This window comes from Mesocricetus auratus, unplaced genomic scaffold, assembly GCF_017639785.1.
Source record: "Mesocricetus auratus isolate SY011 unplaced genomic scaffold, BCM_Maur_2.0 Super-Scaffold_15014, whole genome shotgun sequence".
In the NCBI taxonomy this organism is placed as follows: Eukaryota; Metazoa; Chordata; class Mammalia; order Rodentia; family Cricetidae; genus Mesocricetus; species Mesocricetus auratus.
In genome coordinates, this window is record NW_024429186.1 from 7,260,545 (window position 1) to 7,321,492 (window position 60,948).

Here is a 60,948-nt window from a genome sequence, read left to right on the forward strand (position 1 = left end):
GATTGTGCTCTATGACCTAGCAAGGAACAGACAGCTGTAGGAGCTACCTGTGGTAGCTCCCCGGGAAAGGATCACAAGGAGGAAGCTTAGAGGGGAGGAAATGTCACACGAGCACAGAGGCGAAGGGGTGGGGGGTGAGTCACCACTCGTGGTCAGGTCCAAACACTGTACACTGACCTCCCCCCCTCCCCTGCACCAGACAGGGCCTTTAGAGACAAGTAGGTTAAAATGGGTCACTAGAGTGGGCTCTAAACCCGTGAGCCAGACTGGCAGCCAAGACACAGAGGGACAATGCAGAAAGGCATAGGAAGACGGAAGCCATCTATGAACCTGGGAAAGAGGCCTCCAGAGAGACCAAACTCTAGGGACCTGGAGAGATGGCTCAGCCGCTCAGAGAAAAATGAAGCTTCCCGAAGAAACCAAGCCTTCCTGCCTTGGTTTTCCTCAATGTAAGGACATGATAAGATTGGGTAAACCAAGTAAGCCCTTCCCTCCCCAGTTTGGTTTTGGTCATGGCGTTTTCGATAGTGATAGAAATCAAACTGGGACAGACTGCCGTGCAGGACAGACTTACGTTAGGGGAGGGCGCCCATGATCTGCCTGGCCCTTGCTAATGAGCTGGTACATTAGTTAGCTGGCCCCTCTGGCCGCACACTGTCCTCAGTCCCAAAGCTTGATGAGTAATCTAGAATATGGGCCAGTCGGCTAAGCAAGCTATTACTCAGCACTGAATCAAGTACTCAGGGCAGCCTCTCACCCTAGGTTCTTGCATTCTTTGGCTTTGTGAAACACAAAGTTTCAAAGCTGCTCAACATTATCATAGAAAACTCAGAGAACACGGTCTGCCCCAGCTTCAGCGGAATGTACAGTTTCACAGCCCATGATGCCCTGGCTTCACAAACTGATGATGAAGCCAAGAGCCACCACCCTCAGCACATGACCCACTGATGCTTCTTCCTCTGGAGCTCCTGTCTCCAGCACACCAGGGTACCGCTGTGTGGCTCACTGACCACGCCCACCACAGCATGGGAAACAGCACGAAGAAAGCCTGCCCTTGGTGACAAAGGACCCGAGTGTGGCCCAACAACCAATTCCCAGGTGTCCATCTCAGTCAAGAGGCAGGCGCATATTACTTCTGCCCCATCTCACGAGGTCGCAGACACTTCTAACCCAGCAGGGATACTGGGAAGAGCAAGACCATGGAGGGCCACACAGGCTTCAAGCAGCAGTAAGAACTGTAAGGAGGCCTGTGTACCCCATCACACCCCAAAGCGGCCACCCGAGCATCCGTCCTTGTACTTAGTGTACTGGTACCCAAGTGAGGCCGTCTGCTCCTGGTCCAGCCCCAGGCCTACTTGGGTTAGGGTTCAGGTATAGCTCCCCAGGCTGCAGCAGGAATTAACAGAGGAGTCGTGGCTCCCAGTGAACATTTCCAGATTAGAGGCAAGGTGCCAGGGCTACTTCACGCTGCCTGATCCACAAGCAGAGAGAGGGCTGTGGTCAGCAGAAACTCCACCCCCTTGGGCCTGCCCACCGTCTGGCCCACTGTTTGCTATTCAGTAGCCTCAAGGCTGCACCAGCTCCGTGTTTATGCAATTAGCATTTCACAAACAGCTCAGCTTGAATGGCTTATATAGCATGCAGTGTTTTACACACATGTGCACACAATGTGTGCCCTCTCTGGGACAGCCCACCCCTGAGCACCCCAGAGGTCTAGGAGACTCACAGCAGAGAGGGCTGTCTGCCACCAAGGCTCCAAAGGAGCCCCCTACACCAAATCAACACCCTGTCCTGTGGGAGGGAGGATGTGAGCTCGGATGGCCATCCCCAAGCTTGCTGGCTGTCCCTGAAAGACCGGAGTTAGAGCCAACAGCCACACCCATGTGGCTTCCCACACTTTGGTACCCTGAATCTGCACCTAAGTGCAGAGTTCTTTGTGTCCATGAACTCCTGAGCAAAATGGGGGAACTAGAGAATGGGGACCCACCTTCTGTACCCCCAGTTCAGTTCCCCAATGTTCACCCACTCAGTTTCATCCCTCAGTAACAGCCTTGTGAGGGGCTCCTCCTGGTGGGGTCTTGTATCATCCCTGCAAGGGCTGTTCTCAGCCCTCCACGGCAGGAGACCCAGGGCTGCATCCCAGCAGGGCCTCAGAGACCCCAGCGCTACTACCTCTGAGGACTTGTGCAGGGGGGGCTGCAGATGAGCTATGGGGGGGTTCTTGGCACCTCAACACCCCCTCAGGGCCTTAAGATGCCACAGAGAGGTCCAGGGGAGGTCCCCAGGAAAGGCCACACAGCCCCACCCCAGCCAGTGCCAGCGGAGCCCTGCCAAGATAGACTCATTACGGAAGCGATTAGCGCTAACAGCTCTGAGCTGGAGCTTGGTGGCTCCAAGAGAAATGAACCCTAATTACCCACAATTACAGACCCTGCCTGCTTAGTCCAACCCTAGGCCTGCTTTGCAGCTCCAGAGTGGTCTAGGTACCTCAGGATTGCCACAAGAGGCCTGGGCTCTCCCAGAGGCTAGCCCTCTCGAACCTTACATTCCTGAGTATTGATAATCCTTCTGGAGCATGAAAGGCTCCTTCAGAGGGGCCAGGAGGATGTGTTCCTTAAGATCCTGGGTCAGTTGACCCCCACTACCCTGTGTGCCCCCCTGACTTCCACCACCCACATCCCCATGTTGAAGTGCCGCCCACCGCCCGTGACATCCCATCTGCCTTAGTTACGGTTAATATTTCTATGATGAAACACCATGACCAAAAGCCAAGTTTATGTGGCTTATGCTTCCACATCATAGTCCATTGCCGAAGGAAGTCAGGACAGGAACTCAAACAGGGCAGGGCTGTAGGGTGAGCCCACACATTGACTTCCCTCGTCACAGGCCCCTGGGGACAGGAGCTGATGCAAAGGCCACGGAACACTGCTTACCGTCTTGCTCCTCATGGCTTGCTCAGCCTGCTTTCTCACAGAACCCAGGGCCACTAAGCAGCTCAGCGTGCCCCGCCCACCCCCATCAATCCCCAGTTAAGAAAATGCTCTATGGGCCTGCCCACAGCCTGGCCGAATGGAGGCGTTTTCTCGGTTGAGGTTCCTTCCTCTCTGATGACTCTAGTTTGGGTCAAGTTGGCATAAAACCAGGCGGCCCACCATCCTCATGCCCACCTGCACTTTGCCTCTTGGGGATCATCCCTCCGGCTTGGATATGCCTAACTTGAGACAAAGAATCTGAGTTGACATCCCACTTCTGGGCTCAGGGAAAGTGCGCTAAGACGCAGCCTGTGACAACTGGCCTCTTCAGCGGCCAGAGAGCTTCCATTCACACAGCATCACTACTCTGCTGTCAGGTCCCAGGGACAATTCCCACAGAGACCCAGGAAGTAACACACTCGTAGCCTGGTGCCCTGGGCTATTCCCTCTGCCACTGGAGGGAGCAGCACGAGGCACGGGCACCGAGGTCCTCCATTCCCATAGGGCCGGATGGGACAGGACCGAGTCCCGGGTAGGATGCCTTGTGGTTGAGATCACATGCTGAGGACTAGGAACAGAATGCAGGGCCATTGACTTCCCGCACCAGAACTCTGAGGCACATGCTTGACTGGATGGCAGCTCCTCCCCAGGTAGCCAGATCATCCAGTGGTTCTAATGCTATTCTGGGTTCAGCACCTGCTTCTAACAGAGGTCCTGAGAGAGCAGCAGGGACATGGGAGCAGTGGACCCCGTGTGAGGGGTCATGCTTCTTACAGTCTCGAATGTAGAGGGCACTGAGGAGACCACCTGGACTGGAAGTCTAAGTGCCGGTCAGAGAGGTAGATGATGATTAAGAGGTGTTCTGGCCTGATGGCACGCCCCCCCAAACGTTCCTGTCCCCAGGACCTCAGGATGGGAGTGCACTGAGACATGAGGCCTTAAAGAAGTGACTGAGATAGTGCACTGTCTGGTTTTGTGTGTCAGCATGACACAAGCCAGGGTATCAGAGAGGAAGGGGCCTCGGCTGAGGAAATGCCTCCTTGAGATCCAGCTGTCAGGCATTTTCTCAATTAGTGATCAATGGGGGAGGGCCCAGCCCACTGTAGGTGAGGCCATCCCTGTTTGTCCTGGGTTCTATAACTACGTGGGCTGAGCAAGCCTTGGGAGGCAAACCAGTGAGCAGCATCCTCCACGGCCTCTGCATCAGCTCCTGCCTCCAGGTTCCTGCCCTGTTTTGAGCTCCTGTCCCTGTAGGAGTGAACCCCACAAAGCTATCCGCCCATGAGGTCGGGGACATGTAAACTGACACAGGTAGATATAAAAGGAAGTGAAAGGAAAAGGAACCTCCCTTTTTCTCTTGGAAGCCAGCCACGCTTCTAACTCCTGGTTTGTGCAACTCTCTCTCTCTCTGGTAAATAAACTTATTGTTTCCTTATAGCGTTGAATATCCTCATTATATCCCAACTTCCTTCAGTGGTGAACAGTGATGCTGAAGTGTAAGCCGAACAAACCCCTTCCTCCCCAACTTGCTTTACGGTCATGATGTTCTGTCATAGTCATAGAAACCCGGGCTAGGACAGACAGGAAGGTCACTAGGGCAGACATAACATAGTCTGTGTCCTCATGAGAAAAAGGAGATAAGGACACAGATACACAGGGACGGACAGCTCAGTGAGGACGGAGAAAATGCAGACAGGCTCAGGGAGTTACCCGAACGCAGTGAGCAGCGGCTCCCTCCATGGCCTCTGCATCAGTCCCCGCCCCCAGGTTCCTGCCTGACTTCCCTCACTGATGGACTGTTACGTATAAGCTGACATAAACCCCTCCCTCCCCACGTTGCTTTGCTCATGGCGTTTCATCGCAGCAACTGAAACCCTAAGACAGGTGGCCCAGGAAGGCGGTCCTGCATCCCGTAGGCTGGCAGGGCTGGGCGTGATGGCCTGTTTGGGGTAGGGGAGCTCTGCCTTCCTGGGGGGGGAACCTGGAGCTGCGGGGAGCACAGGGAAGCTATGGGTGTGACTGTGGACCAGTGGGGGGGGGTTGGCGTGGTTGGCATCAGGATGGGAGGAAGGGGGAAGAGGCCATTCAGGAGGGGCCCTGGGATCTCAGCCAGGGTGAGAGTGGAAAGTCACGGTCATTCTACCTCTCTGCCAGCCAGCTGGCTTTGGCCCCTGCCTCACCCCTTAGAACGAAAATCCTAGTCAGTTCCTGGGACTGCCCCACACAATGCTCCCCATGGCTTTCCCAGCCCGCTTTCTTATAGCACCAGGACCACAAGCCCAGGGATGGCACCACCCACAATGGGCAGGGCCCTCCTCCATCAGTCACTACTTAAGAAAATGCACCACAGGCTTGCCCACGGGCCGATCTGATGGGGGGCATTTTCTCAACTGAGATTCCCTCTTCCCAAATGACTCTAGCTTGAGTCTCAAGTTGACCAAAAAAAAAAAAAAAAACCAACCAAACAACGAAACTATCCAGCGTACCACCCAAACCCGGGTTTTGCCAAATAGCCAATAAATTATTCAGTTTGCAAAATGCCATTATGTGTGAGTTTACTTAATTGAATAGAATAATTTATGGTAAAACCTGGGGAAAGGAAGATCGATGAGGAATGGCCCAGACGAATGATGAAGTGTCAGCGGAGGCAATTTGATTTTTATCCCTCATTATAATAATGTTAAAGGGAAAACATCAACTTGGGTCAGAATCAATATTTGCAGAGTGTCTGGACCATGAATTTTAACTGGAGGTGGCGAGGAGGTGGCTGGGCGCATCAATAATTAATGCTTCGTCTGCTGCCACAAATAACGCCTGGGTTTGGGTACAGATGCCCACTGCCCACAGATGTGCTGGTGATCGTAAAAGGTAATTTAGGAATGAGTCTGTTGGTGATGCGTGTTCAACACGCCCAACACGATTCGGGACGTGGCTTCGCACAGGGTCCCCACAAATCACTGGGACAGATGACGTGAAACTGGGTTCCTTTCCAAAGTCTGTGTATCGGGTGTCACGTAGGCCACCTTCTGTGCAGCTCCCAGTGCTCTCCCGGCACAGGTGACATTCCACTGACCGTCCTGCACCCCTTACCCCAAAGGGCAGCGGACAGGCAGCTCAGGGGACAGCAGGTTCCAGATATGAGCCACCCCTGAGTGGGACCCTGGGCACATCAGTTCAGTCACCTCCCCTGTCACAGGATGTCCCTGGAGATCGGGAGCCCATAGGCTCCGCTGAAGGTGCCTCTTCTTCCTGTCCTGCTCTGTCCCTCTCTCCTCAGCTGCTGTCTGCTAAGATTCTCACACCACCACGGGCAGGTGCGGACACCTACACAGAACGCTACTGACTATCCCTGGAGTCTGGGAAACATCAGAGTGTCCAGGTTCCCTGGGTGTGCCTTGCTGAGCCCAAGTCCCAGCTTTCTGAACCCTGACATCAGAGGTACCCTAAGACCTCCAGGAAGCTCTTCCCTGCCCGCCAAGGTCAGTCCTAGGAAGCTGAATGTAGACTCCAAGACTGTCAGAATCCCACATACTCAAGAGGCTAGAGCAGGAGGGTTCTGTGTTCAAGACCACCACAGAGCATTTAGTGTCGAAACACCGGGGCTGGTGACATGGTGTAGGACGCGCTCGTCCCGTTGGATCAGGAACTCAGGCAACAGGAACTTTGCCTGCATATGAAGGGTCTGGACTCTCACAAGACCCTGTCTTCACTACAATGTCTTTTATACTGTGGTGCTGGGCCACAGGAAGAAATCTCCCACGGAAGGGGACATCTGATACACCACTGATTTGGAAGAGAAAAGGGGCATCTCATGCCCATGAAATGACACGCCCAGCTCGTAAGTACTCATGAAAATCCCCTTCAAACCAAGCACACAGAACCCACTGTGTTCTTTCCAGTGACCCTTCGGACTGTCCACCTCAGCCTTTCCCTAGCGTGCTCTAGCCAATTCTCCTTGCTAAGTAAACTTCCCGGGCTGTGTCTCCCAGCTGAATTCTTTCCTCCAAGACGACAAAGGCCAAAGAGAAACCTTTGCCCAACAACAGAAGGCTGCACGGACGATGGGCGGTTACCAGTACAGAAAATAGTGGTTGACAAGACAGAAACGAGGGAGGATGCCTGGAAAGCTGCCCAGTCGGCGTGTGAGGTGATCGAGCAACGACCCTCAGAAGGCCCAAGGCGACCCTTGTTGCATTCCAGGAAGAACAGAGATACCCGATGGATATTTATCAAATGAATATGTGCATGCTGCTCCCTTGTAGAACAGGCATTCAGCATGCACAATGTCTTGGGTTCAATCCTCAGCACCAAAAACGGAGGCTGGAGAGAAAGGGAAGAAGAGTTAGAGAACTGAAGCAGCAGTCTCCTCCACCCTCCCCCCCCCCCATCCTCCTGATGGACAGCAGAAGCCTGGTGCCCTGACTGCTTCCCTCCTCTCCGCAGCCTAGCAGGAACCTGGAAGCAGCTGCCCTGAAGGGCTGCTGCGGCTGTCCTGTGGACTGACATGGGCAGGGAGGTCCCACCCGTGCTTGGTTCTCAGCGGGGCACCCGTCAGCAGGGGTCAGGTGAACGCCTGCCGAGGCGGGCAGGCGCTAATAAAAGCCACTGCCACCTGTCACAAAGGATGGAAACAAATAGAAAGGGCCAAAGGAAGCCAAGAGGGAACAGCCTGCAGGAACGAGCTGGCCTGTTTCAAAAAGGAAATAAAATCTGCTAGAACGGAACCTGTTGCCTGAGGCACCCCATGACCTGACAGAGGCCTACCCTGGCCTTGCCTCCTCTGCCCGCCCTCTCTAGCAGGCTGCACTCACAAGCCACTCTCTCTGCTCCCTTGGTAAGCTCTGTCTCTCTAGGGCCTACCCTCTCCTGCCCCCACCAACTTCCCTGCCTAGAAACATCCAAAAGTACTAACGGTTTTGGTCTGTCCCAGCCACTCCCTGAGGCCTTCCCAAGAGTGCCCATGAACAGCCCACAACTGGTTCTTTGAGGAAACACAGGTGATACAGAAAGCTGTGTCTAAGTGTCCCGCTGTAGAAGCTCTGTGCACACACTCCATGAAAGATGAGAACCACACAGATTGCAAATTGCTCCTGGCCTCCATCCCTACAGCCAGCCCTATGACTACCATCCACATGACCTGACAAACGAAGCCATGTGTCTTTCCCAATGACATCAGTTATTAGGTGTGACATGTAATCTACTGTTCAGATGCCCTCCCCTATGCAGATTTAATTCATTCAACAAAAACTACCAGGCATAAAATGCCAACCCCACAGACTTCAGTAACTTCTCCATGGCAGGATCAGGGCATGGACTATTTTTCTACATTATCCAGCGGCAAATGTTTGGCAACTGGCTCAAGCAACCTCCAAAAACTCTGCCACTGCATTTTAGCAACAGAAGGAGCCGGTGGCCAGGTGACCACTCTGCAATACCTGCTTGCCACTGTCAGTGAATGGCCAGACGGAGGGGGTGGGGAGGTGGGTGGATGGGTGAGTAGAAAGATAGATGTGAGTAAATACACCTATAGATAGATGTGTGGGTGGGATGTGGGTAGGTGGATGGATGGATGGGTAGATGGGTAAAGGGATGGTAGATGGATAGTTTCGTGAATTGATGGGTGGGTGGGCAGGCCAATGGGCAGTTAGATGGATGGATGGATGGGTGGATGGGTGGATGGATGAATGGATGGAGGATGAAGGGATGGTAGATGGATAGTTTTGTGGATTGATGGGTGGGTGGGTTAATGTGCAGTTAGATGGATGGATGGGTAGATGGGTAAAGGGATAGGAGATGGATAGTTTGGTGGGTGGGGGGGGGGTGGGCTAATGGGTGGTTAGATGGATAGATGGAGGAATGGGTAGATAAATGGATGGGTGGAGGGTCAGAGAATGAAACAAAGTCTCTTTCAACACAAGACACTATAGAAGACATCGCAGGCTAAGCACGCCCTCCTGCAGGCCGCAGCCTCACACCTTGACTGTCAAACCAGCACCACTGTGGCATTACAGGACCTGTGTCTCCTTCGTTCTCACACACGACTGGCATTCCACGGCCCCATCCCAGCCTACTCCCCCCCACACACACTGTGGGGCAGGATCAATGTCTTTGATGCCTCCCCCAGCACCACCTGATACTCAGCCAGGCCAAGGGCTTACATTTGGAGATTCGAGAAGCTCCGGGATATTTGGGCCTTTTGAGTCCACTATGCGCTAAGCTTGCAGGACCATTGTATCCAGCTGTCCATGTCATCCTCCAAGAGCAAGGATGCCATCCCCATTTTACAGAAAAAAAAACCTTCCCAGCAAAGACAGGCCCAGCCCACCCTCCACTCCGGAGCCTGCTCCCCAGGACCCATGACACACTCCATCCAGGGCAGCCTAGCTCCCCCAACCCCCCCAGCTCTTTGTTGTTCCAGGATGGCCAGAGCCAATGCTCTGTCTCCACAGACTCTACTGCCCACCCGATAAATGTCTGTCCTCAGTCAGAAGCCTCCCTGGCATAGCTGATTTCTGGGCAAATATTTGTTTCCTTAAAAGAAAAGAGCCAGGCAGTGGTGGCACATGCATTTAATACCAGCACTCCGGAGGCAGAGGCAGGCAGATCACTGTGAGTTCGAGACCAGCTTGGTCTTCAAGAGTGAGTTCCAGGACAGCCTCCAAAGTCACAGGGAACCCCTGTCTCAAAAAACCAGAGAGAGAGAGAGAGAGAGAGAGAGAGAGAGAGAGAGAGAGAGAGAGAGAGAGAGAGAGAGAGAGAGAGAGAGAGAGAAGAATGTCCCTGCAGAGTTGACTCAGCAGGTAAAGGCTCTTGCCACCAATCCTGATGACCTAAGATCAATTCCCGGGACCCACATAGTGAAGGAGAACAAACTACCTCAAGTTGTCCTTTGAGGCTCACATGTAGACACGTATACAGGTGATCACATACACACACCATAAGTAAATAAATAAAGACTCTGTCCATCCACAACAGGCCCAACTCAGCCCAGCTGTGAACCCAGCTGTTCCGAGACTGGCAGCATTCAGGGCACACAAGCCAGGGATGACCAGGAGCAAACTGATGCGGGTCATGTGTGATTTCAAGATAAATCGACAGTTGTGCCTTTGTGAGTGGAAAACCGGATTTCGAGCTAAGAGGAACCTTTGGACGAGGAGGAAGATACCCTCCCACTGCAGCCCATGCTCCCATCTCCCTGAGCACTGTGGACCCTTCCTGGGCTTGACTCTGGGTCTGGGAGTCCTGACCTTCACTGAGGCAATGGGGTTGGGCGTATCAGCTCCAGAGATGAAGGCAAGGAGCCCTAGATGTCTGAGTTCTAGGGTAGAGCACATGGATGAGAAGCAGGAGAGATGTCTAGAGAGTCCCAAGGGATTGGGGACCGGGTACCTGGAAGCTTACAGAATCACAGACCCGGGGTTTAGGGAGAAGGGCCTGGGCGTTGAGCTATGGTGCCTATACAGGCAGTGTGGACAGAGGAGGGGCCTGGGAGACTGAGGAGTCAGGAAAGGGATGCTCAGGAAGGGTTCGCCCCCCTCGCTGGCTGTAGAGGTCTCATCCTCAGAGACAGGTATGGCAGTACAACGCCTTGGGTCCAGGGCACTCTACTGACATCCCATGGTGGCGTCCCATGCTCGGCAGCACTCCCTCAGCCCTGAGCTCATTTGCAAGTCTGACTGCCCTGTGTAGCTCTGACATTCACACCCCATATGTTAGCACCCAGAGCTGTGATGCTGACTGGGTGAGCTGCTTCTGCGAATGCTCAGCTGAGGATGGAGGGGATCTCAGCAGCTTGGCCACCCCACCCCAAGTGCCTCAAACTAATGCTAGCCCGGCTCCAAGAACTGCCATGGGGACACAGAAAGACTTAAGCACCAGGATGCTGGGCTGACCTCTTAGCGTTGACAACGGGCAGGTGTGGAGTCAGGGATAAACTGACCCAGGGTCCTTCTGCATCCACCTTGCACAGCTAGAGGCACATGAGACAGGGGGCTCTGGTCATCACCTGACGTCAGGGTCATGATGATTATGCCACAGGGGAACATGCCCCAGCTTCCTCCGCCCAACAGGGGACTTCTGGGCAAGCCTGGCACTGTCTGTATTCACACGCATGCACTCACAATCATGTGCTGACCCGCCCCCACTGCCCACTAGTACTCAGACAGATGTCAGAGAGGCAGCTGTCCTGTCAGCACTGGGCTGGCTAGGCCTCCTAGCCAAGGGGCACTCACAGCTAAGTGGAGCCCAGGCTGGCTGGCCTTTCCTTCTGACCTTGGGCAGTTCCAGGTCCCTGGATCTCACTTTTCTGGACTATGAAGTAGAATGACTAATAGCAACCAGGCCTGAATGGGGAAGGACCACAACTAGAGCCCACGGTGATGGCAACACACAGGATCACACAGGACTTCCTGGTCTACACCACTTCCTGTTCCCCAGACTGGGAGGCGAGTTCAGGGTTTCATATCTACGGCTATGATAAATCCCTGTCCAGAAGCAACTTAACAGGGAAGAAAGGCTTATTGGCTTGCAATTCCAGGCTAACAGCCATCATTGAGGGGAAGTCAACACAGGAAAGCAAGCAGCTTGTCACCGCATCCTCAGTCGTGAGCAGAGAGAGACAAATGCCCCTGCTGCCTGGGGCTGGCTGCGCTCTCTTCGAGAGTCCTCCTGTCCTATACAGTTCACGATTCCTTTCCTACAGAATGGTGCTCCCACCAATTAATAACCAAGACAATCCCCCTGTACTGGATGGCTTTGTCTATCAACTTGACACACGCTAGAGTCATCGGAGGAAGGGGCCTCAGCTGAGGAAACGCCTCCATGAGATCCAGCTGTCAGGCGTTCTCTCAATTAGTGATCAATGGGGGAGGGCCCAGCCCACGGTGGGTGGTGCCATCATTTGGCTGATGGTCCTGGTTTCTGTAAGAAGGTGGGCTAGCAAGCCATGGGGAAGAAGCCAGTGAGCAGCTCCCCTCCATGGCCTCTGCATCAGCTCCTGCCTTCAGGTTCCTGCCCTGTTTGAGTTCCTGTCCTGACTTCCTTCAGTGATGAACAGCACTCTCAAGTGTAAGCCTAATAAACCCTTTCCTCCCCAACTTGCCTTTTGGTTATGATGTTTCATGGCAGCAATGGAAACCCTAAGACACCCCCATAGACATGCCCACAGACCAAACTGATAAAGACAAACTGCCCGGATGAGACTCTCTTCCCAGATGCCAATTTGACATTTAAAACTAACCGTAATCGTGGGTAAGCAGCCAGCCCAACTCACACAGCCAGGGAGGCTGTGGCATCCCTGCATACTGTGCTCATCCGCGCTGCCCCCGCGAGCCCAGCTCCCTGACACTCACCGTGTGCCAGGCACTGCTGCGCCACTCACTAAGCCCAGCGCCTTTGTGGAATCCCCACCGATCAAGGGCAACTACTTTCTAGGAAACCCCACTTACAGTAAAGGCATATCCAAACCCTCTTATGAAACCCTAGTGGCTCCTGGTTTTACTTACTGGATCACAGTCGCACCCAAAGTCCCCCAGAGCCACCCTACAATCTTACTCATCAAAAAAGAAAGCAAGGATAAAAAGAAAATGCTCCCCAGTAGTCCTCTGAGATGTAACTGGAGGACCGCCAAATTAGTAGATACGGTTGGTGCTAAGACAAGTGTGACTGTCCCTTAAAAAGCCCGTGCCCAAGCTGGGCGTTGGTGGCGCACGCCTTTAATCCCAGCACTCGGGAGGCAGAGGCAGGCAGATCTCTGTGAGTTCCAGGACAGCCTCCAAAACAATACAGAGAAACCCTGTCTTGAAAAAAAAAAAAAAAAAAAAAAAGAAGCCCGTGCCCGCATACGGTCTTATTTCCCCAAGCATCTCTCTCCTCCTACCCTATGTTTAGCACCTTAGTTTATGGCCGCTTTTAACAGCTGTGAGTCTTCTCTGAGATCCCACATACAAGCTCCTGGTACTTCATTCTTTCTGTGAGCACCTTTCTATGTTTTAATCAAACCCAAGCTGCTTCACACTGGCTAGTCCTGAACTCTTTCCCACCTTTAAAACCGCACGTTCATGTTTAGCCTGACTCCTCAGATTGATGGGGGTGATAGTGTGGAGCAGTGCCTCTGTCCCCTCACCACGGGCAAGAGCATGGCCTCCCCACAGGCCCAAGTTACCTGGAAGGAGACCCTGACAGGCCTGGGGGAACCTTAGTCCCTTGTCCATCTTCCTTGAAGCTGTGCAGGCTGTCATGCTATCGCCAATAGGTCTAAGATCTTCATAGAGCCTACGCAGGGGCCCCTGGACCTGGTCATGGAGTCTCCTGTGACTGCAAATGTGTTCTAGATAGGACAGTCATTGGTATGCTGTGCCAGGCGGATCTCTGTGAGTTCAAGGCCACCCTAGGCTACATGAGATTGATCCAGTCTAAAAGAAAAAAAAAAAAAAAAAACAAAGCTCACACCTTCAATCCCAGCACTAGGGAGGTGGAGACAGGAGTGATACGGCTGGGCCAAGAGAGAAATACAAGGCTCGAGGAGACAGGAGCTCATCGCTTTCAGCCTGAGGATTCCTAGAGACAGGATTGAGCATTCAGTCTGAGGGTTTGTGGGGACAGGATCGCCCCTTTGGCATGAGATTGAGTAGCGGTGAGAACTACTGACTGGCTGCTCTGCTTCTCTGATCTTTCGGCATTTCCTCCTTACCTGACTCGGGGTTTTTATTATTAAAACCAACTAGAATTCAGGCTACAACACTCTGCCTCTGCGTTCCCCACGGGAGGTGGCAGCTCCAAAGCTGCCAGGCCAACTCAGCCACCCACCTTCACCTGCACCAGGCTTTGTTCGGGAGTCAGTCAGTTCCTGCCAGGAGGCTCTCAGTTCTGCCTTCATTATATTTGCAACCGTTTCTGGGCAAACCAAATCCCTGGGAGATGACCCACCTGAAACTTAAGCCGGACATCTTGACCTGGGAAGGAGCCATGGAGAACCTCCCTGGGGAACCACGTTCTCTGTACTGGGTGGGGAGGGGGCGGATGGATAGCAGAGGCCGCCACAGGCTGGAGGCAACCATGCATGCCACAGGAGAAGCTGTTCCCAGGGATAGTTACTCTCCATCCACCCTTTCTATAGACAGACAGAGGGGGTTAGAGCATCGGTTGCCAACCTACGGGTCACGACCCCCCCAAAGACCATTACATTACAATTCATCTCAGTAGCGGAATTGCAGTCGTGACGTAGCAATGAAAATACTTTTATGGTTGGGGGGCGTTAAAGGGTCTCAGCATCAGAGAGATTGGGAACCACTGAGCTAGAATGCGAAGATGCCTGAGGTTAGCCTAACTGGCACTGGCAAGAGCTGGCGCCGGCTCACAGGTCGGACCTCCACGGTGCGTTGGGTATCTCAACAGCTTCCCTGCAGGCCGCCGTCAGTGTCTGCCAGTTCCCCGAGCCCCAGGAAGCCTAGGTTCCCTGTGTGGTTCTGGGACTCCATCATTCCCCCCACCACTACCCCCCCCCCACCCCCTGGCCCCATCCCAGAGCCAGGCTCTCACAGACTGGACGGCTGTGAAAACTCCCTGAAGCCAAATTTCAGGCTCCCAGGAAAAGTGCCCAAGGCCAGCATGTTCCCACCTCAGGCTGGGATTCGATGAAGCCAGCCCAGGACTGGCTCTGGGAGACACTGGGGTGAATGGTGGAGGGACGAGTAGGCAGTCAAGCTGTAGTTCATGCCAACTTGTCACAGCTCTCAGCAGAGCCCCCGCCGCCTCATAAAGATGTCCAGAGCCGGCACCAGCATAGCCAGGACCACAAATCAGTGAAGGCAGGAGCTGAGCGCCTGCCTCTGCCAGGCGGACCAGCCCTGAGACAGCCGCGAGGCCACAAGAAATACAGCTCGGCATCCTTGGTATAGGAGAAAGGAGAGATTTATTCCAACCACGGAGCCCTGTGTGTGATGTCTAGGACAACTCAGAGGCAGCCTGGAGCTGCCCCGTCTACAGGAAGGGAAATGAAGGCACCAGGTAGGGAGAGCTGCCAAGGGCCCAGCGGCCAGCGGTTGCCCTAGGCCCCACACCCAATACCCTTCTCTGGTCCCCATCTGGTCCCCATGAGCACAATGATGGGTCCCTGTGGGAGAGCCCACGTCACCAGGGGCCCTGACAGCAGACTCCTCTGTCTGTGAGCTAAGACTTTTTTCTTTTCTTCCACTAGTCAGCCTCTTCCCCACAGCTGAGGAGCCAGGACTTCTCCACAGCCGAGGAGCCAGGACTTCCCCACAGCCGAGGAGCCAGGACTCTCAATGGCAGCGGCCGCTTTCCTGCTCTGGAAGGCAAGAGCAAGCGGCAGCTCTGAAGGGACGTGAGGACAGCCTGGCCACTGGGCCACCTCGGGCCTCCTGCCAGTCCAGTCTACAGGATGTTCTGGGAAACGGCGTGGCCAACACCCACTGATGGCAGGTGGCATCAACGAGCCAACCACTGGCAAGAGGCCTGGCTGCCCGGGGCAGCAAATCCAGTGTGACCTCACCCCCAAGGTGACAATGACGGCAGTGGGAAGGTGGCTAGAGTGACCTCACCTGGAGCCGCCCTGTGGGTTCTCAAGGACGTCACTGCTCTTTCTCTCAGCCTCAGGGACAGGCTGGGCTGTCCGGGCCACACTAGTAATTAAAGTGGCATCACCCTGCCCCAGAGGCCAGCAGTCACCTCACACCCCATCCCTTCTCCAACTCTGGGCCACTGAGTTCATTGTGGAGCCTAATCCCGGCGCTGGGCTGCAGCCAAGAACGGCCCGATCGAGTCCTGGGCAGTTCCTAGGGCCGGTCTGAGGCTGGGGAGGGCTCCTGCTTTCCGCACTCGGTCTCTGCCTCTAAGAAACCCTCCATTCCGAGAGCCCAGACAAGAAGGACAAGGCCTACACCCAGGATCACCTGTACCTGAGTCCTCCGAGAACTTAGGGCCCCTCGGGGTCTTCACGTGCCGTCAGAGCTGTCATTCCTGTGGGTCCAGGTTATGACAGGAAGCCTGCCAGGGATACTGTGGGATAGCCGGAACTGAGTGTCCACCCCCAAATAAGCATGTTGGAGCAGGCATGGCCAGAAAGGTCTCAGAGCCCAGGCAGCTGGGATGACCTCTGGGAGGCCAGGTTTGGAAAGATAGCTCTGCAGTTGAAAACACTGGCTTTTCTCTCCGAGAACCCAGACTGTGTGTCACTTCAGTCCTAGAGGAATCTGATACCCTTTGCTGTGGGCACTGTACACATGTGACACAGACGTACCTGCAGACAAAACACCCATACACATAAAAATGGATTTTAAAAGTTTAAACACAATAAAATAAATAAGAAAATGTAAAAAGACAATTCAGCAAAGTGCTGCTGCTGTGTTTCTAAAGCTGGGGCTAACCCTGGCTGCTGTGTTTCTAAAGCTGGGGCTAACCCTGGCTGCTGTGTTTCTAAAGCTGGGGCTAACCCTGGCTGCTGTGTTTCTAAAGCTGGGGCTAACCCTGGCTGCTGTGTTTCTAAAGCTGGGGCTAACCCTGGCTGCTGTGTTTCTAAAGCTGGGACTAACCCTGGCTGCTGTGTTTCTAAAGCTGGGCTAACCCTGGCTGCTGTGTTTCTAAAGCTGGGGCTAACCCTGGGCCTCACACACACTCAGAAGCTCCACCGAGCTCCTCTGGAGCCCCCTTTTTACTTTAAATTGTGTGTGTGTGCGTGTGTGTGTGTGTGTGTGTGTGTGTGTGTGTGTGTGTGTGTGTGTGTTGCCTGCGTTTATGTCTGTGCACCATGTGTGGACCAGATGCCAGGAACTCCCTGGAACTCCAACCTGGGTCCTCTGGAAAAGCAGCCAGGCCTCTTAACCTCTCAGCCAACTCTTTAGACCTTGGCATTTTACTTTTTAAGACAGGGTCTTACTCCGTCATCTGGGCAGGATTTGAATACCAGACCCTCTTGCCTCTGCCTCCCCAGTAAGTGGGATGGCAGGCCTGCACCTCAGCCATCTAAAGGCTGTGGGGGGCACTTAACAGAGCCTTGGTAAGGAAGGCACCTGAAGAGGAGCCTTGGGTGAGCCAGGGGTGAGCAATGTCCTGGAGAGAAGAGCCAGGGAGGCTGTAACCTCTCTCACCTCCCCTGGAGCTCTCAGTCCTGAGACAACAGACGTCCCTTGCCTGGCTCCTGTGCATGGCCTCCCTGGGCCCTGTAGACGGGAACCCCTCTGCTCTACCCTCCCCTGAAGGGCTGACAGACTCGGGCTGGGCCTCAGTGCCCCTCATAGCTTGAGAATGTCTAAGGCCACCAGCCCGGGGTTCTGAGTGGGTCCCACCACTGGGTAGCTCTTGGCTCCTGCCCAAGACCCCACCATACCTCACCCCACCTCCACCCTGCAGGAAAGCAGGCCTCTTGGCAGCTCAGGGAATTCCTTCCCAGCCCCTCCCAGCCTCCAGGGCTTCCTGTGTGGAAACAGCCTGGATCCTGCCTTGTTAAACATATTATCAGGAGGGAAAGATCTCAGTGTGAGCTTCCTGTTTGCTGGGAGCAGATCCCAGGGCCTGGTCCCAGTGCTCCTGGCCCAGGAGAGGAGCAGCCAAGCCAGGGATTGGGGGTGGGGAGGTGGGGGAAGGGTTTCTTCTGGCCGTGGCTGTGGCACAGGGCCTTGTGGTTCCCCCAGGACCGTGAGGTTGACTTCCCTAAAGCTGGGGGTCACTTCCAGAGAGCTCAGAGCGTTGTGAGCCCAAGGTAGCGGGGCGGGCACTAGGTGAGTCCCCAAAAGGAGCTGGCTGCATGGACACATATACATGTAACTGTGGCGCTGGCAAAGGGAGGGAAACAGTTAGGGACAACCGGAAACTGGCAGAGCCTCCCAGATAGGCCCGGCGAGAGGGCCCAAAGCTCCCGCCATCCAGATCTCTGCCACCCAGTTTTGGGACCTCTGCTGCCACGCTGTCTGTCACCAACACCTACCCCCAGCCTCCCTCACTGCCACCTGTGTCACCAGAATGCCCGTGTCACTTCTCACCTCTGCGGTTGTGACTACAAGGGGACCTCGGAGAGGCAAGCACTCGTGCTCCAGGGTCCTTCAGCCCCAAGAATCTCCTCCATAACCTCTACCTCACTCACAGCAGAGTTCTGAACCTGGGGTAAGTGTCCCTTGTAGCTCCTCCTCCCCACCCAGCCCAGTTCTCGGAGAAGGGGTCCTACACACAAACACGGATGGTGGCCCCTGGCCCGACCCGACGCAGGGGGTTAATACCCACGGTTCCTCTCGAGGGCGCAGCCACACACTCCTGCCCCTCAGCTACTGCCCTGCCTGCTTTGACGGTCTTTCTCCGGCCTCTTCTGAGTCCCTGGAAGCCTCTAACCCCTCCCACCCATCGGCCCTTCTGTGCCAGGGTGGAGTGGTTAGGGCAAGCAGAACAGGCCCCAACTTGTAGCTGAGTCAGGCGGGCACCTTGCCTTAGGGAAGCATGTGGCCGAGTGCCAGGCCAGCGTCTGAGCCTCTGAGAGCTGACGCCTGAGCTGCCACCAGCCTGTACCCCCACACGGCCCAGGCAGGTGCCCAAGCTTCTCTAGCTGCAGGTCCCTGCTGACTGCTCTGGTCTGCGTTACAGCTGGACCCCAGGCTCCCATGGGCTGCACGCTCTCCCGAGCACCCCTTTTAGGATCTCAATCTGCCGTCTGAGGAGAGACAGGAACAGGGGTTGAGTGGCCACTTTGCCCCAGGTTTCTGTCCCTTAAGGAAGACACACACACAGACACATTACAGGAGGCATGAGGCAGGCTGCCATGGGCTCAGCTTCCACTACACAGCTGGGTTCTGAGTGGCTGCCGTGTTCCCATCCATAAAATGGGCGTAGTGGGACTTGCACTGCTCCCCACGGGATTCCCAGCCCTTAATGACAGGGCTTGAGGACTTTGATGTCCCAGATGAAAGGCCATGCAAGGCTCCCAGGCTGGCCTCAGGACAGTTCCTTTTCCAGAAGAGCAAGTGCCACACACTCCTCAAGCCTGGACTGTGGGCAGTGGGCTTTACCTAGGAGGCCCTGCTACTGAGGTAGCTGGCAAGAGCAAGCGTGGGGATCCAGGCTGGCGCCTCCCTCTGTGGAGGGTGTTCTGGCCCACTCCTGTGATGGGAAGATGAAGTGTAGTTGAGGTGTCCCAGCCGCTACCACCCTCACACAGCCCAGATGGCACAGTCTCCACGGGAGGCAGAGCCTGTACCAGGGGCCTGAGGGAGGACTTTCCCAGGAGCTATGAGGGTCCTGCTTGGATCCTATGCTGCTGTGTGCAGTGCACACGGGCACCAGGTTGCAGGACAGAAAGTGAGTTTTCTTGCCTCTCCCCTGAGGACTTCCTCCATTCCCAAATAGGACAACGCCTTGGATGGCACAGGGCTGGCTGGAAACACCATCCTCCCCAGAGTCTGGGTGCTGCTGACCTCAGAGCAGGAGACGATATGGGGTTAGGGAACAGAGCGCCTTCCCGGACTGGCCTGTGATCGCCAACCCCGCACCTGCTGCGGCAGAGGATGACGGCGCAGAAGCGCCCGGCGCACGCACGGTGGCCACAGGGAGCAGGACCGCAAACTGCGCAGTGCGTGCTGTCTGCCCTGAGCCCGAGTCAGGGTCAGACTCATCGCTTTGTTCATTAGTTTACTTTCCACAGCAAAGACCCCCAGGGCTCACTGGGGCCCAGCCCTGTGCCATGCAGAAGTATGGCAATGACTCAGACCCTACCCCACCCAAGGGCCCCACCGAGCCGAGGAGAGATACAGATACATATATGCAGAGACCACACAAGGTGTGACTTGCCACCAAGGAGGGGCCCTGTCAGCAGGGCCACCATGGAGAGGCCCCCACAAACACTGCCAGAGGCCAGAGAAGGGGGCACCCCAGGCACGGGGCTGCTGGGAGGGGCAGGGATAATGAAAAGCAGAGCATCCCAGGGCTGGCAGGGTGGCGGGAGCCTGCAGGGGGACCTGGGACAAACAAAGGGAGATGGAGGATCAATTCAGTGGGCAACACCCAAGGGTAGCCAGGCGAGGCAGCCTTATCATAGGAGGGGCCAGCCCTGCTGGGCAAGGGCTCCCATGTGCTCAGGCCCTGGAAGGCAAGCCGAGAACAAGGGAAAGAAGCCACAGTCTTTCTGGAGTTGTTCTGGAGTTGCAGTTTCGTCACCCCGTGTGGAGGGGCCAGCAGCCACTGGCTCTCAGCTTCACCCTTGGGCGTTAAAGAAGGGTGGGTTTGAACTCTGGCTGCGGCTAGCCACCTAGCCAACTTCGCGGTAGCTCATCTAGAGACAGTGGACGCCCCAGCATCAGCATGGCTCCCTGAAACCTTCAGTCCCGTGGTTGCCTCCCTTGGCCCTACAGCCCTCTCAACACCCGGCCCCACCCCCTTATAAAGTGAGCACATCAGAGGCAAAGAGCCCAGGGGCACCCAGTGAACTCAGAGCCACGTGAACAATCAACACATCTTTTATTCACAAATAAAAACTGTCGCAAGATGTTATCTACACATTTGTACAAAGGTCTGGACGCCTATAAAATACACAACGGTCAGAAAGCACGAACCTGCGTGCGTGCGGGCCACATCACAGGCTGGCAGGCTCGCCCCTCGTCTGCATTTGTAAAAAGAACCACCTCCCACAGACCCCCCAACACTGTCCTCGGTGACCCCAGAAAAAGCCTGCCCCCACAGCTGCCAAGAGCCCCTGACCTAGGGATACCTGTAGAAAACCATAAAAACTTAGACAATTTGTCTTCAAATTCCCACTGCAAATTCTGCTTTTAGGCAAAATGATACAAAAATATGAAGCTAACAGAACTTTTACAAAAACTCACACCCCGTCCTTGTTGGAGGTGGTTGGTTTCATTGTTTGTATTTTTTTTGTTTTGTTTTGTTTTTTTGCTTGTGGTTTTGGTAAGAATTCCTGCCGTGGAAGAAAAGCATTGTGTGCTCATGGCCCAGCCACTGCTTGTGGCCTTTGGCGTCCTGGGTAGAGTGGGGCCCTCAAGGTAAGGAAGGAACTCAAGGCTAGCTCAGCTGTCCACACTCAAGAGGGCACCTCAGACTGCCAGAGACCACTCGCGTGGGCTGTCCAGGGAAAGCTGCTGGAGAAGAAATCTAACCCAATCCTAAAGGAGAGCCGGCCCGGGCAGGCCCGCCCTGCTACACAAAACTGCTTGGTTGTAAGGAAGGCAAAAATCAGAAACAAATTGGCTTTAGCTTGGCCCGAGTGGCCACGGCCACCCGGGCTGAGACTGTCTGCTGGTGTCTAAGTCATGTCTTGAGTCCGTAGCACCAAATTGGAAAAGAAAAGGCCTACTCGAGGTTAAAGGCACTTGCGTGGCTGTCTGGGTGACGACAGTCCTTCCATCCCCGTGCTCTCTCTGTCCACTGGCTGGCCCTCCCCTCCCCCCACTCTCTGTCTCGTCTTTGAGAAACCCCCATCCTGCACAGACCCTGTGTCTTCACCCCTCCGACCCCCTCCACATCCTCACGCCACCCCACGTCCTATGCTTGCACGCCCTGCCCTGCGCGTCCCCGCCCTGTGGGCAGCCTCACACATCCACCTCCTGCGGCCCAGGCCCAGCAGCGGTGGCAGCAACACCAATGTCAAAGCAGGTGACCATCATGACATGGGCCTTGCAAAGGTTAACACACTGCTCCAGGGCTGCCGTGGCTTGCTCCAGGGCCACCAGGTACTCGGCGGATTCTGGCTCCAGCTCCGGGTCCACCTGGACTGGAGAGAGATGAGACCGGGGTCAGGGCAGAGGCCAGGACGGCAGCCAAGTTCCTCAAATTCCCCGAGGAGAAGTGTCAGCTCAGTGGACCCCCCCCCCCGCTGTCACTGCTGAGGGGCAGAGAAGGGAGAGCCTAGGGAGCAGGGTCTGGACTCCTGCACCAGCCGCTCAGCCACAGAGGGAGTGGGCACTCACACTGCTCCAGCCAGCGCCCGGGCTCCACCATCAGCCGGCCCTGGGTCTCCGCCAGCTCTTCACAGAGGTGGTCACGTTTGGCCTGCACTTCCTGCAGCCGCTGCTGCCTGCGCTCTGCTAGCCGCAGCTTGGAGCTGATGCACACTGGGCCCTGTTGGCAGGGGACAGGAAGAACTGGTTCAGATACAGATGGCAGGGACGCTCTCCGTAAGGCTTCCTTGTCTGTGGCCTCCCTCCCACTTGAGGCCCCCTATAAACGCATTGCCAGCCCCTCCAACATAAGGAGGGCAGGATCCGCACTGGGCCCACACCAGGAGTTCCTGGACTGTAGGTCTAGCTCTGTGCAAACATAACAATAGCCTCAAGAGTTCTTTCCGTCACCCACCCATAGCAAAAGCACCAGGGACTACGAGTTCCTACCTTCTCCGCATCCTGAGAGGGCTGTGGACAAAAAAAAAAAAAAAAAAAAAAAAAAAAGGTGATGTCAGGGGCTGCCTGGATGAATCTCCAAGGGCCCAGAGAGCCTATCAGATGATCCTTCCAGGGATCCCAGCTTCTGACCATGGCCTCCCTTACCTTGGCTTCGTCCTCCCTCAGAGGCAGGCGGTGCCGTTGGAGGCGCTCCACGTCATCTATCTCATATACCTTGATCTCAAAAGGCTCCTTCAGAGAGCCAGCCAGGGGTGGGGGCAAGTCCACCCACTGCCCAGGAAGGCTGGGCTTGCGGCCTAAGGCAGCAGCATCGGGTAGTGGGGCAGGGATCAGCCTCCGTCGCTGTAGACCTGAAACAGCCAGGGGCTAGTCACTTCGCCTGAACAGCTCTCTGGCACTTACTGCTCTGACATCTTCCCTGCCCTGCTGGTCGACCGGGAGGGAACCAGAGCAGCGCTGGCAGGAGCTCTTGGGGACATTAGCCAGGGAGAGCCCAGTCCAGAGCCTGACGCAATGCCTACTGCCTAGCTTGAACCCAAACTCTTGCCTCACTACCCTGCCGGGGTTAAGAACCAGTCTCTGGGTTAGAGTGGGAGTCAGGGAAGAGAATACGCTGGAGCGCTCATAAACTACAGCAGGCCACGCACCTCTGCGTACAACAAAGTCCCGGGAGTATTTAATAAAGTGTCAGCTGGGATCATGTGCATTAACAGTTCAAAGATAGCTCCCAGTGTCAGGTCTAAATCTATACACTTACACTGTGAAGGGCTGTACGGCCCCCATGGCTTAGAAACAACCAAGGGCTATGCACACCTGGCATTTGTAAACTATCCCAGAGACCACACAGGGTGAGGTATCAGGGTGGAGAGCCCAGGCCCAACGCCAAGAACCAAGAACATAGCACTCCACGGAGCTGTAAGGAGCCCACAGGGCTGCAACACCCAGCTGTTGGGGGTGGGGGAGGATCAGGGTCCACTAGGGCCAAGTGCACTGGCGAGGATTTCCCAGGTCTCCAAACCACAGGGTGCTGTGCCCAGAGACCCTCACTGCTGCCCACCTGTGGCCCTTTTCTTTGGAGACTTGAGGCTGCGGGAGCGGGCGCCCGGGGAGGCCGTCCCACTTTCACTCATGGAGTCGGGGGCCGAGGAGGCGCTGCCGGTGGCCTCGCTGTCACGGATCATGCTCTCATAGCCGCTGCTGCCGCCACTGTGGTAGAAGAGCGCAGTGCGTCCCATCGCAGGGGGCAGCTCCCCGCTCAGGACACTGCTGTTGTCGCTGCCATGGCCGCTGCTGTAGCGCTGGGGCCTCCTCGGGGCAGTCACTTTGCTGTAGGGGGAGGGCAGGGCGGGGCTCACAGGCGGCGGCTCCTCCGCCAGGTTCACGCCACTGTCGTTGCCGCTGTCCGAGTCGGTCGAGCCCCAGGAGAGGCCACCTCTACCAGGAGATCCACTGGCTGCCAGCTCATGGACACGGCTATGGGCAGCCCGGAATGCTTGCTTAGTGCCCATGATGGTGCCCCTGCCTACCTTGGCCCCAAGACCAGGTACAGCCCGGGGGAGCTACCCGGGGTCCTGGCACAGGGCCACTTGCTGTCTTGCCGGACACAGGGGCCAGTGGCTTCCCTGGAGCACCCAGTGCCCGCGATGTACTGGCCCCTAGATTACGACCCTTGGCCCCACCAGCCGGAGGCTTGGAGGCCCCGACACCCTTGGCTGGGCTACTCCTGCAGGCAGGGGCCGGTCCAAGTGGGGGGCTGGAGGGTGGCACACCCAACCTGGGCACAGCCCTCTGTGGCCGTGCTGGGACTTCCCTGACCTTGCTGCTGCCGTGTGTCAGGCCCTCGTACCGCTCCAGGGACATGTGGCCGGCGGGACGGTGTGCCAGCTCCATCTTGCCAGCTCTGGCTTTCAGGCTGGACGTGGGCTTGGAAACGGAGTAGTCAGACCGGCCACTGGGCCTGGCTTCGTCGTCCCCTCGGAAGGCAGAGGCAGCCCCTGCCCGGGTCAGCCCCAAGGCTTGGGTGGGGGCAGGGACCGTGCTCTGCTCCAGGCTAGACTTGCGCACAGGTGGGGCCGGGGGCCCTGCCCCGCTAGGCCTTGGAAAGAAGGCTCCCCCCTTAGGAGACACACTCTTCTTACTGCTGGAGGTAGTCTTCAGGCTTCCTGAATGCACCACTGTCTCCCCCCGGAGGGTCCCCACAGGATGCGGCAGGCGTGGTCACTCCCAGTGTGGTGGCTCCCCTCCGCAAGGGCGGGATCCTAGCCACCGCTTCCGGCCTCCTGGGCACTCTCGTCACCTCGCACCCGTCCACCACTCTCTGGGCCTCGGGCAGTCGAGGGGAGCCTGGGGTTGGGCTTGGGACCCTGCCTGTGGAGGCCATCTGGTGTGTGTCACAGTCCTCTGCCCGGAGAAGCCAAGGGTCCTCAAACAGGCCCCCAGGGCTGTATGGACCCCGGCTGGGACGAGCACGGCTGGTTGCTGAGGTAGTCCTGGGTTTCCGGGGCAGACTAGAGTGGATGGTCTGGCTTGAGGCTGCCTCGTGTGGAGACCTGGCCCAAGGCTCTCTGCCGGGTCGGGTCTGAGTTGCTGTGACCACCTCCCCAGGGTGGGAGCCGTGGGCGGAGCCGGGATTGTCCGGTCTGCCACACTCTGAGGGCCTGAACTTGCTGTCCTCTTGGGGACCGTCTGGGGTGGGAAACTCTGGTGGACCAGGCCCTGCTGCAGAGTCAGGGCTGAAGGGAGGCTGTGGTGTGGGACCATGGCTTTCAGCCAAGCAGACACCAATGTCGCTCAGCCAGGAGCCGATGGATGAGGCTGGACTGTCACCAGGCCACGCCATTCCCTCTAGGAGCGCCCCGGGGTCTCCTGGGTCCTCAGACACCTGTGAGGTGTAGGCATCAAACTCATCATTGATGCTGCTAATGATGCTGACTGGTCTTGAGCCTGAGGCCAAGGCCTGCAGGGAACAGTCACTGCCCAAGCTGGCCAGACTGGAGGGTCGCGTGGCCCCTGCAAGTCCCCCCAGAGGTAGTTCCTCTACCACCGTGAACACCAGCTCATCCTCGCCATTCAGCTCCACTGGCTGCTGCAGGGTGACTGTGGTGGTCAGCAGGCCCCGCTCCAGATGGCGTCCACGAGCAGACGCGCAAGGATAAGCTGTGTCTGAGGGCAGCGGGGGCAAGGCCATCTGCCCGCTCATGCCCACAGGGGGTGTCCGAAGCACACTGTCAGGGCCCTCTCCCCCGGGTTCTGTGGGGACGCCTCGAGCCTCCGGTTGCCGAGGCGGCGGAGGGGCTGGACTGGGCAGTGGCCTCCTGCCGCTACCTCCTGCAGTCTTGTCTGGGGCAGGTGGCTCGGGCCGGGTACCGTCTACTCTCTGATCAGCCTGTGTGCCAGTCTTAGTGGGCTCTGAGGCGCTGGGGCGAGCATCTTGCCCAGGGTTGCCTCCAGGGGAGCTGGTGACCATAGGCGGGCCCGCGGCCTTCCTGGGGGATGTGGCCTCAGGTAGCGAGGGCTTCCTGCCTCCTCTGGCAGGGCTGGCTTGGGCTCCGTCAGAGCCACCCTGGGGACCAGGGAACCCGTCGCTGCCGTCGATGCACTCGAGGCGCTCCTGCAGCTCTGCAAATGTGCTGCAGCGGAAGTGGTCGGCGTCCCGGGGGCCCCCGGAGGGCCTGCGGCGGCTCAGCGCGGGGATGATGTGCACAAAGTCGGGTGGGCCCTCATTGTCAGTAAGCTCGCGGTCTGACAGCGCTGCCCCGCCGGGACCCACGTAGATGACGGTGTCACAGGACTGCTCGCTGCTGGATGAGTAGTCAGGGTCGGCAGAAAGGCCAGGCGCCGGATGGTTGGGGTCCGGGACCGTGGTGCGTCGGTGGAAGGGCCGCAGGTGCTGGGGGCGGCGGGCCCGGCCCTCCTCACAGGAGCTCTCCCCTCCTGAGGAGCTAGAGGCATACTGGGGACAGCACACAGACCCTTGTGAGGAGACCCACCCCGTCGGCACACAGCCCTGGCCCCATCTCATCTCTTCCTTGGACTCTGACCCCTCAGCAGAGGAGTGAGGACTCTGGGACACCAGCGGCCGAGCAAGGCCCGCAGGGACCGGGAATCACAGTATAGGAAAAGAACATAGGAGGGGCTTCTGGGGAGCTTTCACGGGTGGGGAGGGGGCACAGGCAGAGAAGGCCATGCCACAGCAAGCGTAGCACCCGGACCTAGGGCAGCGACCTCGGAATACCCAGCATTCCCGAGAAGTACCTTACAACACAAACCCCATCGTAGGTACACAATTCCAGGGCTTCAGGGCCTCGGGGCTGGGTACTCCTCCAGAGGCATAAGAGACCCACCCGCCGCCGGACACATCTACCGCCTCCCCTCCCTGCCGTCCAGAGTGGGGGGGCTGTAGAGGGTGTGGGAGCCTGGGGGCCCTTGGGGGCAGCAGGAGCTGAGGCTCACCTTGCCCTTCTTCCTGCGTAGGCGGTGGATACGAGCAGCCAGCTGCACAGTGCTGAGCGTCTCTGCGTGGTGGGCTGGTGAGTCCGACACGTGCGCTATCATAGTGGTGCGGCAGCTGGTGGTAGCCAGGGACTCACGCAGCAGCATGGTGAGCCTGTGGTCCCTGCAAGCCGAGGGGGCACTCAGAGGCTGGGGAGACGGGCTGTCTAGGTGGGAGGCCAGGCTAGGTGTATGCCACTAAGCTGGGGGAGGGGCAGAGGCTATGTGTGGAGCTCTCACTGTGCCCTGTCACCTACGTCCTTGCGCCTGTCCCTGTCCCCAAAGTCCTACGGCCAACTGCTAGCCCTGGACTCAGGCCCCCAGACATCACAACAGCCAGTTGCGCAGAGGTCACCCTGCCGGTGCCTGCCCTACACTCACCTGTAGGGCACGTGCTTGGCTCCGTTGACTAGAGCCAGGATGACACTGCCCAGAGCTGACAGAGACAGGCACAGGGGTCCTCCAGAAGCCTCCCCACCTCTGCTGAGGGCTGCCTCACAGCTGCCCAGGTCGATGAGGTGCAGGCGGCTGCGACCACCAGACACTGAAAACAGTACAAGCAGGTGATGGGGTCTGGGCACCTTAGACCCTGTCCCACAGCCCACCCAGGCGGGCAGAGATACCCACAAGGCCCTCTCAAGGGGCTGCCAACCCCATGGAAATGCCACACACACACACACACACACACACACACACACACACGCACGCACGCACACACACGCACAGACACGCACACACACGCACGCACACGCACACACAGACACACACATGCACGCACGCACACACACGCATGCACACGCACACACACGCACGCACACGCACGCATGCACACACACGCACGCATGCACACACACGCACGCACACACACGCATGCACACATGCACGCATGCACACACGCACGCACATGCACACACAGACACGCACACGCACGCACACACACGCATGCACACGCACACACATGCACGCACGCACACACGCACGCACATGCACACAGACACGCACACGCACGCACACACACGCATGCACACACATGCACGCACACACGCACACGCACACACACGCACACACACACGCACGCGCGCACACACATGCACACATGCACACACGCACGCACGCATACACACATGCACGTATGCACACACATGCACACATGCACACATTCGTATGCACACACACACACGCAGGCGTGCATCCACACCATGCACCTACTTCCTCCTTGGCCGCACTTCTCCACACGATACTGGTACACATGCAGGGTGAAGAGCATGTGGGAGTTACGCCGGGTGTCTTCCCCACAGCCAGCACGGCTGGTGCTGCGGGCTGCCAAGGCCGCATCCAGGTAGAAGGCTGCCTTCTCCGCTGTGGGTGCCCGGAGCTCGTTCTGGTTCTGGAGCTGTGAGAGCAGAGATGGAGGCTGCATGTACAGAATGTCTGGAGGCTGAGCACGGTGCTCCCTCTTCCCTCCTACATAGTCCCAGGAAGGCTAAACGCATCGGTGTACCTGTGTCCCACACACGGGGTCCTCTCGCAGGTACACGCCCGGAGACTGGGTATCCTGAAGGCTGCCTGAAGCCACGTCAGCAAGCAAGTCCCGTAGACTCTGGTCGTGGCCGCACACTTCCACAGCAGACACGCGGATGGAGAAGCGTGTGCCCATCCTTTCCTTGCGCTCATCAATGAGCCTGAAGAGCCAGGAGATAGCACAGGGCACGACGCCCAGGCTCTGGGGCGAGCTGTCCTTCCCAATCATGGTATATGACTTGCCTGGGAGACAGCGGCATGTGAGAACCACCGCTACCTCTCCACAACCTGCCCTCAAGGGACCTTCCAGGCACAGGAACCCGCCTAGGGTCCTCAGGGCCAACCCAGATGGCCCTGACACCTCATCCAGCCACTCTGAGGGCTCTGCCTGCCTCAGCTTCGCTGTAAGATCCCCTACACCCACATCCACAGGGAGAACCCCTCTCTTCCCCAACCAGGGTCGGGCTCAGTGACAGCAGCAGCCAAGGTGGGGGACAGTTAGAAGGCATCACGGGGTGCACAGGAGTGACAGAGCACTTACCAAGGCTCATGTGGCCGAAGGAAAAAATGCAGCCATCAGCTCCACCAACCACAGACTGGAGCACTTCAGCCACGGTCCCTGAGCAGACCTCAGCCTGGGGAGGAACCCAGCAGGAATTAGGCAGGTATCTTCTGCTACAGCTGCAAGCCTAAGGCCCTGGCCACACACATACAGACAGCCCACAGCGCCCATGGACCGACAGACACTGGGCCCTTCCACATTTGTATGGAAAGTGCAGGACACGTAAGTCAGTCAGCAGACAGGACACATACAGTACAGGTAGCCAGACACATGTGCCCAGACGCCCGAGCCAGCACTGAGAGCGGCTGCCCACAACACAGCATAAGGAAGCCATGGCCATTGCTCAGTGTGCTACGCGGGCACCCAGTGTCCCTAGTTTCCAGGGGAAGGCATAGCTGCTCAAAAGTTTCACAGCAGGGTGGGCCTAAAGAGCTCAGTGTTTGCCCAACACTTGGCCTGGAGAACCAGGCAGAGGCTGGGGAAAAGGCCCTGGGCTAGGACTGTTAGGGAGGCAGACCCAGCAGGCCCAACAGGCAGCTAAGTTCCCATTCTGCAGCGGATCAGGTTTGATCCTATCACAAGCACCCAGGAGTCCCCACTCCACCGTACCTGCTCCGAGTCCTGGGGGAAGATGGCATCAAAAGCAAACATCTTGGGGACCGGTGCTGTGGGGGCGTGGCGGTGGCCTGCAGAGCCTGGGGCCCCAGCAGCAGGGTCGTAGAGAGTCACCTGCTTCTTGCGAGGGTCCACCTTCAGGTAGGATGTAGACTCGGCTGAGCGTTGAACTCCTTGGGCTGGCCAGATGCGCAGCATAACCTTCACCTGGGGGTTGGCAGAAGCAGGCTTCTGAGCTCCGCCCTGCACCCAGCTGGCCACTAATTACAGGGCAGGGGAGGCAAGCACGAGTCAGGACAGCAGACCAGGTCTCAGCATGGGTGCCCACACCACAGGAATGCTGCCTGAGCGGATCCCACATGAGGTCAGCGGGGTAGAGAGAAGACGGAGCCTGGGGTGGAGTAAGGCTGGCTGGAGGCACAGCCAGCCGGCAAAGCAGGAGACAAGGGGAGGCAGGGAGGACAGCTGGCGGAGACAGAGAGTTCCCTGCCTCCCCACCTTGGGCATCACTCCTTCGGGGACACCTGAAGACCGCACCATCACCAGCCTCGGGACAAAGCCCTTCCTGGAAGGCCTTGTGTCCCAGGAAGACAACAGGCACGCCCGCGGATGAGCAAAGGAACAAGCCCACAGGGAGGCGAGGGGCCTCAGAGGCTGTGGGAGAAGAAACTCCAGGCTTGCTGCCTCTGCCCTGAAACAGCTCAGGAAGCCAGGCTCGAAAAGCTCAGGAAGGAGAGAAACTAGGGTGGGCACAAACGTGGAGGAAATTCCACGGGACGAGAACAAGACCTGAGAAGAGGGAATTCTGGAATCCTGCGGAATGAGGAAACTGAGGCTGGGAGGCCTGTGGAAGAGGGGAGGGCGAAGGTGGACCTGAGCTCCTGGAGCTCTGCTATCAACAAGTCGGCCTGGGCCTCGGCAGAAACAAAGGAGATTCCGATGCGCCCAGTGCCCGCGCCGGGGTCCAGAAGGCCCAGAACAGGGAGCCCAAACCCTCAATGAAAATGCAACGGAGGATACGAGGATGGCACAGAAAGCTGCACCACAGCACCCCAAAACCCGTGTGGAGGATGATACTCCCCACAGGTGCAGCAATGCAGAGGGAGGGAGGGAGGCTGAGGCTGCTATGAGGCAGGCAGGGGCTACTTCCTCAAGAGCCACCCAAGCTAGGGCTCTCCTCTGCTGGAGGCCACACCTTTCCCTCTCCAAGGAAAGCTCTGACTTCACACTGGTGGGAATCAAATTACCAGGGACTCATTTCAGAACCAATATTTTTCAAGGATTTTAATTGTAAGTGACAGATACATAATGCTGCAAAATTGGTTTAGGGGGGCGGTCTGCGGGAGCACCACAGGCTCACTCCCAGTGGGCAAGGGGACATTGATACGCGGAGCCTCCCGTGGAGTGGCGTGTCCCACCCTCTGGGGAAGAGAGAGGAGCGAAGAAATACTTGGCTATTGTACTACTGAGAACCTGGGCTCCACCAGGCGAGAATCGATTCTTTTATTCCCCAGTGACACGAACAAAACGATTTCATTTCCAAACGCTGCTGAATGCAGACGAAAATGTGCACTTCCAGGTAATTTTGGGCAATTTTTTTTTCCAGCGTGAACTCCTCACCACTTCAGGAACCAGATGGGTCTTGGAGATGTGAGAGGGTGCCTAGTGGGGAGGCCTGGAGAAGCTCCCATTTGGCTCTGATGTCTCCTGGTGCCTCTTCAGCAGACACTAATCCCGAGTCCCCAGGCGGGGAGGGCATCTCGTCCAGCCTGCCCCCCACTGCCCCCGTCCATTGTCTGCTGGAAAGAACCTGTCATTACCTCAGGGAAATGACAGGGTCTCTCAGAAGACAAGAGCATCCTCATCCCCCCCCCCCAAGTGTGCAGATACCACAGAGCCTCTGGAGCTGGGGGAGGGGAAGCATGCTTTACATAAAAGCAGGGCTTCCAGCTCCCCAGGGGTGGACCAATGTGGGGAGGGGGAGGGGCGCCGCTCAGCACCCAACACCGGAGATGTCTTTCTTAATACCACGGTATGATGAATTATCTTAAGTAGCACATTAATGTCAGACACTGGCTGTAATCTAACTTCTTTTCTGTGGCAATACCCACCGCCTTTCTTTCAGGAGGCACTTCAGATGATGTGACATTACTGCTAATAACACCTAGAGCCAGCGAGGACCACAGGGGGAGAAGGGACAGGGGCTGGTTCACAGCACACCTGGTCTCGGGGGGAGCCTTGCATGGCCTAGGGTCAGCAGAAAGAAGGCTTTCTCCGTCGGGCGACAGAGACCTGGCAGCCCCCAAATCCAGGGGCAGTAAAGAGCAGCTGCCCTCCTGAGCTGAAATGTCCAGGGAGGAGTTTGTGACTGACTGTTCATCCCATAGCTGAAATGTCCAGGGAGGAGTTTGTGACTGTTCATCCCATAGCTGAAATGTCCAGGGAGGAGTTTGTGACTGACTGTTCATCCCATAGCTGAAATGTCCAGGGAGGAGTTTGTGACTGACTGTTCATCCCATAGCTGAAATGTCCAGGGAGGAGTTTGTGACTGACTGTTCATCCCATAGCTGAAATGTCCAGGGAGGAGTTTGTGACTGACTGTTCATCCCATAGCTGAAATGTCCAGGGAGGAGTTTGTGACTGACTGTTCATCCCATAGCTGAAATGTCCAGGGAGGAGTTTGTGACTGACTGTTCATCCCATAGCTGAAATGTCCAGGGAGGAGTTTGTGACTGACTGTTCATCCCATAGCTGAAATGTCCAGGGAGGAGTTTGTGACTGACTGTTCATCCCATAGCTGAAATGTCCAGGGAGGAGTTTGTGACTGTTCATCCCATAGCCCCAGGCACACACTGCCCCCCCCACGCCGCCGCCCCTGCCGCACCCCCCGAGGGAGGGAAGCCAGGCGGACAGACAAGCTAAGTGAGCAGGCTGGACCTTTCCCACCATTCCGCCCCAGGTCTAGCCCAGGCCCATACCTGCAGCCAGAACAGCGACAGCCTGGCCAGTGGGAACCACCTGCCTGTCCTAGAGCTGTGGCGGGTGGAGAGAGGAGACTGGGGTGCTGGAATCAGTAAGGCCTGGGTCCCATCTCCCTCCCTCCCTTCCTCACTGGACAGCACGGGTGCCCCCAGCCTCACCTACTAAACACTATTGGTGTAACAGGTGAGGGCAGCTAGGGGCTGGCAGCCACGGGAAGTGGGGTGGGGGATGGTCAGGGACAGCTCTCCTCCCAACAGAAAAGGGCAGGGAGGCAGATGTCACCTGTCACCAAGAACTATGTAGTATGGCTGTCCTAAAAGAGGCAGACCACCTGTGTCTACCCAACCTGGAGCTGCACATACACAGAGCTTCACCAAATGGCCCCATCAGGCCCTGGACGGCTGGGCTGCCCGACTAAAGCCACCACTGGGACGCCTCGGCCTGGGGCCAGGAGCAGGTGACGGTTCAGAGTCACACAGCCGCAGGTGAGTCCAGAACTGAGAAACACGTTCTGAGCCAGCTCTACCACAGCACGACTGACCACACTGAACACGCGTGTGGCTCCCATGACAACTGTCTGCACTCAGTTCCAGGCTAGTCTGTTTCCCATACTCCACCCAACAGAGGCCACCTCCAAGCAGACTGCCTTGAGGAAACCATGGGGTGTGTCCCCCCGTCCCAGGGGAAGGGAGGAGCCAGGAGGCCTGGCTTCTAGCCACCAATTAGCATTCTGAGAGGAGGCTGAGGGCCAGGAAAGCTGCTCAGGACGCTGAAAGGGTGCACAGTGAAGTCAGCAGGGCCTGAAGGAGCTCCTGGCCCTCCCACTTGCCTGCAGCTGCCTGTCTGGGCAGCCCTGTCTAGAGAGTCCTTCCTTCCTCTGGGGATCTGCCACAGAAGGAGGCCTCCCTTCTGGAAGGAAGGCCTGTAAACACTCGGTTTCCTCCCTGGTCCCTATTTAGGAGTCTAATCCCACTAGTCAGTGCTGACCATGTGTGCAGGGCACGGAGCATTCAGGGCTAGCGCCAAGGGCGGGGGCAGCATGCAGGGCATAAATAATCGAGAAGGCCCAACTCCGTAGTTCTTAGGATGCCTGGCAGGGGACATCACCCTTGTAGTGGCAGAGCTTCAGTGAAAAACATGTGCCAGACGTCAGGATCCCCTCTCCACCCTAAGGGCATAGAGCCCACCTCAGCCAGGTATCTGCGCAGGCCCGCCACAGGGGTACCCCATTGGGCCCAATCATAGGAATCAAACCAGAACCCTTGGAAGAAGGTCTGGAACCAACCAGCTTGTCCCATCACCACACAGGGCTCTCCCCATTTCTAGACCTCTTCCCCCAACTGAAACCCATCTGGCTGGGCTGGGCGCACGCCCTGACTCTACCAAAGCTGAGAGTCCCACCCCAAAAGCAGCATCCAGCGGGTTATGAAGCAAGAACGAGGCTCTCCAGACCAGCCCCGGTCCCACGCCCAGACACCCCACCACATGGCTGTCCTGGAACATGTCCCTGGGACGGGAGGGACAAGCTTCCTCCTGTCATCTCCCACCCCAGATCCACACCCCTTGTGCCCTTTTAGGCATTGATTCCCAGGGGCTCGGCTCCTCCCTCATCTTTAGCTCCGGTCCGGCCGTCCCAGTGTGGCCCTGGAGGAGAAAGTAGGGCCCTCCATCTCCCAGGCCACCTGACCTCGGGCGGGATCTACCTTTCCGAAGCTGCTGGGGTTTTCCTTGGCCTTGGAGGCAGCCCTGAGCAGGCAGGGGGGCACGGGAGGGGGCCACAGCTGCAGAGTGCCACTGAAGTCCGTGGGGTAGGTGGACGAGCCCCGAGCGGCGGGCGTGGGTGGTGGGTGGTGCTTCTTGCGCTTGGAGGCCAGGCTGAGCTTCTGGGCGGCCCTGGGGAGGAGAAGCAGGGGGCTCAGAGGGTACCAGCAGCTACCCGTCACTGGATTAGTCACTGGCCACACCAGGCTGCCCCACCCTCGCTCCATCAGCCGTTTGGGAAATGGCTCTGCGACATCAGCCAGAAACTCTTACAGTGGCATGGCCTGTCCGCTCTTTTCTGGGTGGGACCTCAGCCAGAACAGGAGGCGGGTGGCCCAGGTGGACACAGGACTGCACTCTGCTCTGGATGAGCCCTGAAGTCACAGTCGTCACAGCTTTCTTCAAGCTGACCGTATTCCGGGGATACATCTCAAAGGTTAGCGCCCAGCCCCTCTCCACATCCCTGTAGGTCTCCCAAGTCCATTTTGTCCTCCCCAGAAGGCCCCGACATGAAAGAGCCCAGAGCCTCCTTGGCATCTCCCACCATGCTGCTGCTGATCTGGTAAACTCCGCTCATCTTTAATAGGAGTTGTCTTTTAAGAGGCCCCAGGGACAGCTTCCTCCTAGTGAGGTGTCATCACAGAAAATAAAAGTAATCTACGACGCACGGCAGAGCCCCTAACAGGGCCGCAGCGGCCCCCAAGTGCGGCAGACAGAGCACAGCAGGGAGTGCGGGTCTCCGGCCCAGGAAGAGCCCTGGGCCCCAGAACCTGGGTGCCCTGGCGGTGGTGGCACCTGCACCCTGAGGTGCAGACTCAAACCTCACGCAGAGCCTTAAGCACGTGCCTACCACCTGCCTGGGCCGTGTGTCTGCAAAGCTGAAACAAGCCTCTCCAGGACATGCTTGTCAGTTTCCCGGCACTGTCACGGAAGAAGCACACAGCAAAACACGGGCAAGCGAGGCCAACGCTGTCACCTACCAGACTGTGGCAAGAAGGATCCCCGAGCTACAACCCAAACTGTAGTCCTGTGGGGTCGGAGGGCATGGGCGGGGCCACAGCAGACCGTTCCGGCATCTGCTCGGGGGCTTTCCATGCCTCCCACCTCCCTGTCTAGGGCCCCCCCACTCCAGACCCCAGCCCAGCGGCCTCCTGAGGAGAAGCCTCCATCCTGCCTCAGAAAGCACTGCTGTCTCTAGGTATGACCAAGGCAGGGCCTGGTACTGCCCAGTGCTGGGAACCAATGTAAGAGCTATGCCATTGGTTACAGCTGGGCGGAAAGGTGCCCAGGGATGCCTGGGCAGGACAGGAGGCTTCCTAGAGCAGCGCTCTTGCCTGTAAGTGGGCACAGAGAAAACCTGCTCCTAGGATTTGGGGGAAAGGCAGTACATGGGGGCTGCCAAGCGTCTGCCCTGGCTGGAGGGTGGGGTCAGCCCCCCTCAAGGTGATTACACTGCTGAGCAGACAGCAGAGACCAAGCCACGCCCACTCTGAACCACCTCTTTGCATACAAGCTGCCTTGGTCTGACCTGATCTGCAGCACCTCCCAACCCAGAGGGGTTTCGAGCCAGCAGCTGTTGGAGCAGGCCCAACCTCCAGTGCTCACAAAGTGTGACTCCCAGCAAGTCCCTGACGGATGCCCCAGGACAGGTGTCTTCTCTTTTATGAAGGTAAGAGAAATTCCCATGGCTGCAAGGCTTTGGCTCACAGGGGACTTCAGTCCCAGAGGCCAGGCCTGCCCCCCTGAGGACCCCAGACTGGTTCTGAGCAGCAAGGACACAGGAAACACGGGTCTCACCAAGGCTAAGAAAAGATAGGGTGCCATGCCCAGGGCCATCAAGGCCACCACATTGTGTGGAACTGGCAGCAGGACATGCAGGGAGGAGTGGGCATGTCTGAGCGGCCTGCAGCTGACGGGGAGCCGCTGCCGCTGACGGAAAACTAAAAGAGGCAGGAGCTTCCAAACAGCCCTCTCGTGCTCAGGGACACCACCTCCAGGAAGTCTCTCCTGATGCCCCAGGGCAGAACCCAGTCCTAAGTCCCCTGCTCTATGGAACCACTCTTGCCTGAGAGTGTCTACAGAGACACCAGCCGAGCCGAGCCCGAGCTCATGGGAAGCCCGGAGCCTCTCAGTCACGCCTGAACGAGGGCATGAACAAGACAGTTTGAGAACGCCGCCAGCCTGAACGGCAGCCCCAGATCCCATCATCTCTCTGGTCACTGACTCATGAGAACAGAAAGGAAGATATCTCTTCCCTTCTCATAAAGAAAGCGTACCTCTTCCAAAAAGGATTGACCCCCGAGGTCTTTGAGTGTCTGAAAGGCAGCCTGTTCCCTTGGAACGGCCAGGGGCCTCCAGCCCCAAGCTTCCCTCAAGCTGAAAGGCTGCTGAGCGTCACAAGGTCACACACCAAGGCCCCTTCACCACGGCAGACCTGGCATCTGCCTGACCCGCCTTGTGAAGACCTACAGTACTTGCTGGGAGCTCTTTGGTGCGTTCCACAGGACAGTTAAAGGGTCTTAAGACCTGACTGGAGGGAGCAGCCACGCAAGGCCTCTCTGGGCCTGCAGGGCCACTGTCCCCTTACACAGGGCCCCACACAGGAGGCTGGAGCAAGGGAGAGACCGTGCTGTCGAGACCTCCCTCCTGGTAGCCCAGAGCCAACTTTGGAGTCTCTGCCCCTCTGGCAGCTCGGCCCAAACGTATGTTCAGAGAGACACTTGGGGGCTCCACAGAGGCTCCAGGAAGCTCTGAGTCCCAGAAAGAAATCCCTGCCCCACAGCTATCTGAAGGATGCCTCCCCCAGCACAGGCTCCCAAGATATCTAGATTCTGGGTGCCAGAGGTGACCCATCTTTACCAAGGGCAGAAAGGCAGCGAGGCCGGTGAGCGGTGCTAATGGGAACGTCCCAGACAGGGGAGGCTGCAGGTTTGCACAGCGATTGCAGAGCTCAGAACATGGGTCAAGGTCATGGAAGCCCCCCACAAAGAGCGACCTTAAACTTCTAACTGGGGACGTACATCCAGTCAGTGCTTAACCACTCCACCCCCCCAGCCCTGTCCCCCGCCCCCAGGCCCTCAGGTACCCTTGAGACCGCAGGGTACTTCACTGTAGACAGGGCACACAGAAGAGGTTGAAGGAGGCTTTGGGGGAAATCCGAGAAGTGGCAGAGCCCAGACTCACTCCACAACTGTAAGATTCGAGACCCGACACTTCTGAGCCCACCCCACTGTGTGTGCACAGCACAGATGCCAGGCTTCTCCCCACGCCTCCACCCAAGGACACCTTCACAGACTCAAGACTCATCCCCTCTCCCACCACGCAAACCTCCCAAGGGCAGGGATGGGCAAGGGTCACTCTACCCATCCAGCTTCAGGGAGCGAAGGCAGGAAAACCGCATCTGCTCAATAGAAGCCGAGGGCCGTGGGGTGGGGCTAAGGCTCTGCCGCCTCCTGATGCACTCTGGGCAAGCCCTTCCCCAACTCCATGTCGCCCACCCCTTTATCCACAATGCCAGGGAGTGGTTGAGCAGTCTCAAAACTGCACCAGCCACCAGCAATCTCAGCCCTGCTGGGACAACTACCCTTAACCTGGCCCTCAACAGGTCTTCAGGACCCACCGGGTTTCAGAATGACTTATAAGCTGGGAGCGGTGGCAGCCAGTAGTGCCCCCCACCCCCCACCCCCATACACACACCTGCCTGGGGAAACCTGCCTCCAGCCCCCACCCAAGTCCACTTGTTTCTTTGTTTCTATGGTAACTTTCCAAGGTCAGGGTGTTGCTCAGGCAGAGGAGCCTCTGTATCCTGGGCTGAGACAAAAGGCAGCCAGCACCTGCTGCCTCTTCAGGGCAGGGTAGCTAATGAGCCAGGGAGAAGACTACACACACCACACACTCGGTGTCAAGACCCTCGTCAGGCACCAGGGGCCTCAGAATCAGGGTGCTGGGTGCTATCCAGACTGGACCGACGTAAACTCTTTCAAAAGACCTCCTACCAGATACCATGCCAGGAGTGCAGCCGCCTCAGAGGCCTCCAAATCCTCAAGGCAGAGGCCCTTGAAATCAGAACTGAGCAGGATAAGGACACAGACAGCTATCGGTCCCAGCCTCCTAGACACCACCCTGCCTGCTGTCGGTACACGGAGGCCCCCAAACAGGCTGAAAAGGACTCCTCCATGTCCCCATCTGGAAGGTCCTAGCCAGGTTCTCTGAACCTAATTGGGGTGGTGGCCGAGGCCACGTCAGTCACAGGAGTTACTGAGGCAGTGTACAACAGCCTTCATCAGCCAGCGCCGACAATGCCCTAATCACATGCCCCGTCACGCCCCCCATCAGGGCCCGCAGTCCCCCCGGACCAGGCTGATAAGACGTCCTCCGCACACTGCCCAGCATGATACAGACAAGCGCCCATGTGGGCTGTTAATGGGACAGTGACCCCCAGCTGGCTGCCATTACCTCTCATTATGGCGATTACATCCTATAATCCCCTTTCTCAGGCTGCTGGATGAGGGTAGGATTCCAGCCTTGGGTATGCAGAACCTAAGGTTCTGCCTTGGGCCAGAGGACTGTTCCCTACCCGTCCACTGCCCAAGCTGGGGGCGGGGCTTTCTGCCCACCTCCCGCGCTGAAGTACGTGGTTCCTTCCCTCTGGTCAGACTGCCATGCTACCTCACATCCCCAAGCCAGGCAGGCACCCGGGAGAGAAGGAAACAAACCCCAGCCCTACTGCTTCTACGCACCCGAGCTCTAGGCCGGAGACGGGTACCCTTGAAAGGGAGGCTGGCCAGGCCGGGAGCTGCCGGCTGGGTACGACGTTTTCAGCGCCCCCACTCCTTGGCTGACTGAGCCACAGTTCCCCCAAGAATAGGCCACAGGCCACGAGGGACCGAGAACTCAGGGTCTCCATTCCCCAACATGCTGCAGCTTGTGTGACCCCAGAGGACGTACCTTATAAAGAAAGAGGCTGCTGCTGACGGCCCTGTGGAGCCCCCTGCTGAGGGGCCCGGGGCTGGAGTGACCAGGGCTGAAGTGTATGCGGCCCCGAGGCCCCACACCTTAGACGTACCATCAGGGCCTGCTGCCGGGGGCCGGTCTCGAACAGTGTCAGCCACTGCCACAGCAGCCACAGCTGCCTCAGCCTGGAGGAAGGAGAGATCCACGTGAGGGACAAGCAGGTGACACAGGGACACTGCCCCAGGCTGAGTACTCACTTACCCCTTGATGGATCCCACACACTGCCCCACCCCACACCGCCCCGCCCCTCGCCCCCACACACACCACACACATACACACACACCCCCACACACACACACATCTGCATGACCCTGCCTGTGTGCCTGGAAAAGTCACAGCTGGGAGACTGGGGCCCTGCAAGGACCCAGGACCCCAGCTCAGGGTACGTGACGGTGACGGGTCTGTTCCAGCCACAGAGGAAAATGCAGACCCCACCAGGGACGGACTCTACAGCCCTCATCAAGGCCTGTAGTGATCACAGAGGTCAGGCAGACAGACCTCTGCCCCACACCGCCGGGCCATCTGGGATCACCCAGAGGTGCAATTATACAAGACACCACAATAAATATTTGGCACAAGCACTAATTGTCCCCCATGTGATAAGGTATGACACGCCACTGTCTGAAATATAACTCTGGCATTTCCAACTAATTAGCTAAAATAAATTCTAGAAATGGAGAGGCCTCGCCGTGGAGCGCGGGTGTAATTAAATGCTCCCAGGACAGTTTCCACATGATGTTTACCTACCCCTCAGGCTCCGGGGGCAGAGGGGACCCAAGCCCCAGCAGAGCAGGACAGGGCAGCTGGTCTCTTCCTGCAAAGCCCCAGGCCCCTCACCCTCCAATACGCCCTCCCCACGCAGCCTGAGAGGGGAGGCCAACATGCCAACCAAGATGGCCTGCGTCCCAGCTGGCAGAGCTGAGCGGGCACAGACCTGGTCCAAGGACCTTGGGCTGAGCTCAGTATTCCTAGGATCTATCAAAGGATGCAGCCTGAGACCAGGTAGGTATGGTACCTCTATAGAACAAGCCACCTCGTGCCCAGAGACAGCACTAACCCAGGGCAGTTACCCTCCTCACAGGGCAGGCCTCACCTTCTCAGCCCCTGAAGGACCCCAGCTTCTAAGACCTCCCCCCCCCAAGGAGAAACAGCCTCTCTCTGCCTATGAAAGTCTCGAGCCCAGCCTAAGCCCTCAGCAAGCCCAGCACCCCCTCAGTCTCCAGCAGCACCCACTCCCCCAGACTGTAAGAAGGAAAGGTCAGAAAAGGTCAAACCTGGAACAGCTTACTAGACGCCGCCCCAAGCGCCTATCAGTGACGTGCCTACAGGTGTGTAGCTACACCCCTAAACATGCCTCAGAGCCCAGCCCAGCCAGACCCCTTCTTGTCCAGGCCACTCCCTCGCATCAAATACCCGTCCCTTTGTGTCACTTGGTGTGTTCTTCCTATAAAAGACTAAACTGCTTAGCTGGGAAGAGTGGAAGGGGAAAGCGTAAATGTTCAAGATCAAGGTTGATGACAACCGCAGTCTGAGCCCTTGGGAACAAAGCTGGACTTGGCCACCACCTACCGGCACAGTGGCCAGAGCCCAGGTCCAGAAACCCTTGAACAGGCTGGAGGAGCCCAACCCATGGTCCCCCGGAACCTACAGTAAGCTTGGCACTCTGTGATGGCAGTTAGGCACAGGGTCCTATAACACCTGGCCTAGCAGGAGACGCTGGGGGCTGAAGCTGGTGGCGTCACAGAATTGCTGTCCCCCACCCCACACGGCCCTTCCACCCACTCCCACGGGCCCAGCCACCCTGGGGGCATCTGCAGAGGCACGGGGGCCTCTGTCCGGCTGGCCCGCCTGCACCGCTGGCCCTCCCCACACTGACCTGTCTCAGGAGTCCCGCACGTGGCTTGGCTCCACCGTCCCACCAGCTGCCATGACACGGCTCTGTCCACCGGGACGGCCACTGCCAATTCCTGCCAGAAGCAGAGCCCGGACATGCCAAAAGAAGCCGTCCCAAAGCGAGTGCAGAGCAGCGGTGGAGTGGGCGGGGGGGGAGGTAGGCGGGCAGCCGAACAGAAACGAACAGAAAGCGTGATGGAGGCGTACAGCGGCAACGGAAGGAAAAGCGCAGAGAGAGGAGAGCGTGAGGCCAGCGCGGGCCAAGGGACAGCTAGCAGAGCCCTGACTCCTCCGTGAGCTGGCAGCCAGATCTTGCACCCACACAGAGGCGAGACACCGCTGAACCTACCAGTGCCGGCCGACCTCTACACCAGGGTTCTGCGGAACCCGGTTTAAGACACACGCTGGCCCACCCCAGCACCTCTGCACCCACAAGGTCCTGGCACGTGAAGGACAGAGCCCTCGAGGACTCCCTCCCCCACAAACGCCCTGCCGGGTGCCACCGTGAGGGGACTGAGAAGCAACCTGGAGGCTGGGGCTGGGGGGGAGCTACACGTGAGGGCTACCCGGCGGGTAGTGCTCTGCAGAGGACGTTAGATCCTCAGTGGGCCCTCTCTGCAGGCTCCCTTCCTCTGGCGGCTTCCAGGGCCTGGGCATGAGGTGGGAAGTCCTACGCCTTCAGGACGTTGTCCCCACCCATGCCAAAGAAGCAGCTTCCCTGGGGCTTCACACGGGAGAGGAGACCGTCCTGCCAGCCCCACTGCATGGTGGGTGGAGTAAGGCCTAAACAGAGGTGTCAGAACAATTTAGGAGGAATCAGCGGAGGGCCAGGCTACAGCCCAGTTGAAGCTCTTCCACCCTCCGAGGATCCACCTGAGGTCTCCATGAGCGTCAGGCGGCAGGCTCCCTGCACAGCTCACAGTGGGAGGCAGCAGGCTCCCTGCCCAGGATGGTGCTACCCAAGCACCACACAGCGGGGAACCTGGCTCCTTGGGGCCTCCCTGTGACGTCAGCTGTGCTGTCTCAAACTGTGGGATCAGGAGGCCAGGCCTGCCCTGCAGCGCCCGCCCCCAGATGCCACCAGGTTTCTTGACCTCCGCGAGGGCTTCTGAGTGTGGGACGTGCCACAGGGCTGGCACGTGCAGGCGCTCCTCATCTGTGGCAGTGCCGCTGTGTCCACCCGTCTCCCAGCCCTCCCAACACTGTGACACTTCAGTGCGCTTCCTCTTGGTGTGCTGACCCCCAACCATAAAGTCATTTCTGTCGCTACTTCATAGCTGTAATTTTGCTGCTGTTCTGAATCATGACGTAAGTATCTGACATGCAGGGTGGTCTTAGGAGACCCCTGTGAAAGGCTGAGAACGTCTGGTCTAGAAAGACTACCAGGGACAGTCTCCCCCGGGAGCTCCAGAGTAATGGCTGGATGCTCCGCAGGCAACACGGTCAGGAGATGGCCCTCTCTGATCAAGGGTTAAGGGGAGCCAGGCCCTCAGAGGGCCCCCTGGTGGGAGGGGGGTTTGGAGGGTGCCAGTGCGTCACTGTGTACTTCAGCCTCTGCCACCCATCCATGGCGCAGGCTTACGTCACCGGAGCTGTGGCCCAAGGACAGCCTGTCATGCAGACTCCTCCAAACCCCATCGTGATGCCCTGCGGCTTGGGGTAAAGCTGTGTAGGCCACTAGCTCCTCGCTCTACGAGGGCAGCTGTCCCACAGTTAACACCCACGCGAAGCGACCAGGGCGGCTCTCAGCCATGACACCTAGAATGTTCCAGGCCTTCCCGTGGCTCCAGAGAGTCTGTGAAGATGTAGATCATTCTACCCCCTCGAAGGACCAACTGTCCAGCCAGAGTCAACCACTTTTCACAGCCTCTACTGCTGTGACCAGTCAAGACCAAAGTGCCCACGGGACCCAGGCCCAGCCCTCCACGCCTTTCCCACCTGTAGGAACCAATCTACCTAGTCAGCCCCATCGGACCACTGACCAACTGTGACAGATTCATGATACATCCCTCTAGAAGTGTTTACTACCCGTGCCCAGGAGCTACTTGATCATCAGCAATTGATGCCCTGCTTCAGGGGACATTGCCTCATCTGCAGCCTAAAGTCCTATTTATGGTTCTAATAATCTCCCTATTGATTGCCAGGGCTGTTCCTTAATTATAAATCCATTCCCGCCTTCCCAACACAATCAATGTGCCCATGGAATGAGGAGCGAGAGCCTTAAATGCCCACATTTTATCGCATACAGGCCACAGTCAGGCTTACCTAACTAAAGGCCAATGATGCACACCCTCAGCATCCTCCCCAGCCCCCCAACATCTTCCCAGCCCCCAGCATCCTCCCCAGCCCCCAGTCACCACACCAAAGCATGAAGACCAGCATGAGCCAGCTCAGTGTCTGCTCAGACATAAGGTTATGGCCAGGCAACCAGTGGGGCCACCCAGACCCCTTTGGACCAATGTCTTAGGTTTAAGCGCATCACCTGAGACTTCCTTTGGGGTCCAGCTCAATGCCAACTCCTCTAGGAATTAATTAATTCATTTGAGCAGTCGGTAGCATCTGTACCCAACACCTAGGTTCTGTTCCCCATTGCTCAGGCAACCCAGCTGTTGCTAAAGCCTCAGGAGGACAGAGCAGCTGGCCTCCCTTCGGTATGGTAAGGGGAAGGATGCTGGGCCATGACCAGCATGGCACTCCAACCCTAAGGATAGATGGCCTCAAAAGACCAACCCCTGAACAAACCCCAGGGATCAGCTCCAGCTTGGGTAGAATTCTCAGCACACGCCACATCTGAGAACAAGCACAGCCAACAAGTTTCACCTACCCCAGAGAAGCCTGAAAATGGGAGAAGAGGCTTCCTCACATGGGGGCTTGTATCAACACTGCCCAGTGGCTCTGGGGTCCCTCTGCACCTCTGCGTCCCCTGCTTCCTCACATGGGGGCTTGTATCAACACTGCCCAGTGGCTCTGGGGTCCCTCTGCACCTCTGCGTCCCCTGCTTCCTCACATGGGGGCTTGTATCAACACTGCCCAGTGGCTCTGGGGCCCATCTGCACGTCTGCATCTGCTTGAAATGCCACTGGACACACAGACCGAGGGTGAGAGCCTACCAGCCCACACCCCGGACTTTGCAAACTCCCCAGGCCTGCACGGTTGGCTGCTATATGCCTGGAATGCATACCTGAAACTCGACCACAGAAGCACGGACTCCTTGGAAACACCCACAGATCCTCTGCAATCAGGGCTCCAGGGGGCAGCCGGGGGCAGGGCAGCTTCTCCATGGAGCCAAGCACACATGATCCACAACAGCCTGCCTCCGCCCCCTCCACCTCCCCTCCTCCTGCCTCTTCCCCCATAAGCTATCAGCACCTCATTCCTGGTAGATCTATTTATACCCTCCCTGCCCAGACGATCCCTCCCACCATGGTCACCGGGGGAACTCGGACCAACAGTGCAAAGTACACGGCCCTATCTGCTATGCATTGAGGGCCCTCTGTGAGCAGGGGGCTGGGGGGCTGTGCCCTCGGCAGGGGGCTCCTGAAGAAAGGCTGAGTCAAGCAGGGCTCACATAGAGTGCTGGCTATGTCCTTGTGGAGTCAGGCCCTCCCCGGGGTCCAGGCAGAGGTCACCTCTTACACCCCGAGGACGCCCCTAGGTCTCTTAGCTGCCACCCTGGAATTCCTTGAACCAGGTGGAAAGCTGGGGACATGGGATGTTGGGGAACTCCAAGAAAGACTCCAAGAAGCACCCATGCAGACAATGCCCCAGACAGGGGCTTTAGGGCTGGATTAAGAGGAGTCCAAGGGCTCTGGTGAGACGGGAGGCTTAGAGGACATCTTTCAACCTATAAATGTCAGAGCCAGCAACTGTGAGCCTCACTGCACTCCAGGCTCTGACATCCATCCATGGGACACGTCTACGTAACCCGATCTAAGCCTGCCACGGTAGCTTTCCAAAGGAAGATATTCTCTCTACACCCAAGTGCAGATGAGGGTCCTCCCAGGAACCTTGGGTTCCCCCATCAGCCCACAGCATCACAGATGATCAGAGAAGCAAGCTAGTCAAAAGCATCCCTGATTTTCCTGGGTTTGCATTGCCAACACCACGCTACACAGCACCCAGATGTGGCCAGGAGCCCAAAAGGAAGTCAGTTGGGATCCAGTAGCCCCGCCTACCCAGAGCACTCACCAGGCAGGTGGGCGGCAAGAAGCTGTTGACCCTAGACAGGCTCCACACGCCCTCAAGGCACTGCTGGGCTTGGATGGTGACTGTGCTCAATGCTCCCCCGAGGCCTGCAGGTGCCACGGACACCTGGACGCTGGGGCCAGGTGGCCACGCTGTTGCCTTCTTCCTGTCCGGTCCCATGGGGAGCTGCCTCCCCGTGAGGCCCACTGGTCCAGGTGGGTCCCGTGGGCTGGGAGCCAGAAGGCCTCCCCGGGAAGCATCAGGGTCCTCGCGGCTGGCGGGGGTCTGTAACAGGTGCAGGGCTTCCCGAGTGAGCTGATGAAGGTGTGTGGTGCAGACGTCACAGCGGCTCTCGGCGTCGGGGCGGCACGCTGGCTGAACCCCAGAAGCTGGGAGCTTGTCAAGAAGCAGAGTAGAGAGGCAGGGATCCTGGGGACAGCAAGGGACAGCAGTCAGTATGCAGGCGCACGGGGGGACAGCGGTCAGTATACAGGCGCACGGGGAGCCCACCCTAGCTCATGCTGTAGCCAGTGCAACACCATCCATAACATTATTATGGCCCAAACTGTTTCATCCGCACGAGCCCAGCAGGAAGATAATTACCAGAGTTAATAGGAAGTTGCCTGTGCCCTTGACAGCCAACCCACCGCCTCACCATCATTAACCACACTGGTTCACAGCTAATAAGATGCATTTGGAGCTCCCTGACAACCAGCTTGTGGGTAAAGGCACTAGTCCGGAGCCTGGCAGGAGGCTACTGAGAAATGACCTCCAGAGCTCCCTTCCCGAGCTTTCTCTGGGGCAGGGGCTCAGACCCTATCCCTGCCTTTGCAGTCTCCAGTCAGCCTCGGGAGCACAGGGAAACAGGGCACTACTGTGGATGGGTCACTTGGCAAAGTCCCCAGAGTGAGGGTGGTCATCCCTGTCCCTGATAGCAGCTAGGATGCCATGGCTCACTGTCCCGAGCTAGGGGTACTCAGGGACCTCAAGCAGACTGTAGGTCAGAAATGCATGCTCCCTGGGTGTGCTCAGGGACTGGTCACCTGCGCCCACAATGCCCAGGAAGTTCAACGTGCTGAAGACCATGGCCAAGGCAGCCAGCGCTGAGAGGCAAGGGGACTACCGTGACTAAGCTCCCATTTCCACCCAGAGCCCATGGCAGATCGAAGAGTGACCCCTGCCAGACCCAGCACCATGCCAGCTGCCTGATTTATGGAGGACTCCATAAAATCTGGGTGGTTTCCAGACTGAGAAGTGCCTGGCAGACCAGGTCCCCATTAGCTGGTGCCCCTGGGATTCACACAGGGAGCCCTGCAGAGGCAAGGGAGGCCCCCAGAGATGAAACAAGGGTGGGGGGAGGGGTGGGGTGATTCCAGCCAACGACCCAGCCCCAGGCAGAGGGTGGCCAGGCCTGTTTCCAGTCTGCACTAATTTTCCACTCAGCAGGAGGCTGTGGAGGGAAGGAAGTGTGTCCTGTGCAGCCGGCCATTAGCTCAGCTTGAAAGGGGCCGCCCAGCCCTAGCTCCTGCCTAGAATCCAGGCCGAGCGAGCCTTTGTTCTGGGCCCTCTGAACAGGCCTGGAGGCCTCTGCCCAGTCTCAGGGGCTGCAGACTCTGAAACAATCTCCCTTCACCCCCACAGCAGGAGGCAAGAATGAAAGCTAAGCTGAAGGGCAGGGCAGACAGGAAGGGAACACCAAGCCCCACCAACACAGCTGGGCAGAGAGCGGAAGAGAAGCCTGGGTGCTCCAGACACTGGGCAGGACCCTCATGCTCAGGTCCCCACTGCGCAGCTGCGCACTCAGTACCAGAGACCTTGGACAAGGCTCTCATCAGCTGCCCTGCACCCCCAGCCTTGCTGCGCAAGCTCCCAGTGGGCCAGAACCCTTGGCTAAGGCCCACCAGGTTGGGGTCAAGCAGCCGAGTCAGTCCCTCCCCCAGGGAGAAACTGATAGCCGGACCCAGCCAAAGAGCCCGGGGCCACCTCTCCAGCCCTGATCACACAAGAGAGAGGAGCAGACTGCTGGGGTGACAAAATGCTGGAGCCTCAGACATGCTAAGCTGAAGGGGGGGGGGTGGGGGGAGACACCACACAGCACTGAGTTCCACAAAAAAACAGAACCACCGTGTCCTGCAGCTGGGTCATTCGGAGCCACACAACCCACTCCAGGGAGACCCAAGACCTCCTTGTTTGGTACCCGCTGGGAGACGAGGGGAGAGTGAGCTTCCCACAGTACAGTCAGGGCTCCAGAGAGGGGCTGTGTCCCCCCACCCCGCCCACGCCCCACCCCACACCCACCTGCTGTTCCCTGCAAGGCCCTCAGACCAGACAAAGACCTTACTGCGGGGCCACCAGATTCCCCTGCCCTGCCCCCTCAGCAGCCGCCAGCAAACCCGGCCTGCTTGAATTTCCTTTAGCTGTGAGAGGTTCCGCGCACAGAGGGTGAGTCCAGGAGGAGCTGTCGGGGGCCTCCTTTCCCAGCCACCCCAGCAGTTCCCAGTGTCCAGGAGCCCAAGCACCCAGGGACCCTGGGCCCAGCTTCAAGATTTTAACTCAGAATCCCCCGGCCACTGGCCCTGTTACCTCTGAAACCTATTGCTTTCAGATAGACAGTAATTACTCCACTGCAAAATATTACTTTTAATTTCCGCTTTATGGTCTAATTAAACAGATATTTTACTTGTGCTTGCAAAGTATTTTTCTTAATTTGATTCAATTTAGCACTGTGCACAAACCCACCCATCACGCGACGGGTTTTAGGACACCTCCCTGTTTTAAAATGATGACTTTTCGGTTTTTATTTTGTTTCTGGAGTCTATGAGTTGCTTTAAGTAATCCTTCCATTTTCTCCTGTGAGAACGAAAGACGGTGCGCGCCCAGGCTTCAGCACTTGTCAAGCTTCACCCACGGGACAAGGAAAATAAACTGACCTTCCCCAGCCACTGGGAGACTGGAGGACCCTGCTCCCAGTTCCTGCCACAGAATCAGGCACCTTAGCTTGCCATGCGAGACCCTCCCTAAGTCCTGTCAATCATCCATCTCTGCAAAGGGGATCTCAGCACCCACGGCAGGGTCAATGAGAAGCCAGATAGGTTTTGAGTGCCTACATGCCTGACACCCTGGTGTCCCATCGTGTGTGTGTGTGTGTGTGTGTGTGTGTGTGTGTGTGAGTGTGTGTCTGTGTGTGAGTGTGTGAGTGTCTGTGTGTGAGTGTGTGAGTGTGTGTGTGAGTGTGTGTCTGTGTGTGTGTCTGTGTGTGTGTGTGTGTCTCGCCACCGCACTGCCACACAAGGGAGGGAACCGGCAAACATGAGGACCCCATGACTGCAGTGCCTGCTACCTCAACCTCCCTTCCTTCCCAAACACAGCATTCTGGGCTATGACCCTGTACAGCAACTGTTTCCGGAGTTGACAACAGGTCCAGGAAGGGACTTCCAGTGGCCTGCTGTCGAGGACATTCCTGTGTCTTGTGTGGCATGGCAGGGTGGTCCAGGGCTCAATTTTCCAACCTGGAAACCGGCAGGCACACCCAGGCTGCCCTGGTACCCCCACCCTCCCAGGCACCTCACTAGAGGTCTGGGCTATCCCTCTTATCGACCTATAGGCCAGCCCACCCAGCACTGACCGGCACGCCACCCGTAGCCCGTGCCAGGAACAGGCCAGCTGGATGACTCAGGACAAATTCACTCATTGAGAGCCTCCCCTCCCCCTCAATAGCCGCCCTGTTCTCCACGAAGAACTCCCACAGAATGCTGGAGACCTAGAGGGCACCGACAGCCTCCACTGTAGGGACACAGGCTGTCCACCTGAAAGGGCATAAAGTATCCACTCTGACTCAGAGGCTACAGTCACTAGACAAAGCACAAAGTCCCGTGCCTCAGTTCCCCACTAGGCAGCAAAGCGTCTCCTGAGGCTGTAACTGTCAGGTTAGGGTATACCACCTCCTGAAGCTGGGCTACAGGAGGGCTTGTGATGCCTCTGGAGACAGCTGAGGACCAAAGCTGAAACTCGCCAGTAACCAGCTGGAAGGGATGGAAACGAGACTCTGAAAATCAGGCCCTTGCCTCTTATCCTGGGCAGCAGACAGCTAGAGACCACAGCCTGCAGGAGGCAGCAGACGTGTGTGTGTGTGTGTGTGTGTGTGTGTGTGTGTGTGTGTGTGTGTGTGTGTGTGTGTCCCGCCACCACCACCACCAGGGGCTGACGAAGAAGAGTCCTGGACTGGATCTCAGGCACATTCGTGTGGGCGCACACAGCTCTCAGCAAAGACTTCTTGGGACAGCCCAAAGCCCAGCCGTGTTCCCAGGGTTTGAATGCAGCTCTGTCCACGCCGCCCGGTTGAACTGCCACTTACTGGTTCCCAAGCCTGTCTGCCACCTATGGCAGTCTCTGCATGAGCTCCAGGCACACGCAGCCCTGATGCGCAGTTTCTGGTTACCCTCACACCATCCCTACTGGCGTGATTCTCACTTGCAGACTCTGCAGTCCTCACCTGCCCAGAGCCGCCGGCCCTCCAGGCCCTGACACTTTGCTCGAGGACACAGACAGAAGAAGGCAGGGGAGAGGCTCAGCCGGCTTTGCTGCCTTTAGCAAGCTGTGTCCTGCTCCACCTCCTCCCTTAGGACACAGGGAAAGTGGCCTCGGTGACTGCGTGCTCAGAGGTCTGTAGCCTGCACGCTGGTCCCAGCCTCCAGCACCAGGAGTCTGGCTGGGATGTGCTGGTCTTTCAACCCACCAGGCTCTCCTCCCCAGCGGGTCTCAGGGTACCTACAGGAGAGGAGGGGTCCTGACCCCAGAAGAGATGCCCTCCCATAGCATCAAGCCCAGCCCTCCCACCAGGCTGGACCAGCCCCCTCTCTGCCCATCCATCACCCCAGAAAAGTGAACCAACAGGCAGGCTAGGCCCCTGGTATCATCCAGAATCCAACACCTCCCCCCCCCCCCCCGCTTGACAAAGCCCTTCCCTCCCACCCCTACCTCTACAGAGGAGCATCTTGTCTGACTCCATCAAGAGCGCGCTCTCCTTAGGAAGACCACAAAAACTGGTCTTACCTCAGGCTGTCAGACAGCCTGCGCAGCAGAGCAGAAGCAACAACTCTAGGGTCCCCACTCCCAGGCCTCACTCCTTCCCGTGTCCCAGCTAGCCACCTCTTAAAGGGCCCTACCTCGGCCTCAGGCCTATCAGATTTCTGGGCCTGGGATCAAAAAGCAAGGGCAGACTTCTGGATGCTTCCTCCTGTGGAAGCAGGCACGGGGAGAGTCAGACAAGAGAAAGACAGGCCTTACAGGTACGTGAAAAACAAAGACTCGGAGTTGGCTTTAGGACAGTCTCTGGGGTTCCACACAGGCTGAGCCTATGAAACCGACAGGAAGGAATCCATGGCTACCGGGAGACAGCACTGGGCTGGGGCCATGGGCTGGAGCAACAGGATGGAGAGGAAGGAGCCTACCCAGCAGTCCAGGCCCCTGACCCAGCGTGGCACGCTCCACCCGGAAACAGGAGGCAGCTCGGGCCGACCCTGCTGCCGAAGTCAGAGGTCAGTGCAAGCAGTCTGTAGAAACATCCATCCAAGTCCAGACCCAGCCAGCACCAGGCCTGGCCCCGGGCCACACAGGACTATAAATCCACCAACACAGTGGCCTGTGAAGCCCGCCACCCCCTCCCAGCAGGATACTACCACAGGGCAGGAACAAGACAAGGCTGGGGGCCTCTCTTAGGGCACAAACCAGCCTTTGGCTTCCTGACTACAGAGGTTTTCAACTAAGAGACGCCGTCCTGGAGGCTACAGAGTGTTCAACTGCACCACAGTGAGGCAAGGCAAGGGCTCCCAAACCGGAAGGGTCAAAGGTGACTCCTCTTTGGGCTTTCCTAGGAACAGATGGGACAAGCAGGCTCCCCTTGTCCATCGCTTACTCCAAGACTGAACCGCAGCAGCGAGAGCAGACCATCCTCCCGGCTGCCAGCAGGAGCCCGCAGGGCCAGGCCAGTCTTGCCCATTCACCCCGCACTGCTCGAGTTGCCCATTGGACGGTGAAGAGAGGCATGCTCAGCTCTGAGGCCTGGCTTACTTACTCAGAGCACAAAGACAGTGTGGCCGCTTCCCGGGGCTACACAATGTAAACTAAAAACAAAACGATGTGACTAAGACACGGTCCAACGTGAACGCTCAGGGATGACCACTCCCGTCAAGAGAACAGTCCCATGAGCTTGGCTGTCTGGAGTGGAACAGATCTACCGGAGCTTCCCGGAAGGCCAAAGGGAAGGAGAGCTAAATCTCCATTGCTATTTTAGACCAGAACCAGTTGCCCTGACTTCCGCCTACAAGGCCCTTCCAGGACACCAGGGGAGGTCTTGGGAACCCCTTACCTACTCCAAACTGTTGCAAGGCCCTTCAGTTTGACTGAGGCAACACTCAAAGTGTGGAGGAGCTCACACAGCCTCCCCGCCCCCATGCTGCCACCGCTCAGGAGAGGGCAGAGAGGACACTGATTACTCCTCCGTTCTTGCTTCTTGTATGAGAGACAGCCTTCCTAGCACGAGATATGAACACATCCACACACATGCGTGTGCACACACACACACACACACGCGCACACACACACACACACACACACCCTCAGGACGTGAAACTTGTACAGGGCACCCAGGCATGAACAACAGACATTCCCACACTGTTGCAGCAGAAGTTCAGATTGCGAAGAATCGTGCCCTTAAACCTAAGTCCTTCTCCAAGTGCCGCCCTCCCCCATGCCTGAAACCCCAGACCAGCAAAACCCTGTGATAGACCTATTCATTGCCCCACACTGAATGGAAGGGCTTACGTGAGGCACAGGAAGGCCAGTCCAGAGATCCACAGAACCTGGAGGGGAAGGCCGGAGCTACCAGGATCCTCCTGCCTGCTCCCACCTGGACCCCGGAGTAGCATAGATCTCCGAGCACCTCCAGTCAGGCCCTGGAGTAGACACCCTGCTGCTGAGTCACCTCGTGGCCTGCCAGCCAGCCCCAGGGAGCGCCAGCCCCTCTCACACCTCCCCTAGCTGACACCTGGGCTCAGCTGGGAAACATTGCTGACGCCAGGGCCCCACCCTGAAAGGCCCCAGGCACGTACTGGGCCTGGCTCCAGACATCAAGGAAGAGGGCAGCCCACAGCGATGGGGGAAACCGCTAGCCATCCCAGGGAGCAACTTCCGAATCAGAGGAACCAGCCTCAGCCCAAGTTCGTCCAGGGTCACAACCTGTTGTGGGGGAGCATGGCCTTAGCCCCCCCCCCCCGAGTCACAATGCAGAGCTGGGAGCCGCAACCAAAGCATGCATGCTCCCACCCTCCCTCCACGGAGAAGGCTACACGGCAAGAAAGGGCCAAGGCACGCCTGCAAATGGTGTCCAGGCATATTAGCACACTGCCAAGCCAGGGATCCCAGGCCACAGGGAGGGCAGGAAGGCTAAGGACCCCAACCCTCAAGGGCTGGTTCCTGTGGGTGCGGAGGTTCCAGAACCAAAACAATGCATCCGGGGCTGCATGGGAATGGGCGCTACAGAGGAACAGGCGGGAACCAAGAGACCTTTGGCGGCCATGTTCACTGCTCCCCTCAGGCAGGCACAGGCCACACACAGCAAGGGAGCGAGGGCCTCAGGAGGCAACGGGATGAAACTCTGGCTGGATGAGCAGGAGGCCTGCAAGGCCTAAAGGAGAGTCAATCATTTTCCTGCTGGGGAATCATTAATTCAGCTCCAGTATTGACAGTCTGAAAGAATGTCACTAGCCCGGGAAGAGTCACCACCTCTGCATAACTCTCTGGGCACCATCTGGGATGGCCCCTAAGCAACAGCAAGACACCCTTTGTACAAGCGGAGAAGGATCACCTTCCTCTGGGGGTGGAAGGCATCACCTTAGGGACACACAGACAGAATGCAGCCCAGCAGCCTTCAGGGTGACCACCCATGAGGTATGAGAGGAAAAGCCTGGTCACCCAGTTGTTTAACAAGCATTTCCATGTGAGACCTCTTCATAACCCGGCATAGCTACTGCTTGAGAGTGGCGCTCTGGACTGGGATAGTGATGAGGGAAGGGACCACTTCACTGCAGCGGATGAGGACACGGGGAGACAGGCCTGGAGGACAGCAGGAAAAAAAAAAACAAAACGAGACCTGGGCTTTGGCTCTCAGGTAGAAGGCACTGTGCTACAAGCCCCAACCGGATCTCGCTGACAGGAATACCTGAAAGAGACCACAGCATCACAGCCAGCCAGCTGGGCTCCAATGGCAGCACGCAATACCCAAAGACCCAGAATGAAGGTGACCCTTGAGCCCAGCTCAGAACCAGAGCTTACCCCAACACTGTTCTACACACCTGTGAAGAAGGTGACTAGCGTGACAGAGGAGACTCCGCCAAGGGCTCTCACAGACCCTGCTGGGAGCATAACTGTCTGCTAGCAGAAAGGTGGGCCAGAAGTCAATGTGGACAAGCCTTTCACAGTCGCAGAAATACTAGGGAGCCACATGCTACCAGGCTGTCTCCTTGACCCCACGGTTCCCTCTAATACTGACTTTAGAAAGGGACCCAAAGCCCAGGACTCCAAGGGATCCAGCTTCAACCTCCAACCAGGAGTGAGAGCCTAGCAGGCCTCGTGCCTGCTCTAAGAACCACAGAGATGGATGTGAGATTTGGACATACTTCCCTGTAAGCTGGGAAGTGCTGTCCATGACCAAAATTAAGAAACAGATCCCTCAGGGGATCCTAGCTCTCCACCCTGAATTCTTACCATCATCTTGGCCTTGGAGAACAGAGCTACTAGAGCTCACCCACAGGTGAAGATCCCAGTGTCCCCCACCTGTCCTTTGGTGGGTGTCCTCCCACCTCAGAAGCAGACCGTGCGTGAGTGTGCGTGTGCGCGCGTGTGCATGTGTGCATGTGTGTGCGTGCACATGTGTGTAGTGGTTAATGGAGGGCTATGGTTACAGCTCTCTGTGGACTCTGAGAAGGGCCTGGCCCACACTGGTAACACAACAATGGCACCTATTGAAATCCTGGGCTGCTGGTACAACACCTGTGCCCCAGGGCTTCCAATTTTCCTCTACAGAGAAATGGAGGGCAGAGCCTTCCTGACCTGGGCACAGCACTCCACAGGCGAGACAGCGTTCCCAGGGCAGATCAAGGCCAGCCTGTGTGACGACACAGAGTAGATGAGAGTCTCAAAGCTACACAGAGCGCTGGTCAGCCCACCAGGCCCAGGCTGAGACACGGGGCCTCAACTGACAGCGCGGAGGAGCAGCGCGCATGGAAGACCACACTCGGGAGCCTGGAGAGGGGCAGCAATGCCTGCAGGAAGAGGCCACAGACCCCCACAGACGGCTCTCAACTCCACCAGCTCACTCCTGTGGCTGAGTCTTTCTTTACGAGAGCTCCACCCATCCGTAGCCAGCCAGCCTGGGGCCTAGGCGGCAGTACCCAGCAAAGCCCACTCGGGGAGTGAGTGGACATCTCAGCTCCCAGGTCAGCTTGCCTCCTGAAGGGCCTCAGGGACACAACCCAGGGGCCCTCTCTGGCCTCCTCAAGGTTTCCTGGCTTTTTAAAGCTAAGATCCGTGCAGGGTAAGGCAAAGGCTGGCAGCCACTGACAAAAGCCTAACAACACCCATGGTCGGTCACGCCCCATGCCGTAGCCGGTCACACTCCATACAGGCCTACGGATTTAGCCTTGGCCTGAGAGACCGCAAGATCCCCATCCTAGACAATGCCAGGAGAGACAGGAGAGGTGCCCAGAACAGACACACCTGACTGGCATCCACCACACCTGCCCTGACCCGCAAGGAACTCTGGGTCTCACCCCAACCTCAGCACTGCCTGGAGGACTGTATCTGGACGGGATGGGGATTTCGGTTGCTTCCCAGGGACTCCTTCACGGAGGCTGAAGGTCAGGAGCAGCTTCCTGTGCAGACCCCCACACCCCTGCCTTGCACACTTCCAGGGACCATTGTTCCCTGAACAATGCCCCTGCTCTTTACAAGCCTGGCAAGTCGACTGGCCGGAAAGCCCAGTAGACTCCTCTCCGTCGGCACTTGCCAGCGAGGCCGAAGCCTGGGAAACGGGAGGCTCAATACCCGCTGGGCAGGCCTAGGCCTAAGCAGCAGAGACCCAGGGCAGGACACGGCGCAGGTGTGGTGTCAGGACCCCCACAGCTTCAGAAGGCGCCACCCTCTCACCTTCTATGCCTTCTGTATACAGGCATGCCAATGCCCAGGTCCCCAAAGTGCCACACCACGTCAAGCGCTGCCCTGAGTGAAGTCCCTGCCTTCCCCTCGTCTACCCCTCCCAAACAGCAAAGCTCCAACTACAGGGCATCTGTAGCTAGGAAAGAGATCTACCCAGCCCCCTCTGATACGCAGCAGGGCCCCCCAGGGTGAGGGGCACCAACATACGATCTTGCAGACTGGGAACCTGGATAAGGCAGGAGGACCCACGCTGAACCCGCCATGTTCCAAGCCCCAGCCCCAAACTCTCCCAAGTTCCAGCTCTGTCTTGTCTGAGACGTGGCCTGAAGAGGGGTCACTTACCCGGAGGGGAGTCCCAGGCCCGCTGACCAACTTCCATGCCTGTCGTTTGAGCTCCACGAGCTTCGTGTGGCAGTGGCGGCACCAACCGCCCCCACCAGCCGAGTGGCCCTGCTCTGCGCTGGCCCCGGCGCCCTCCGGAGCAGGGCGGTTGCTGCATGGGTCTTGGTCGAGCCCGGCGGGCAACCTCTTGCGTGGAGACACCTCAAGCGTCTGGGGCTCTCGAGCCCGGCTACACTCAGCTACCTGCGGGGCGGGGAGGGGGGAGAAGGAACAGTAAACCCAAGCCTTTGGGCGGCGCCACTGCAGACTCCACGCGGCCGACTCCAGACCCAGGTGCTCACGCCCCTAAAATCTCGCTCTCGCAAAAGTTAGGGTGCTGGGTGCAACGCCAGACGTCCCTGCCCAAGACGCTCCAGCCGGGCGCCCGGGGTCCCCCGCCGCACTCCGCTCCAGGTCCCATCCCTAGGGGGCGCCGCACACCCCTCGAGCATCCTTGTTGTTGTCCCGGGCTCTGAACCCGGTGCCCGCCGGTCCCTGCCGCCCGTTCCTGGCCCGGTCTTGCGTACCGCGGGCTGCACCGCACACAAGGAGGCGCCGCGGCCGACCATGGCCCGGACGCAGGAAAGGATGCGTTGGCTCTAGGAGCGCAGTGGCTACGTGATCCGCCCCGGGGGCACCCCCATGGTCCGGGCAGCTGCAGCTCTGAAGTTGGTTGAGCAGGCGAGCGTTGGTGAGTGCGCCGTGACCGCCGCAGACTCGCTCTGGGACAGGCTGGGCGGGGGCGGGGGCGGGCCAAGGCCCGTAGAGGGAGGGAAGGGGGCGGGACGCCAGAGCGCCGCCCCCACCCAGAGCAGAACCTGGTGGGCGGAGGGGCCTGCTCCTCCTTGCGGCCCCGCCCACTGCTAGGACCCCCAACCTGTTAGGTGAGTGCTGACTGGGGAGGGGCGGCGGGGGCTGCCGAGCCACTAGTTACGCGCACGCATGCGCCTCTGTCCCTCCTCCACGACGATGGGGTCTGAGCGCCTCCTGGGAAGCACCCAACCCTCTCATCACTTTGCGAGCGGGAAAACGGAAGCTTTTGCCCAAGGTCGCATAGCAAGGAAGCGGGGGCGGGGGTTGTGGAGTAAAGCAAGGGGCTGAACCCCGGCCTGCAGTTTCCCCAGCACACTTCGTGTGTGGCCGGCCACCTTTTGGCTCCAGCTGCCTGGCGCGGGTGAGAAGGGTCGGCGTCTCAAGAAATGCAGTGTGCGGCTAGGAGCTGTCTCGAAGTCTCGCGGCTGCCGCGTGCGTGCCTGGAAGTGGACTGCACGCTGCGCCGCCTGGGAAGTAGGAGGAAGCCGTGCGGCTGGCCCAGGGGCTGTGCTGGACCTGTTGTCCGCAGGCCTGGCAGATGGGAAGTTAGCTCCGGAATTAATTGCCTGTTTGTCTCCGACCTGGAGGTCTCCCGCGCTTCCCCAGCGACCAGTTGCTCTCGCCCAAGTCAGACCCCAAATGTCACTGCCATCTGAGGTCACCCGGGCTCAGGCCCCCAGTTCCGGATCAGCCCTAAACCCCTGATAGGCGCTGGATGGGAGCTGCGGAGGGGCTCCCCATGACACAAGCGCCACCTGCCGGCCATCGTGCGCACAGGGTTCGAGGGCGCAGAGACACAGGACGCCACGCGTTCCTTCTCTTTCCCCTTTAATCTGAGACCTCTAGGACAGCTGAGCCAGGGTGAATCAAGGAAAGACCCTGGCCCGACATTCCCAGAGCAGTTGGACCTTCGCACAATACTGGGTCTGCCAAGCGACTCCTTTCCGTTTAACTCCCCTTCCCCACACCCCCCACCCTGCCTACTTAGCCCTCCACTCCTAGGCACTGTCGGCCAAGAGTGGGATGAACGATCGGGTTTCCCAGGTCATCTGTGACCTACGAGAGTCTGCAAACACGATGGGGAGGCATAAATGAGCTGCGAGCGGGCTCCCCACTTTCTGCAACCCCCCAAGCCTCCGGGACCTTTACTTCCTCTCCCCAGCTTTGCAAAGGGAGACCGGCAGCCGTGGGCCCACCCTGGGATCTGGGTAGCCTCAGGCACCACCCTCCCCGATCCATCCCTGTAAGCCCTGCAAACAGCGTCACCCCGCCCCTCTACCGCATTGAGACAAACACCCGCGACCCAGGAGGCTCACACATCGACGCCCCCCCACACACACACGCACGCACACACAGAAGCATCACCCAGACCCTGCGCTCACGATGGGCCACACCCGCAACTTCACTTCCCTGCACCAGCGCGGCTCTTCGGGAAGCATACTCTACACTCGAGTTCCCAGAGGACACAAAAACACAGCCCCGTAAGACTCCGGGATGCACCAAGCAACTGGAATCACCGCAGAAACTCAGACCACCTCCTCCCTGGCCTTTTCCTGCCCACCGCTGCAAGATGAGAACCGGGATCTCTGCGCTACTACGCTCTTCCCCCTGGGTGACCGCTGCTCAAAGCTCGGGTCCCAGCGCAGCCTCGACTAGAAGGGAAAGTGCAGTCTCCATGCGACGTGCCGACTCCGCCCGGGACCTGCCGCGTTTTCTCAGTGCTGCGCGGCAAAGTCGCGGGACAGCGTCGCCGCTGCCAGCCGGGCCCCGCCAGCCCTCACCTTGCCTCGCCGCCGCAGGAGGTGACTGGTGAAACCCAGAATGATGTCCGAGTCCAGGCAGAGCGCCCCCATCTCCAGCAGGCTTGGAACCTTGCGGGGTGCGCCGCGGGGCGGCTCGGGGGACCCCGGCAGCGCCATGGAGGAGTGGACCGTGAGCAGCGGCCCCGAGCGTCTCCCGCTGCCGCTGCAGCCACCCCGCCCGCGCGCTCCCTGGCCGCGCGCCCGCCGTCGCCGAGCCCCGCACGGCGCAGGCCGCCCACCGAGCCCCTAGTCCTCGGCGGCCGGCGCCCCCCAGCCCTGCGCTTGCTCCGCGCCGCGCGCTCGCGAGCTCCAGCCCCGCCCGCCCGCCCGCGCCGACAGCGCCCCCTCAGCCCGGGCGGCGAGCCGGACACGCGGAGTTGGGGAGTGGTGTGTAGCGGAGAACTGGGGACCAAGACACCGCCAGGTCCGCACCTAACCGTCTTCAGTGCCCCAAGACTCCAGGATCTTATCAAGTGGGCTCTGGCGCCAGGCCGGGCCACCACCACCGAGTAGAAACCTCTGCAGATAAGGGACATATTTCTAGCTTCACACTGTCGTGTCCTAGGCGTCTTGGGGCCCGAATCTCAGAAAACACTTGGCAGATGACCCCGTGCTCCCCACCCTGCCCATGCTCCAAGGCACCCATGCCTGGGGCAAGTACTTTAGGAACCCTCGCTTCCCAACCCAGCAGCTTCTGACACTCCAAAGCCTTGGATGAAGGGAGGGGGGGAGGAATCCCGACGTCTGGGCAGGGGGTGGAGGCAGAAAGAATTGCCTAAATAATCTAGATCCCCCGGGAAAGGTCTTTAGAGGTAGAGGGTATTGCAAACAAGAGGAACCTGAAACAGGACCTGGGAAGTCACCAGGTACGGGAAGGAGACATCTAAGCTGCTGAGACACGCTCTCCCTTCACCAGGGAGAACCTTGGACTCTCTCCATCCCCACTCCTCCAGCCGGAGACCCTCCAGCTCTGGGGTCCCTTGCTTGACACTCCCCCCCCCCTCGTGACAGTTGGAGATCCGTGTCTCAGCTCGACAGGCCTGGTCATCTGCTTCTTCCAGCACACTAATCTGAACACCTTGAGCAGGCCGACAATAACAGCCGCCAGGTGTCTTCAGACAGGAAAGAAACAAGAAGAGCGGTGGGCCCCTTCTACCCAATAGCCGCCCATAGTCTGGGGCAGAGATCGCGAGCCATAAAGGGAATGGAGGCCCTCTTCTCAGCTCCGGTTTGGGGGGCCCAGCCTCTAATAAGACATCAGGCTTCCTCCTTCCTTTCCCAGGGGCAGGGAAACCCCTCCTGTCTTCTCCCCACCCCATCTCCTCCAAGCCCCTGAACCTTGGGAGGAGGCCATCCACCACCTCTGTAGATTGATTAAAGTCATTGTAAGGATTTTTAACATTTAATTTACCAGGTCGAGGCCTGGGCAGAGTTGTCCCCAGGGAAATCTAGACCAAGGGAACTAACCAGAAAAAAGAAAACCTCCTGCAATTGAGTGGAGCTTCCACGGTATTAATTGGCAGAGCCCAGCTTCCAATCAGGCCACACACAAGATACTTCAGGAAGTTCCTGCAATGAGCAGGTGGGGCTCTGGGCCCCCAACCTACTGGTGGTGCTTCCTTCCCTGGAAGGCACTGACACAGTGCAGACCAGTGTCTCCACCACCACCCAACCCATCACACCTTTAAAAGGACAGGCACCGGCTTGCAGCTGGCAGAGGTTAAGTTAGGCAGCATCTGGACCAGCTCCCAGAGTGGGTATAAGAAAATGCAGTCCAGGCAGGGCATGTCCCAATGGCCTGGCCTAGGAGAATAGAGGGAAGGGAAGATTAGCGGGAAGGGGAGGCAAACTCTAACCTGAGTGTCCTCCGGGGGCAGTACAGACACGGAAGCAGAGGGTGGTGAGCTCTACGGTGGCCAGGGTCTTTGGGAGGACACTGGACTAAGGACTTGTCAGAGAGGCCACCATTGGTCACTGGGCCAGTCCCTCCCTGCTCACTTAACTGTCCCACCATTCTTCCTGGGGCTCAGACACTGGGGTTGCAGCAGACACATGACTTCAGCACCCTGGCCAGCGCCCAATTCTGAGGCTAGTAAAGGGGTAAATAATGAAGCATTAGAATTAGAGTAACTCACCCCAACTCACCTTGACTCCTGGACATCCGACCCATAGGGGGTCCCCTGTCTCCAGGTGCCCCCTGTTTCCTGAGACTACACAACCTCAGACTGGTGCTTCAAACCGCATGTCCTAGCTAGATACAAACCACTGTTACCCTTCCCACCTCTGCCCCCAGGACCCTAGCGCAAGTCCTGCATGCACGGCATCCGCTTCTGTCTGTATCAGCACAGCTGAGAGAGCATGGAGGAGTCAGGCAGGTCACACACACACCCTTCTCT

General features: G+C 58.0%; 1 protein-coding gene across 1 annotated transcript; it reads right to left on the reverse strand.

The window, feature by feature from the left end:
- Positions 1–20,409: 20,409 nt before the first annotated feature.
- Positions 20,410–56,664, reverse strand: Kif26a (kinesin family member 26A). The gene is given in 18 exon segments (XM_005068313.4): positions 20,410–21,693; positions 21,890–22,040; positions 22,310–22,330; positions 22,466–22,671; positions 23,379–23,877; positions 23,879–24,505; positions 24,507–26,273; positions 26,774–26,936; positions 27,194–27,356; positions 28,022–28,205; positions 28,314–28,576; positions 28,875–28,968; positions 29,505–29,717; positions 34,196–34,385; positions 39,201–39,391; positions 45,348–45,773; positions 55,899–56,141; positions 56,465–56,664. Coding segments are annotated over 18 exon segments (5,625 nt in total). The 5' UTR covers positions 56,507–56,664; the 3' UTR covers positions 20,410–21,511.
- Positions 56,665–60,948: the final 4,284 nt, after the last annotated feature.